Raw genomic sequence first — 68,219 nt, 5'->3', positions numbered from 1 at the left:
CCCAATGGGCGTAGCATAGCTAGTCAGACAAGAGAGTGCATATATGGTGCGTCATTTGTTTGATTTCCGTTAGTGCTACTCCTTTGGATTGTAAATGGTGAGATCACAATACTATAGTTGATAAGTGTCTCATCTGTACCCTCATTCATTTAGAACTTACATGTGGGACTATTAATCTCAAGTGTTTTCTTCAAACATCGGATATTTAATCCGGTGTTAGTAAGAAAAACACATCTTCACTGATTGGTTTTGCAGGCGTGATTGATGATTCTAATGCTAACTGCAACAGCTGGCCGCAAAATCGACTTCATCCTGTAGTCTATTGGATCTAAGCTTTTATTATGACTTGTTAAAGGACTGCAAGTTAGGATATAAGGTCGAATGAAGCCCAATGTGGCTGTCAATGTCTTTTAGTTTGTGTTTGATAGCCTTGGATCTTAGATGATCCGAAGCTGCATTAAAGCATGTGCTTCCCAAGATCCTCCATTTAAACAAATTGAGGATCTCTGTACCACGTATCTTAAATCCAAGTTACATGTTAAAAACCATTGGTTTAAGGTCTTGTGTTGGGAATCCGACCTTAAATCCATAGTCACAAATAACGTCTCGGAGTTTTAAACGGCGAGGTTTTTCTTGGGTATAATACGGCAAGCTTGAAAAAAATGAAAAAATATGGTAAATTTTTAAAAATTTTAAAAAACTAAAAATAGAAAAAATAAAATAAGTGAGAAACTAATAACACAAACATCAAAAGATAAGTAGATTTGCAAACAAATAAAAAATAACTATTTGACATTAAAAAACCGAAAAAATAAAAAATTGAAGAAAACCACGAAAAAATGTGTTAAAACGCGTTTTGTTTTTAACGTTCTTTTCAAAAAAACACATTTTTTTAAAGTTTTAAAAGGCTAGTTAATTTTTTTCGTTTTTTTTCAAAAAAAAATGTGTTTTCTCCACATACATCAATGCAATATAATGGAGCTTCAACACCGAAAGGCGTAACATAGATGGTCAGCTTGAGTATTGCTCTGATGACATGGTCTCAATTCGATTCTCATAGCTATTCTTTGAACTGTAAACAGTAGCATACGAGATACTCGAGCTGAATGGTGATGATGCGCCATAGGATCACCCAAGTCCCCAAGCAACGCGATAAATCCTGAGTGCAAGAGGCACAGGAGGTGGCTTTGCCTCTCACAAACAGCCATTGCGAATAATGATTGGAGCCATGAAATTGTGGAATAGCTGGAGGACTTTATAGATAGATAATTGCTAGATTTTCTTCGTTGAGTTGATTACATAGCTTCATATTAAACTAGAGAAATTAGTTTGAACTCAATCAGGAAATGTTGGAGGTTGCCCAAGATTGTTGGCCATGAGCTACAGTATTTGTTATCATGCTGCTTAGTTACCAGCCTCCCCTAATATTGAAGGCCATTCCCTTCTTTGGAATCCATATTGCTTTCATCTGTCATCTGACGGAAGACCACAGACAGAGCTGCCCTTGAAACCGATTAGATTTGACGTGAGTTTTGCGGATTGCTGTGGACAAAGGAATACATACAAAAATCTGTAAATATGAGAACCATGTGGGCTGGTTTATGAGACGTCAATTAAAAGAATAATTACTTTTTTAAAGTCAAACTATATTATTTACTTTTCTTTGAGAAAGTCACTTTATTCGTGCCACTTTATGATCCGTCAATTAAGTTGTGCATACATACGTTCTCTCTTTTTCTCTCTGCATTGTATTGTATATTTTTTCTTCTTGTTTTTGTTTTTACGGTTTGTTTTTTACGAATTGTTTTTTGTACCTAAGGGACCTCTTGTCTCCAAATTTTGTTATATATTCCTATTTTATCAGCTCTCTCTTTCTCTCTCTCTTGTTCAGGAAGTTGTACTAATGCATGCGGTCCGAATATATATATATATATATAGAGAGAGAGAATTATAATTTGCATAATCAATAAAAACTGCACAAGCGATGATCAAGATAGAACCTTCAAAAACTAGTTGATCTAAAGCAGGCATTGCCACTAGTGATGTCAGGGACTTGAGTATCACCTCGTCTGCCCACACTTAAAAAAGTGGAAAGAGAAAAAGAAAGTCTTGAATAAGTAGTCAACTGGGAACTACAAGTCTAAGTCTAAGTAGATCATAAATGTGCTGAAAAAAGTTTACTGGATAATAAATGTGATGAATATGTCCTATAGAAAATTTTGCATATTGCTAAAAAGTACCTGAGAGTCTCAGTGATAATATGAAAAACCTTCCGTCAACTGAACATAGTTGTTATTAATTTATTTAAAATGGGCAGTAAGAAAAAATGACTCAATTAAATATACACAATGCAAAAAGACTGTGCTTAGTAATTTTCATTAGTCATTTGAACAACGACCAATAAAATTGGTTAATTTAATTTGTGAATTTTTCCTGTGAATGTTTTCTTGATGTACGGTAGAAAGTTGGGAAAGAGAATTTTGGATGTGCTCACAATGTTCGGTAACCTCGAAAAAGTTAGGTACGTCTTTAACAATATCTAAAAAGTTAAGCATCTTCTTTACTGTTTTCAAGTCTTTAAATAGCACTTCCAAAAAGTTCTCAAAAACTATATTCTTTATGAGTATATATTATAATATACAAAGGTAGCTTTCTTCCCAAGGTGTTCTGTTGCATGCTTAACCTTTTCGTGATAACTTTTCCAAAAAATAAATAACTAATATCGTGCTTTATAATTACACATATATTTTAATAATTCATCTTTATCATACCTTGTGCAGTTTTTATTGGATTATGCAAATTATAATTCTCTCTCTCTCTCTTGGCGGCGTCCTCATTCTACGGTTGGGTGATGGTGTCTTTCCATCATTCCACTCTCTTTCCACCCCTTTTATTTCGTTTTTTTTGAGTTGTATTATATATATTTTTTCTTTTGTTTTTTATTTTGTGGTTTGTTAATGTAACAAAGGGACTTCTTATCCTCAATTTTTGTATTTGAGTGACTTCTTGTCCCCAAATTTTGATATACATTCTCATTTTATCGACTCTCTCTTTCTCTCTCTCTTTCTTTATCTCTGGTATATATATATATATGTGTGTGTAGAGAGAGAGAGAGAAATATTATACATTTCATTGTGATTTTGAGTTAGAATTAGGTTCTAATATGCATCCTATATTAAGCATGAATTGAGTAGTGTACTATTTATGAAGTGTAGCCCATTAGTTCACGTGGATTGTTAGTGAATTTTAGCTTCAAATTAATTTTGTTGTCTTGGTCCATGTGCCCACTATTTCCATACCAATTTTTATTAAATTTGACTCGATAATATGCATTGGAAGACATTTGAGGCTCTGGTTTTGCTTTTCTAAGTTGGAACTGAACATGATTGTATTATTATTTTTTTTATTGTAAAGCACTTACGTATGGAGAAATATAGTGAATTTTTGTGTAGGAAGAGGATAAGACTAATTTCATGAAATGTGGACACCGTTTTCTAAAATTTACAAATTTCAACATACTGTCGGTTATTGCTCAATTCTACATGGTAAAAGGCTAGTTTACGGGGTTTACTTCATTTTTTTTGGGGTTTTTACTTCGTTTTATGCACTTTCTTGTTTTTTCTTTTAATTTGTCATTTGGATCAAAATATCAATTTGCTGCCCAGAATATTGAAAATGTGAGCACCATGTAGGTAATTTTGATTTTATACAATTTATGCATCTTTGATAGTGTATTCAAAAGTGGATAAAGTACAGGTAGGGTAGGCATTAAGGTTTCTAAGTGTATAGTACTGTTGGTATGAAGGACTTGAAAGCAGGGCCAGACACAACACGGCAGGGTCATAGCTTTTTTTTCTGATTTTAAAAAGTTTTAAATTTTACTAATGAATTTTAAAAATTTTAATTTATTTTATATAAAACATTTAAAAAAATTTTATTTTGAGTCCTATTAAAATTTTGAAACTGTAGGTCGATCTCTGCGACGAAAAACTAATAACACAAACATCAAAAAATAAGTATATTTATAACAAATAAAAAATAAAAGAAACTATTTAGCATTAAAAAAATGAAAAAAAAAACGAAAAATGCATTTTTTTTGTTTTTAATATTTTTTTCAAAAAAACCTGTTTTTTTAATTTTAAACAGCCATTTATATCATGTTTTTTTTTGAAAAAAAATGCACTTTTTGTGGCCATGATTAAAACTAGGAAGAGCCAATAAAGCCCCTGTATATGAAATATTTGGAGGTAATATCTTGCTTTTAAAGAAAAAGCCCAAAAATTCTTTCAAGAACATAAAATAAAGGCAAAACATGTATGATAAGTTTTTACACAGAAGATAAAATTAATGCTCTAGAAATACAGATTCTTTAAAAAATAATATTTTAAATTATGTTAAAATTTAAAAACTTTAATTTAACCGAAAAATTTATGACTTCCCCCCTTTTGCTGGAATCATAAAAATATAGATTTCAGCTTTTTACCCAAGCTACTCATAAAGTAGATCGATTTCAAATCTACGCTTTAATGTAAAATGTACGGATTTGAAATCCGATGGAAGTTGGGGTCGGGTTTGGAAACCGTGGTTTTCAAATCCACACATTGAAAGGCCGTCACCGGTGGAGTCTATTATGGCCGGCAGCCATGGTTGCCCACCAGCCGTGGCTGCGAGAGATTCTTTTACTTTTTTTTCTTTTCCCCTGAAATGAAGAAGAAAGGTGAGGGAGGGAAGGTGCCGTAGACTGCCCCCCAGACAGAGTCACAGAGGCTCTACCATGGCCCTCTCCGCCGACCGCATCGCCGGTTAATGGGCCATGACGGGGACGCTGTATCCACATCAGCCCACCGCAGGGCAGGATCTCACGTGACTATGGCTCTCGGTTTTTCTCCTGAACAGAGAAAGGCGCGCAACTTTAGGAGGAGAAGACCACCATAAATTAATGGTAGACCATCCTCCTTTCTTGCTGCCACCGGATGACAGCAGCCATGGTCGCCACCATGAGGCCTGCGGCCATGGCTGCTGCTCCTTGTAATTCAGACGATCGACCGGCCACTCTCCTCCACTCACTATGCTGATTTAATCTGTACTGCTTTCAAGGACTACCTTTAATGGTTTTTTTCCAAGTAACAGTTGTCTACAGTTAAGTTTTCAAGAGTTTGGGACTTTCAGGAAGAGATAAACTTATCTATCCTCGTGTATCATGACTACTGTAACGAATCAACCAAAAGAAACTTCAAGAAAGAGGGTTAGCAGAAGAATATGGGGTAACAAAAGAAAAAGTAATTATATGAACTTCGTAACATGAACGTATATAAGTGTACACACACACATATATATATTGACCATATATTGTGATCTGATATCTCTCATATTGAAAACCCTAAAGATATATCCATGTAAAAATATACGATTGTTCAATATGTACACGACCTGAGTTGAACTCAAGTTAGGCAAGCTCAAATTGACTGAGAAAGTTGGAGCTCCAGCTTGATTCTCTTTAACTCATTTAATTCACTTCTGTTAACTTGTGTTGTTTCTTTTAATTTGTTTAACTCGTTAACTTGTTTAATAGTTTATTTTAACTAATTAAACTACGAACCACCATCTGACAAAAGATCCAAAGAAAGATGTACATATACATATCTCCTAAAGAAAAACTTAGTAACAAAATTTTTTTTACTCATCATACATTTATTTAGTAGAGCAAAACCAAGCTTAAACGACTCGAGTTCTTATAACTCAAATTCGTCTCATTTAGCATTTTTGAGCATAAATTTGAACTCGAGCTGGACTCACTTTTACATGCATGTAGAAAGTTCAAGTTGGCTGGACCCTTTTCTGCATGAAACCTATGGTTAAACAATGAAAAATGCTTCAATCATATCAGTTTCAACGAATAAGCAATCGTATAAAAGTTTCAACATAATAATCATTTCATTTGTCAAACTTTAGAAGATTTAAAAGTTTATCACTGATTTGTCACATTGACCCAAGAAAATTTGAACAAGAGCCCATAATGCCCTTCATATTTATACTCTCTCTCTCTCAGCAGGTTATATGTTATAGCCCTCTAACAAGAGAGACCATGTACAAAAAATGACCAAAAAATTAGTGAAAGATACTTTCTTCATAAGGCAAAGTGGAGCCCGAAAAAAATTCTCTTGTAAAATTATGAATATACTTTTCTTGTAAAAAAATTCTCTTGTAAAATTATGAATATACTTTTCTGCTCAAGACAAAAAATATAAAAATATAGGCTTTACTTTCGGCGAGAATTGTCAAACAAGCTGGGTAAAAAATTTACTCGAGTTGGGGTGAACGATAGCAACGCCTTTTTGTATTTTAAAAAAAAAATCAGCTTGGAAACGAAAGCATTAGAAAGTATAAAGTCTCCAAAACAACGTGATGTAATTGAGATGTATATAGGTTTGGCAGCCAACAAATGCAAGGCCCATAATAGAAAATAAAATTTCTGATGCCTCTTTTTGATATTATGAATATGTTTAGGTGCACATATTAATTTGGAATATTACGTCATAGTCATATATATATATATATATATATATATATATATATATATATATATATATAGATATATATATATATAGCATGTTTGCTTATAATCTTATAATAAAAGTGTCACATAATGGGTTGCTTGGTGCATTGACAGGGAACAGCTGCTCAAGTCAAGTACATAATATTGTCATATATATCGTGTGCATGTATTATACGGTAAAAAATTTATTGGACATAATAAGGTAAAGTTGTATATCTCAAGAAAATTTTAACAAATTTTTTAAAAATTTAAAACATTTAATAAATCTTGAAAATAAAATTGATAAAAACGTGGTTTTTTCATAATTTTTATTTTCTGGTGGTTTTTTTACAATACATGTTTTTTCACGTTTTATATGGTTAAATTATTTTTCACGTATTATACGTGTTTTTTTAATAAGAGGCATTTTTTTGTGACAACTATAGAACATGAGAAGGGTTGCAGATACCATCATTGAAAATATTAGAAACCTTGCTTACAAATACATTGTTTTTAGAATTTTATACCCTTTCAAAATATTTTATATTTTTATGTATGTGTACAAAGAGAGATTAGCTTGTGCTGTCCTATCGACCGTATGGTGCTATCCAGAGTTTTATGCATTTTCCAAAAACTTAACCGCATCGACCGATGCAAAATATTTTTAAAAATATATTATATCTAAGAAGATTAAAAAAAAAAAAGTCGACCTTTACACCAACAAAGTCTAGATAATTAATTTTAGATTCTTATCAAATCTAATCTACGCTTCTTATTTTCATGACATGTACTTTCGATCACTGTACATTCATTAATATAATCACACCATATATATATATATATATATATATAGAACTGAGCCAACCTATGACTCAATGACAACTCAAGCAAAAGAAGCCACCTCTCTCCTTCACCAGAATTTGTAAAAACACCAGGGGGGCGAGGCTAAGAATTTTCTCTCCCAGCGCAAGAGACAAATTATATTGTCTGGGGCCAAACTATATTTTTCAAATTTTTGAAAATTTTAACATATACTTTTTCAACAATATCAGGAGAAAAGAGGAGAGATGGAGAATTCAGGCATACGTGGCCCCTGCCAGCACCCTGGCAAGCTTGAACTCAATAGAGAAGTCAGATTTTTTTTTTTGCCAAGAAGCACTAATACATAGTAACTTAAATTTTAAATCTTTTAAAAAATCTAAAGCTTTCAAGTACATATTAAAACCCTAAAGAATAAATAATAAGATATGACTGCCCATACAAACCCAAATGTGGCTCATCGCCGCTTCAGTCTTATTGAATTAAGCAGCAATAAAACCATCTGCATAATATAACAGATAATGTAGATGTAAAATTGTTATTTAAATATTCGTTCATTTTGTTCGCAACACCGGAGATACATTGGGACTGCTTTAGCTCACACTAGCCCCGTCAAAAAATTCTGGCTTCGCCACTGCTTATTCACCAACCAATGGTGGATTTCGACTTTTCAAAAAAAAAAAAAAGTGGAAATGAATCAGATATGACCGTTGCTTTTTTTTTTTTTTTTCCTCTCCCCCTCCACTCTCGTGAGAAGGGAGGCGGTGGACAGGGTCGGCAATAATTGTATAGGAAGCAGGTGGATGGCTTGACTCTTATTTCCCTCCTTCATACGTTAATAGAATAGCCTTTGACAAAATGTGCAGGAAATAATATAAAGTACAATATTTGCACAAGTCCTTTTAAATATATTAATTTGGAGAGAGAAAAAAAAAATTGCATCCTTGTACTGTTAGGCTAGGGAATAAATGTTTCAAAGCAGCTTTTGTGCCTATAGATGCGTGCCTTGGCATCTGCCACGTGTAGTGAGAGAAAAATCGTTTTCAAAAAATATTGCACTTTTTTCGTCTTTCTTTTAATATACAGTTTTATAAAATTTTCGACTTTTGATGTTACCCCATCAATGATAGATCTATATTTTCCCTTCAAAACAACGTTTTGGAGTGCTTCAACGGAACATAGCTAAGCTAAGGTAGGGTCCTCTTGGGCCTTAGCTTATATATAATTTTCTTTTTTAAAAAAAATTATATATAAATTTTAGCAAATTTCATTTGTTTTTATATATAAAAGGCCCTAGTCAAAAATTTTTTTAATGAAAATTTTATGGTTTTACTCGTAAACCTGGTCATTCAAAATGAAAAACATGACGCTTTTATCTCATGAGGGCATTTTTGTAATTGTGATTACACGAGCATGTTTTCTGCGTGAACGCATTACCTCCTTACCGTGCAAGGAGAAAAATGCACATGAAATTCGAACCATGGACCCCTGCATATGCGTCAAACTCATCATGCGTTCAATTCCGAAAACACTGATGCGCCTTTTACAAATGCCAAAAACAGGCTCAAAAAGGAATTTGCATTGCAAAAAAAGTAAGGTTAGTTTGCTCAGGAGGGGGGATTGGTAGAACTTGCATGTAATTGGCAAGTGAGACATGGAAAACGGACATTTGGGTTGCCTTAAATAGCAGAGTTGAAAAAATAAATATATTTCATGTTACCTACAGTAAAAAATCTATAAGTGGCAGAAAGAAATGAATATTAGTATTATACTCGTCGCTTTCCCTATCAAGTTATATGTTATAAGCCCCTAAGCAAAAGACAGGTGAGTTGTCTAGTAAAAATAGTCAAAATGTTCATGTCGGTTGAATGAAATTTCTTTCCCAATAAGGATAAAGTTGGAACTTGAAAATTTTCCTCTACAACATGGGAGACGCCCTCCGCTTCTAAAATATGAATTTTAAGAAATATGGGGACTAGGAAAGTAACTTCCCAAGGAATTGAAAAAAAAAAAACAACAACAAAAACTATGAAGATTTGTTGGTGGACCAAACTAATTAGGTTTCTATCTAATTCTTTTGAAAATTTGTTTCATCCACTAGATAATAATGAGAAAATGACTCAATAGTGTTCATTGTTGTCATTTTCCTCATAAGAATTCCTTGTCGAAAGCTCAACATTGAAATGATATTGGTTTGGAGGACCTTGGTGCAACGCCAGGTATGGAGGCTGGTAGACAGTCAGTTTTAATAAGAGTCAAGTGCTGGAGAAGGAGACCATTGACATGCAAGTTAAAAACACAATGTCTGAAACACTACAATAAGTCATGTACCTTAAGGAAACAAAGAGTTAAGTCGAAGTTTTAGTTTTTTTATGGGCAAAAACACTCTTTTTACTCTGCCAAAAATATGTATATATATATATATCTTAAGGACTAAATTGATTTATAGGTCTGCCCTTGCTCAACTGTTTACTTTTTCAAGAAAAGCTTAAACTGCAAAATGGAAAAGGTTGAAACTGCCATGGTTTAGGACTTCATTCATAACACTTATCATCGCTTTTAACATGCTCCTTCGAATCTTATCTTTTCTTGTTTATAAGAGGAAAAACTAACCGAAATAGTGCAAGAAATTATATAGCTCGGTAGCAAAGATGGACTTTGCTTGGCGAATGACTAAGTTAAACAATTATTTATATGCATCTATAAAAAAAAGTCAATTCTTCTGTTAAAATGCAAGACAAGGACAACTAAAATTTAAAGTTTTGTTGCTAAAGGATCACACTTTGTCACTAAAGATACTGTAAACTATGGTCACACCATAAACGATTGGCATTGTCAATATAATAGATGGTTTTGAAGACAAAATTTTAAATTTTAAAGATTGAATTGTTGAATAATATATATATATATATATATATATATATATATATATATAATATTATAGAGAGTGTGAAAAATTTGACCGTTTTCTTTACTTTTTTTGGTTGGACTAACTTGAACATATAAAGGGGTTCCTCCCGTGCACTTGGTTGGTACATGTCACCTGAAATAAAAAATAAAAACCAACCGTACTGATTTGCGTATTTGAAAACGTCAATACAAACGTCACGCTTTCGGACACATTTTCTTTTTCAAATTTGAGAAAGTGCAAATATCGATTTTTCTGTTCCTTATACAACAGTTATGAAACTAAAAGTGATGTTTTTTTTTTTAATTATGAAACATGGATATCACAACGCATTATAATTAATATATTCAAATAAGAGTTTTTCTAATAATAGATATATATCCTAAATTGATATATAATGATTATTTTTTAAAATTTATCTGCAACTCAATCAAAACTAACACCATCCAAACTCATTGAGAATCACCAATAAAATAAACTGATCATTTTAGGGGGAAAAGGTAGCATAACATAGTTTTTAAGTTTAGTGAACCAAGCAAATATGTTCATGAAGAGATAAAACATTGAATCAATGTAATTTAATGTTAGGCATAAGCTTAGATGAGAACCCTATTGATGATTTCTACGTGTCAATTGAAAAAAAATAGCAAGCTTGTTCGTCTACTTGATGTCAAAAATAAAAGACCACAAAAATTGAAATGGTTTTTACATGACACATTTAAAAAACAACGTTTTTCAAAAACTCTATTTTTTATGAGAGTGTCACCCAATAGCGGAGATACATGGGGGTTAGGGTGGGCCACGGCGGATACCCATTAAAAAATTAAGTGGAAGACTTTTAAATTACAATGTAACAACTCGAAAATTATACGAGACATGCACAACAAACTCGGATTGGTGACTTAAGTGCCGCTCAGCCAAAAAATCCTTGCTCCACCGCTGATATCACCCAAACACACCACTAACTTTTTTGACTTTGTATTTGATTGGTTTTAGTGGCGGAAGAATAACTTTATATGCCATTTGAAAAAGAACTTAAGGGATGTTTAAATTATTTATAAAGCAACTTACCAAAAATAATATGATGCTTATGCCTTCAAAGAAAAGTATTTAATGCTCATGTTTATGAAACCACATGATATAGATAGACTATTTAAAGGAAGCTTGTCTTTTTAAGAAAGTTTCAGTCTTCAACACTTTTATGGGAGTCAGTAACAAAAAAAAAAAATTTGTTTGACTACTTATTACCTATACTTTTTTTTATCATAAAACTAGTTCATATAATGTCGTTGCATTGCATAACTAATCCATCACCTTATTTTTGTTTTAAATCTTAACTTAGTATTTAAAAAGAAAAATGCATTCCATGTGCTACCGCTAACATGGAAAGTCATGTTTATATGTTTCTAAATTTTTACCACACATACGTTTTGAAAAATTTTATAAGATTATGAGTATGCCTCCAATTATTTATTACCTGCTTTGGTAAAAAAAAAAAAATATTTTTACTAATTAGACTTAATCAATTTTGTAGAAATTGATTTTTTAAATCAAATATTCGAAATAATTAAGGAACTATTTCAAGTAGTAGTTAAAACTTAAAACCTTACAAATCACACTTTTGGTGCTCCAAAGAATTGATTCAGCCCGAACCCATTTTTGATGAGATTGGACTTAAAATGTTTTGTCAATCATTTCAACAATGAATCAAAGATCAAATCAAATATTGTTAAACAACGGAAAAGCAAAAGAAAAAAGAAAAATCAAATATTGTCAAACAAGATGAAAAAGTAAAAAAAAAAAAGCGGAAAAAGTAAAGAATAAGACAAGAGGAAGTAATAAGGGCAACACCATAATTTCGTGCGGTAAGAAAAAGTCAAAACAAAAACCGATCTCTCTCTCGCCCTCATATAACCCTAGCAACGATTTTACCCCAGAGGAGAGAGAAAGAGAGAGAAAGAGCCGAGACTGTGTTGGGAGTGGTCTGTTGGGGATGTGATGTCAGACCCAAAATTGAGTCTTCCCGTGCTATCCCCTCCGCCTTCCCTCGGACCGCCACCGCTTCCTCGCCCTTCTCCCCGCCTCCGCCTCCCAGCCAACCCCTTCCCCGTCATGGTCATGGCTACGACCGTCCGGGAGACCCCCCGGAATCCAGAGTCCAACACCTGAATACCACCGCTCCCCACCGTCGGGGCATGGCCCAGAACCAGGCCCCAATTGGTGGAGCTCCGGCAATTCACCACCACCACCACCACCATCACCACGTGTTCAAGCCCTCCGAGAAGCCGACCGCCGTCCATAACATGTTCTCCGGCAATGATTCCGGCGGCTCCGACTCACAGTTCTTCTCCGGCCTCCTCCCCGGCGCCATGGCGTCCACCGCGGACTCCCCCGGTGTCCTCGTCGTCGGTCGCAGCCCCGACTCCAAGTCCCCCGCAGGGCAGGCGCAGTCATTGCTGATCCACTCGCCGGAATCCTCCGCTTTCCTCGCCGGCGACCAGGTGAGGTTCTGTCGCGACTTGCTCCTCCTCTCACTCGCTTGCTCTTTTGCTTTTCCCTCTGACGAGTGGCCTTTTAGCTCGCAGTTGAGCTGAGTGGCGTCTTTTACTCGATTCGGTAAGCCGAGGAGTTAGGGTTTCTGTGGGGGGAATTGTGCTTCGTCGGCTTTTGCTCTCGTTCTTCTGCCTTCTCTGCTGGATTCCGCTAATTCGCTTCGTTTTCTTCAGGGTTGGGGTTTCCTAGAAAATCCTCTTTTTGCGCCCTTTCCTTTCACTTGTTCTTTATTCGTATCAGTTCGAACAAGGTTTTGAATTTGCAGCTTCGTAGTCGCATGGTTGCCGGGACTAAGATTCCGTTTCTTCCAATTCTCCCATTCCAGTGCTCTTTGTCTCTCTTTCTTGGCAATTGAGGAGTGAGGAAATTACAGGGCGTGGTGCTTTTCTGTTTGTGCAGGGTCACTTTGAGATTTCATCTTCACAGGTGCTGGCTGAAGTTGCTCACTCAGCTCCTCAGGTTCAAAGACATGTCCAACTTCAATCCGAGTACTCGCATACGGCAGCGCCGGCAGCTGGGGGCGGCGTGACCGTGCCTACACAGGGAGTGGATTCATTGACACCTTCGTTGGAGGTCGCTTTGGTTGTCCAGTCCGATCAGAAGAATTATCCTGCTCCCATTCCGTCGGATGATGGATATAACTGGCGAAAGTATGGGCAGAAGCAGGTGAAGGGTACAGACTACCCCCGGAGCTATTACAAATGCTCGCATCCTGATTGTTTCATGAAAAAGAAGGTAGGCAGGTCGTCAGACGGCCTGGTGACGGAAATCGTTTACAAAGGCCAGCACAACCACGAACCACCGCAGCAGACGCGGCGTGCCAAGGAAAGCATGTCCTCCAGCGGGAAGATTGATGGTGCTGATGGAAAGGACAATGATAGGAACACTGGTTTACACGGTGCGAGTGCTCCTATTGGAAAGAACGATGTGGTGGCTCCAGCAAAAGAAAATTTGGGTCTGCGGGAAGATCATTTAGGTACTATTTCACATATTGTCAGAAATGAGAGCTTTGACAAGAGGGCAGCCCATTTGAACTCATTGGGCAATTCTGCAAATGTTGCAGAAAGTGCCTCTTCTGTTTGGAGTGGTGGCAAGAACGGGGCTGTCGAGGGAAAAGGAACCAAGGTTGCTCAAGTTCGCACTCTTAATAATGCAGGAAAGGATTTATCTGCTAAGTCCACCGGGAAGAATGACAATTTGTATGGGAAAGCACCTGCCCCATTGCAAACCCAGTCCACGAGTTATGCTGGTGGGAACCTTTATGAAGCCAATTCTTCTTTATCAAGAAGAGATCACGATGGTCGGCCTCCGTCGCCAAGACAATTATCTGGATCCAGTGACTTTGATGACGAGGTTGATGCCGATGTTGTGTTGGATGAGCGGCATGGAATTGAGCCACTCTCAATAGAAAAGTATGCGCATAGCATTGTTTGCTCATTTTTCTGATATTATGTCTAAGTGGTTTGAGATCTTGTTGGCCCCTGCATTGCAGGAATATGGATATTTTGATGCTTGATTCAGCTCCCACGACTCCAAAGACGCCAAGAGAGACTAGAGTCGTAGTACATTCGACTAATGAGAAGGATAGCATGGATGATGGTTACAGGTGGCGTAAATATGGGCAGAAAATTGTAAAAGGGAATCCTAATCCCAGGTGGGTTTTTTTCATGCTTTGTTAGCACCAAACAATGAGAGGTGCTTCTGTTATTGATCTTCTGTGCATCGTCTTGACTGTATCTCTAGTCGAAGTTCCATAATGGTGTGAATACAACATCTAAGCATCACTTATGTTACCTAGATTTGAATTAATGGTATATTTAACTTGCAAGAACCTGATGCATGTGAGTGCCTGAGTTACAAGTAGCTAATTTTGTTTGTTTGTTTGTTTTAAGTGTCATCTCCTTCTAAACATCATTCATGTGGTCCTAGCAAATACGTCAGAGAACAACTTTTCTTTCAGGCTATGTGGTTATTTTCCAGTTACTGCAGATTATTCAGATTATGTATAAAAAGGTTTCCTTTTGCTCTAACTGCAAGTCTCATTTGACAACCCTCTTCACGTAAATAAGTTATTAGTATTGAAATTGCCTCTCACTGCAGCAAGTCTTTAATAATAGCAAAAGGTTTTGGAAGGCAGAATTGCCTTGATGACTTGCTCTGACTGTATGCAGGTTTGCTATCTCTCGATTGCATAAGAAGATACAACAACTGCCACCATTAAGGGTAGATAAGCATGCATATGCTTAGTGTGCCTAGAAACTACTTTGCAAATATTACGTCAGATGCACTTTATCGTATTGTAGCTTCCTTCAGTTTTGTTTTTTTTTTTCTAAGGATGGAACAAGCTTATGAAATAGGAAAATGCAATTAGAAAGGGATGCTTGGATATACAGAGGACAGTGAAGATCTGTGTGAGGATCTTCAAAATCAGGAAACTTAGAATGTGAACGAGTTGCTTTTGCAACTATCCTGTGTAAAGATTTTGGACCATGCGAAGTTATTTCTCTAGCTATTTGATGGCGTTGGTTGGTCTGCACCCTCAATCCCCACCTCCCCTCTTCCCCACCCTTTTTCTTCTGTTCCATGATTCCATGTTCTCCTTTTCCAGACACCCCACCTACTTGTCTTTAGATACAAAGCCTAGTAGTTAATAACAGAACCGGGTATTCACCTGTCATCCAAGTGGATGCTGACTGCTAAATCATGAAAACTTCACAAAAACACAAAAAATAAGAAAAACTCATCAACAATAAGAAAAACTAAAAAAAAAATTATGATGTTAGAGAAAATAATAAGAGCTCTGGAGTGTTGACGATAACATGATACTGATCGGACTTCATGCATTCTAGCTAAATGGTTCTTTAGCAAAAAATTATCCCATCACAATCATTTGAAAAGATCCCAACTTTGTGTTTGAGTGGACAACTGCCTGTCTGATCGCTGGCAGTGATCATTCCATGAACAAAGAAGATCCATGAAAGGCTTGAATTTGTTTAGTGTTGGAAGTGAAATTTGTCTCCCACATGAAATCTGTGAAAAAGCTATCTTCAACAGAAAAACTATCAAGATTGGTGTCTTCTCTCTTAAAAGTGCAAGAGCTTGCCACATACATGTTTGGATTGTCTAGAGCTAAATCCTGAAGGTTCTGCAAAATCCAACAAACAGACAAAATAAGGTTCCATCATGGCAAGACCTTTTTAAGTCCACTGGGGGTGTATTATGTTACACCTGATATGCATAAGATACTAAACTAGATAAGGTACTAAACTAGCTTTGATGCTGTGTTTCTTTAGTGTCAAAACCCGACTAGTCCACCAACTAGTCCAACTAATCGGTTGAGTCAGTTATCGACTAACCTGTGTTTTAAATCAAGAAGTTATTGGTTTGACTAGTCAATTAGTCAGCCTGGTTGTTGGCCAACTGACTAATACCTGATCTATAAATATATATGGCATTCTTGTATAGATATTAGTTTTCTGTATTTTTTTTATTCATATATGTGTTGTATAGTTAATTGACATGGACCAAATTAGATTGACTAGTCTTGATTATTCTTTCTAGGTTCTTGAACAACCTGTGTTTGAATTCTGATTTTGAGAAGTTACAATGTATCATGTTCCTTTCCTGCATACTTAGGATGTCTGTCACATAATGTGTTAAAATCCATGCAGATCGCTTGGTGTAAAGGTGGATTATTATGTTTGATCATAATCTTCTGTTTTAGAAATACCAATCATATGAATTGAGTCCAAAGTTATATTACTTAAAGTAGGAATCCCGTTTACCATGGATCAGGAACCATAATCCTTGAACACGGGCTTGATTCATGTGTCATTTTACTTTATATTAGCCTTGGCTATCATTTCCTACATTGTGTTTAACTATATTAATTTACTTCTGTTTTATATGATCCAACATATGACCTCCATAGCAGTTGTCCGTGTCATTTCCTCAATTATTCAATATTTTATTGTGTCCACTTCCTGATTATAATTTGTCTATTGCTCCTTGTTTTCAGTTTGTGCTTTGGCTAGTTACAAAAATCAGTATTCTCATTGTGAGAGGGGATGTTAATACATGCTGAATATGATAATTTATTTGACAATCACATTTCTTGATGGCAATGTGCATCACAATTAGGTAACTTATGTATCGCTTAAGCACATGCATGTAAGTGTAGATGCATTAATGAATATTCTGGGTCATATACAAGGAATGACATCAAATGGAATGACTCGTCCAAGATTTTTGCAAGGAGGAAGGATAAATTCAACTGCTGGATTATTTTATACCAAGAAATCCCAGTCATAGAGATCTTATCTAGATATTATATATTTCCTGGACAAAAAATAATATCATGAGAAAGAAATAAAGAAGAGTTTGAAGGCCTACTACAAAAGTAAAAAAATAAGTTTTTAGTTATAAAAATCTTGAGGACACGTGAGCTAATACATTGTTGGAACTATTTTTTTTATTTTATGCTGCTCTATCTCTTTGTTACAACGATTAACTAGTTTAGCGGTTATAATAAAAGCAAAGTCGATATTTCATAACAGACTCTGACATATCCTTATGGATGAGCAGTTTATTTAAGCTAGAAAGAGGAGAAATAAAGATGGGATTTTGTTAACTTAAAATAAAAATACTTTCTTATGGTCTGAATTTAGTTAGCAGATCACTGGTTAACCATTGGGTGGCATTCAACAAGGTGAAGTTGGCGAACCTGTCCATTACTTGTATGGTTGTTTGAGTCAGTGGATTGTCTGGCAAGTATATTATTGGAAAATGTCAGATGTTGATCAATGCACTGCCGATATGAGCTGGATTGTCATGCACACAGATGCAAATTTACTATGGATCAACTGTTAATTTTTTACAAATGGATATCTTATCTGCTTAGCTCATCTAGTTTTCATATTGTTGAGCAATTTGGTGGTACTCAAAATTCGTGAGGAGATTTCTTTCCTTTTGTGGTCCTGTGGGTGAAGCAAGGAGTTTTGATAATAATTATCTCTTACAAGTCTTGGGAACAACTTTTGTAGATTCCATATTGTCTGGTAAAGCTCCAACATGAGCGTCCATGTGATTCAGTTCACATATTTCAGAATTCTTCTCTTATAGGCAGCCCTCAAACTTTAAGTTTTGTAGTGGTGTTGAGAGAATTATGAAGGATCTATCAGCCTTGGGCATCTTCTACTGATGAGGGCATCTTCTTTTTCTTTAGTATGGTGAGGTGGTTTCTGTACTCACTATTTTGAGTTTCCACTAGGGATGCCAATTCTAAGATTTTGGGTACGAACTATAACCCACGATCAGTTTCAGCAAAGAAAAGGTTAAGAGAGAGAACAAGAAAAGAGAAATGAGAAAGGGAGGTGAGTCTTTACATTCTCACGCAGCCCATTTATATAATGATCAGTTTACACAATTTACAAGAATCTAGAATGAAACAATCACAATAATCTAGAGTCTAGAGTGAAGCAACACAATAATCTAAGAGTCTAAGAGGGAAGCAACACAATAATCTAGAGTCTAGAATAAAACAATTACAAACATTACAATCATAACCCTGCCTAGATAAATGTGATCAGACATAGTTCGACGTGTTGGATTTGGATCAGATTAGATCCAACATCTTATCACCAATTAGTTAGATTTATTCAAGTACTGTGCTGTATTGTAAAAACTAGGATCTAATAATAGTTAGACGCTATGTCACATGAGTGTGGGTGTGGACATCGGTGCAGAGCATTTTCAAAAACCTTAGGTATGAAGGTGCGGTTGTGTGTGTCTATCAACAATAATATCTTAACTTAAGCGAAAAACACATTATTCATTTTCTATGTTCATAAAATATAACTTACTAAACAAAAAATTTTGTTGTGTCTCACTTCACACCAGTGTCCAACTGTGTTGACACCAGTTTGGTGCTCTTCAACGTGTGTCCATGTGACATAGGATTTGTGAGTTTGGTGTGCAATTTTGCATTCAAATCACAAACTAAGACTGGATTAAACATAAGAAATATGATTGTGTTACATAAAGTCGCTCTGCTACTACTCAGATCCAGGTTTGGTTTTTTAAAAATTGCATATTGACTCAGAAAGTAAGCCCATATAAAAATTAGATACAATTAAGTCTATAATACCTAAATATGACCAGAGTCTACATATATCCCTTGTTCCTCCGATCTCTTTTTCTTTCATATTTAGACCTGGTCCATGGACCACGTTATCCCACATGTTCAATTGTCAATGTCGGACTGAGAGGTGGAACCAGAACCTAAAAAGGAGGAGGGGTGTTCACTTGGCAGCATATGTATTATATGCATATATACTAAGACACACATTCAGAACATTCTGCATCTGGTATAAATGGACCCACAAAAAATTTCCTGTTGGTATTTCTGCTTTATTTTGGTGAAGTCATTAGATTATACTTACCACTTTGTTGAATGTATTTTAGTTTAAAGATGATATGTCAGATGTTTTTCGTACTTGAAATAGGTTCTTTAAATGTTTTTACAATTAAGTTTGTCTTCTGTTAAAAACTTTAGCTTCAGATTATTGTTCAAAAAGTGCCACTATAAGCCACATGAGTCCAGGGCACTGTCCGTTGTATTCACACAGAGGCATTTGCCAATTCTATGCCCCATTATGTACATATATGTTGACAATGTATTAACAAAATAAGAAGATCATGATAAATGTGTTTAATTTAATGTCTGCAATATCTGGGACTTCATTTTTCTCATCTATGCACTTGTCATTATTAGAATTTTAGATTAAGCTAGAAAATTTGTTGTCTTTGCAAATCAACCATCCCATTTGGTGCCAATTGGTGTATTTCATGTTTATTTGCTCTAATTTTCCTCCTTGCTATACTTTTTAGGAGCTATTACAAATGCACACATATGGGGTGTAATGTTCGTAAACATGTGGAGAGGGCTTCAAATGACTCAAATTCTGTCATAACTACATATGAGGGAAAGCACAACCATGATATGCCAGCTGCTAAAAATTCTGGCCTTGATACACCAACCACTTTAGTTGCTAATACAGACAAAAAGTTGAAGACATCTAAATCTAGTACTGTTCAGCAGTCTGCAGCACGGCGAGCATTATCTGCTCAGGGTACAAATGAAATGGCACATTCAAGTCCTACGAAAGTGTCTGGAAGTAATCAAGGTCAGATCATAAGATCCACCTCTTCCAAAACTGGTATGGGATCCAAGAACCAAAATGCTTTGCAACAACCTTCACTGGATGAAAATCTCATATCTGCTTCAGTGAGCATTCTAAACTTTCTTCTTTTTTGTGGGATGATTTATTCATTCATTTATTCTTTACTCTTTCTTATCCTGTATTGTGTTCATGCGGACAATTTCTGATGGCAGCAAATAGTATAAATAAACAGTTGTACTAAAAGTGTTGTGGCTCATATTTTAATTGGTTGGCAGATGCATTATATGTGATTATCACATATTATGTTGTCGAAGGCGTTCATGGGGTTGAACATGGGCTCCTCTAAATATATGTCGTAGTAATAATGTCATTCTCAGGTTTCCAACGGCAAGATTTTTCTTGGGTATTTTTTGGCCAAGTTACTTTTTCTCGAGATAATCTCAGCAATTTTTTAATAAAAATGAAAAAAATTATAAAGTTAGGTAAAAATAAAATAAATGAGAAACTAATAAGAAGACATAAAAATAACTAGATAAAATGATGTTTTATTGATGATAAAAATGGTGATCAATAATTTAATTTAAGTTTGAATTTTAAACAATGAAAACTAGAGTTAACATTTAATAATCACAATACGATGAAGGATATGGGATGTGAAAAACTTTCATAGTGACAAATGAAAATTAGAAAATGGAAACTAGCAAATACACCAGGAAAATTAAAAAGGAATGACGTGTTCAGAATTGCTGCTTTACCTACCTTTTGACCCACTTTGCTCCTTTTTTTTAAAAAAAACTCACCACATGCAAAAATTCATTTTCAAAAAATTCTTTAATGGTGACAAAGGTTATGAAAGAGCATGAAAAGGCGAAATAATGACCTGTCAAATATATTTTGAACCTTTTATTTTCAAAAAAGTTCATCTTTATCACCTTTTTTTTTTGCTTTTCTCTTTTCTAACATGGATATCACTTTTTTTTGGGGGTAAAAAAGTGATATCTATGGCTACACACACACACACACACACACACACACACATATGGTCTTACTATTATCTTTTTCTGGCTTATTAAAATTATTAACAGGAGGCCGTGGCTAGGTTTTTTCCCTTTTTTTTATTAGAATAAAGATGTAGCAGTTGGTATTTAAGCAGTTAAGAAGATTTTGCGTGCTCTATAGCTTTGAAAAGTGAAAAATAATGATGTTAAGTTGTAAACTCGCTTTTTTCTTTTTATACTGCTGTAGAACATTTAAATTTTAATTGTTCAACTTTATTAAAATTTGGTCTTTCAAACATTTAATGGAATATTTAATGTGTTAGTGTTACTGTGCATTTCAACTGTTTTTTCATTACATATATTTCTCACAGAGAAATGCTTCAGTTTTCTTTTTTTTTTTCTTAACATTTAATATTGCATTTTTATTGGTTCCTTTTTTTCATTTGGTCAATTGTTCAATGCACTTAGTTCCTTTTAGGCTTTTTAAACTAACCCCTATGCTAGGCTTCTGACAACATAGAGCACATCAAATAATGGGAAATGGTGGGTTGGATACAACAAACTTTTGATAATGTAAAATACCTTTTAGGTTTTTTGAATGAGTATGGCTCTTGAACTGATAATTCCATACCCCGAGCTATGACTGTCTCGACGTGTCTATACTTCTACAAGATTATATGGTTGACTTTTATAGCTGGTAAATTTCAACTACTTCATCATTGATATTGTCTCAACCTTCAGCTTATTTTTGCATTGTCTGAGTCTTCTTTTTATCAGGTGATATTTTTTTTTCCCTGTTCTTTTTCTGTGTTCTATGGTAGTTATGGCCCATGAGCAGCCCTATTTCATTGTTTTTGCCTGTAGTCACATGCATTTATGTCATATAGCTTTTGCTAATCATTAGTGTCTGAAAAAGTATTGACAGTCTCCCCATGAAGAATTTTGCAGTAAGACCATCATCATATAAGTAGTTTATTATTGCAAGCCTTCCAAGACTGTCCCTGTGAAGTGGTTCATTATTGCAATAATTTGGCTGCTGTGGCTTTTGGTTGATGATATTCTCCAGGGGCAGTCAATCTTAGTTGTAACTGTTTCAATTGAATTTCATTGTTTCTATATCACAATCATTTTCATCAAGTGCCCCTACTGTTTACCTATGTCATATACTGGCATCAGTAAGGGTGCTATGTCATATATGGTTGTTGTTGGTAAGGGTGCTGGACTGCTGGTGCGAACACCGTTACGAAGCATTAGTACAAAAATTATGGTTCGGTCATATGGCTCTGTAAACAGAGATTTGGGTTGTAGTATTATACATACACACATACATATGTATATATGTATGTATTTACCTAAGTCACATGGGTACTTCAGTAAGGTCTTCGTACCCGTACCCAAAATGGGTACTTTGACACTTGGGTACCTATAGATCCAAACTGCTTAATTTTACTTTGATTTAATTTTTTCCACCTTACTTTTTATTCTATTCTTTGGATGTGAAAATTCGATTGATGTTCATATTTGACTAGGGGGCTGCTTGGTTGTTCATATGTTTAAAGTTTTTCATAGGTTTCTTAAATACACTGTTGCAAGAGCCGTTGATATATATTTTCTATGTTATTTATTTGTTTATGTTGATGTATATTCTTTATTTTGATACATATTTTCAAGTATTTCTTATTGTTTATATATATATATGGCCGTACTTCCGCACCCAAGTTTTTTGAAAATGGTTAGTACCGGTATCCGCACCGGCACCCGTACCCGTACCTATGTGACATAGGTATTTACACATGTATTTAGTATTATATATTTTTCCCCCTTTTTTTGTTCGTCTGCTTTTCTATAAGGTCAAAACTGAACTTTCACCTTGACTGAGGTCAGCCCTTCCCTCTTGTATGCATACGGGGGACAACTCCTCTTCTAAATTCTATGCTCCTTGTAAGCATATATTCAGATTATTTTACTTCTTTTTCTAGTGCCTTCATCCACTTTGTGAGATACGCCTTTGGGGTTAGGTATTATTTGAACCCTTGTGGGGTATAAGTCTTATGTTGTGGCTTACATATTGCTGTTTTTGGAGACCAATTAAACTTATGAAGGTTGGCTTGGTTTCTCCTGAAGCATGCTGATGTGAAGTCACTTCTTGTCTATGGAGAAGACTACTTATGGAAGATTCTTTCTCACTACCATCTCATTTATGATGTAGAACGGCTTACTTCTCCCTTGAATTCAAAGCTAAATTGCTCTACTACCTAGTTTAGGCTGGACGTATGGAAGTAAAAATCAAGGGCAAGGGACTTTGGAGGTGTGTTAAAGATATGATTTTGGAGCTAAGTTACCAAAATTAAAGATGGTGGACTGAAGATCCTTGAGGGAGTCGAAAGGGAGAAAACTCTTGAAGATTATAATAAGAAGCATGTGGAATGGGATGTGAAAATTTCGAAGTTCTTTTGTGGTTCTTCTTCACCATCAGAACAAGAACTAGTGCAATAGATTGAAGCTTAACAAAGCATCTCATGCTCAAAAGATTCATCTCATAAATTTTTTCTTCAACGGAAGGCCACAAATTTTCAATAAGGGGAGATGGCTGTGAGAGAGCATGTTGCCAACTATCGCATGAGATGAATTAGATCCTTTTAGCCTAAATAAAACAGCGATGCCATTGAAATGAGTCCAAGGTAATTGAAGGAAGAACATTTCTTTAATTCCTTGAATGTGCTTCAACCTGTATTCAAATTTACAAGGTTTACCCTCCCATCTTCTCTCACTCCCCTTCTTTTCTAATATGCACCTGCTGGGGATTAGGGCCCCATCCTTTTTATTGCATCAAAGAACTCACTTCCCTTCTTACCAAGTAAAGGAGATGAGATCTGAAAATGGAAAGACAAATGATAATCTATTAGAGATGCCTTTATCTGAAGATGTAAACCATGAAGATGAAGGAGCTTCAGTTGTATTTAAACCAGGGACTGATATGAAAATCAATCTTAGCAAAATTAAACTATAAGGAGATGGCCCAAAAAACCACTGAGATGGTGTGGATTAAAACTATACTAACTTGTCTGAGAGCCAATGTTTCGCTCCCAATAAAGATAATGTTCAACAATAAGACAACAACCTATATAGCGAATAATTCAATCTTTCATGAAAGGACCAAACATATTGAAGTTGGTTGTCATTATATCTGCGATATGGTTCAAGCTGGAAATATCTCCACATTTCATGTTTCAGGTGAAGCAAATTACAGACATGTTTACAAAACCATTTTCTATATATGATTTTTTTAAAGTGTGTAACAAGCTGAGTATAATAGTAGCTTGAGGAGGAGCATTGAAACAAATAATAATGTTAGTCGGATGGTTATTAGAATTTTAGAGAAACAGAGTGAGTGCTTTTTAATAATTTTCTTTTATTATGTGCATCTAATTGTAACTTGTTTACCACCCTCCTAATCTTTATTTTAAGAGAGGTTAGGGTTAACTGAATGAATAATTTTTGGTTCTCTCTCCCAAACGGCTGCATCAAAGCATTCTGTGCAGAATTGACAATTCGAAAAGATGATTGGTGAAAACTGAGGGAAGGCGTATGTACTATTTATGCACTATGGAGTTTCTTAAAATTCCAAAGAACTTTCCTTGTAATGTTACTCTGCATAAAGTCATAAATGTTTTGACTGAAAAGACTTGCACATCTTAATGTAATTAAGTTTTCTTATTTACTTTCACTCTTTCAGCCCAACTTCCTTTAAAGAATGATTTATTATGATTGTATTATTGCAAAAATGAGAAGTCTGCCTTTTGATATGAGAACGAGTTTGCTTCAAAATGTTGAATTAGTTCATTCGGATGTGTGTGGTTTTTCATCCATTCTATTTGAACGAGCATGTCTTTAATTTGTTGCATTTGTGGATGATTATACACGATATTGTTCAATATATTACCTAATTTACCTTAAGCTCAAAGATGAAGCTTTTGCATCCTTCAAGTCTATCACATGCTATTTAAAATCAATTTGATAGAAACTTAAGAATATTTAGAACCGAATGAGGAGGGGAATATCTTGCATATGAATTCAAGGGTTATCATGAGACAAGTGGAATTATTCATAATTTTTTTTTCTAAAACCCCAAAAGCAAGATGGATTAGCAGATAAGGAAGGCAGACATGCAATTGAAACTACTGGAACTTATTTCTAAAATATTCTAGAAAGGTTTTGGGCCAAGGCGACTCTTGCATTTGTTTATCTTATAAATCAGTTGTCTTCGAAAACTTCAACCAACATATGTACTTGTTAGAAACCCTAGAAAAGAGGACTTGTTACAAAAGGCCTAGGGTTCTTGGGTGTAAAGTTATTCCCTGTGTTTTTCTTGGATACTCCAGAACTCAAAAAGGTTTTAGATGTTATGATATAAAAGATGATATAAGTTTTACTAGAAAGTGAAAGTGTCTTTGAAGGTTGTAAATCTCTATAGACTACTTTTATTGAATTGTTATCTAAAGATGGTGGTGGTCTTAGTAATGATTCTTCATCTCAAATTGTGGCAGAACTCCTCAAAGGAAAACTTCTAATGAATCTATCACCTATATACATACAGATGGAGTACCTCTATAAGTGCTGTAGAGAGATATATCTAAACTAATGAGCTAAATCATTATGTACAACCAATGGTTGTGATCATAATAGATCTGAAAGAATTAAAAAGGTTCGTGATGGATTTGTCTCATGTGGGTCACCTTAGATGTACAATATATTAGTTGATGGATCACTTGAAAGATAGATAACTTGATTAGTTGCCAAAGGTACTCCAAGAATATGGATTGGCTATATTGAGAGTTTTGTACAGATTGCTAAAATGACTGCTGTAGGCTGTCCTATTGTTGTCATATTTATGAAAAGATGGTACATATTTCCAAGAGGAACTTAAGAATGCTTTACTGAATGAAAATCTAAATGAAAAATTTATGTGCTTACCTACTTACTTATGGATGTGCCTGATGAAAAGTTTATTTCTTAGTCAAAGCTGTTATGGCTGAAAACAAATATCCAAAGCATGGTACTTGGCATGTGTCGAAGTCAAGTAATTCATTATCAGACAGTTGGGATTCTAGATCTTGCCGTACTTGCTTTTTTTATAAAGAAATTAAATGCAAAATTTATTTTATTGTTATATGCTGAAAACTTGCTAATCACAAGAGTGATGTTAACTTGAAGGTATGCAAAACATTAAATCCATTTATAGAAAAATTTGAGATGTTAGACCTGGGTTTGCTATCATACATTTTCCATATAAAGATTGCTTATTCTCACAGAGAATAATTTTTTTGTCCCCAACTAAACTTGTGGGATTACTGATCATAAGATTTATCACGCTCCAGATGTAGTAGTAAAAAATGAAGATTGGTGGAGTTTCACTGAATATCTTACTCTCTATCGTTAGCTTCTTGGATCATTGATGTATCCAAGTATCACCAAGCTATATACGGTACATGTTGCTAATCAATTTCGATATGCTTATATGTTAGCTCACATGAGTGTAGTTGTTCGAATTGTTAGATACATAAAAGAAGCAATTAGAGAGGGTATTTCTATGTTTGTCTCTGATTGAGGGTGACTCAAATATTTGTGTGTTCTTAGGTGAACAATTAATATCCTTGAGATTTTGAAAAACAACGAAAGTGTCACTTTCATCAATCAAAGCTGAGTATAGAGCGATGACTACGACAACAAAGAAAATAGTTTGGCTGAGACAGTTGTTGGGTAATATGTGAATGCATTTGAAGGAGCCTACCAAGTTGTATTGCTATAATAAGCATGTCATTTATGTTGCTCACAGTCACACATTTCATGGGCAAACAAATCATATGGAGATGGACTGTCACCATGTTAGAGAAGTGCACTTGAAGAAAATTATTGATCTTGTGTATCACTAGAATAACGTGGCAGATTTCTTCACCAACGCATTCTATTCACATGGATCCAATTTTCTCCTTGACAAACTTTGAATCATAGCATCAAAAGTTTGAGGAAAAATGTTATATATATATATATATATATATATATATATTTGAAATCTTGTGGGTGCATATATATTCTAAGATTCATGCAACTTGTTTTTTTTTTTTCATTTTTCTGTTTCTACGTATGGTTGACAATTGACATTGAGCCTTGACTGGGCTAGCCATTGTGCTAGCTCCAACAGCTAATAATCTGGCTATTGAGAGCTATCCTACCAATAGCTCAGCTCTTCCCTCTTGTATATATATAGGGCACACCTCCCCCGTATAGATTCTGTATTTCTTCTAAGCATATTCAATTATATCTGGATTTTTTTTGCCTACTACCTTTTGTGCTTAATTATTGTGTGGCTATGAATGCTTGTGAGGTTAAGTATAACCCTGTGGTTTATATGTTGCTGTGTTTGGAAGACATTTTCAGAATACACACGCAAATATGTAGCCCCCTAAGTCACATGGGTGTGGGTTTGGGGTCAGGTACAGGTACGGAGATGAGGTTACACACACAATAATTTTTAAAATGTGGTTGCAAGGGTGTGGCAGGATGTATATGCTTATGTATAAAATACTGCAATAATTTCAAAATGAAAACATCATTTAAATAAACAAGTAATATAAATAAATAGTACATGTTAATGACCAATAACTCTCAAAAACAAACAAAAACTGAGTTAGAAACAAGTTGATTAAAGTAAAAGTAAGTAGTTTGGATCGAATTCTATCCAAAATGTACCCAACTGTGTCCAGATGCCCGCTTTGCTGTGTTGGGTATGCAACATGGGTACGGGGACCTTACTGAAGTACCCATATGAATTCGGTAGCAGGTGGCCACCGTACAGCACCTTTTTCTGAAAAATGTTGCACTCACAACCACACTCATATCTGTGTGAGATAGGGTGAAACTTATTGCAAGCTTAATAGTCAAAAGTGTTTGGTGGGCATAGGTGATGGACTTTGAAAAATACATGGGGCTGGCAAGTATAATAAATAAAAGGAAAAATATGATGAAGAAGCGGGAAAAGGAAAGAAAAACAGAAGAGAAAGGGAAAAAGCAGAAGAGGAAGAGGTACAAGTAGGAGAAAAAAAAAATTAAGATGTCTTTATTTTTGACTTGGGAGCTTAGGTGCCCAGCCTAGTAAAAAAGGTAGGTGTCCAGGCAAGAGCCTAGCTGCGTTTTTTGCTATTAAGATAGCAAGAATAAATATTCTGTGTTGTGAATATTCTCGTTTCTCATCCATCTGTTCATCAATAATTTATTTGTATTGTGCTTTTGTTAAGCCATTTCTAAGCCACTTATTTTGTAATTTTCTGCTCTTACTAGATTTCGTTTCTTGAATAATATCTGATAAATATGGATCATATGTAAGCAAACGTTGCATTTGGAGTTTTGGTAATTGGTACTAGGCCACCCATAACCAGCTCAATAGCTTGGTCAGTCACATGTTGACGTAGGTGATTTGTGATTCAAACACTTAAAAAAAAACATAACTTGTTATTTATGATATATTACATCATAAAAGTGAACCTATGTTTAAATATAACATCAATATACATTGGTATGTGTTACATAATAAATGTAGAAGTGTTATATAATAATTTTAGAAGACTGAGATACAAAGTGTAGCTGAACTTGAGCAGTCTTGGCTGTCGTGTCTGAGTTTGATCACTGACCAGGTTATCCTAGTTTTTTTACTTACAAGAGTCCTGATCTTAGGCTTCTCAGGTGTGTCATGGGCGACTTGCTGAGTTTGCAGATCATGATGCAAAGACCACGTTTTAAAAATGCCTGGAGTCCAAGAATTCAAATAGCATGGTATTAGGCATATCTCTATGTGACCTTATTCTAGCCAAGAAGTTCCCTATCCTTCATAAAATTTCGGAAGCATTCAAACATGGGTTCCTGTTTAAGTTAATGAAGTCATTTAAACAAATATTTTTAAATGATGATGCTTGCGCTTCTATCTGTCATTTTCTTTAAATCGGCTTCTCACATTTTCATGCTTTTCTGGTTCTTCTGCTTCATGCAAATGCTAGTCACCAACCTTATTCTGGTTTGGCGCAGCGCTATTTCTTGTCTTCACCTTTCCTAATTGTTGGCTTTCAACTTTCAAGCTGTTTTAGATAACCTAATGTCTCCTTATGCAGATTGCTAACGAGTCTTCTAATGCCAAAGCATTGACATATCCCTCACAAGTTATGAGGGAACCACTTCCTCCTGCAGTTGTGACAAACCATGCGTTGAGCATTGGACAAGAGTTTGCTGATGCTAAAAGTTGTCGGCGAGCAATAAAGGAGATTGCTATTGCACTAAGGTTTGATTTTAAAACTGTCAAATCTAACCCAACTTGCTTTACAGCAAAGTGTTCAAAGGAAGGTTGCCCATGGCGTGTACATGCTTCAAAGCTTCCATGCGGTCCAAGTTTCACAATTAGGACTCTTAAAGGAATACATACTTGTGGTGGAATTGCTAACCTTAGTCATAAACAAGCGTCAGTTGACTGGGTTGCAAGTGTTGTGCAGCAGCGGTTGAGAGAAAACCCTCGATATAAGCCTAAAGAGATTGTTCAGGATATTCTTCAAGAGCATGGCATCTCTATATCTTATAAGCAAGCTTACCGTGGAAAGGAACGCAGTATGGAGAACATTTATGGATCCTATGAGGGAGGATATCGTCTTTTAAATGTATACTGCAAGCAGATTCGGAACATCAATCCTGGAAGTGTAGCTTTGGTCTTGACTGATGAGGTAGAGCACCGGTTTCAACGGCTTTTTGTTGCTATACATGCTTCAATCTATGGGTTTGTGAATGCTTGCCGACCACTTCTTGGAATTGATGGAGCTCGTTTAAAGGGAAAATATTTTGGGGTTATATTTTCTGCTACAGCAATTGATGCTGAAGGTGGATTGTTTCCATTGGCATTTGGTGTGGTTGATGTTGAAAGCAATGAAAATTGGATGTGGTTCCTCTCTGAACTGCGCAACCTATTGGAGCAAAACATGGAAAGTATCCCAATGCTTACAATCCTGTCAAACAGGCAGAAGGGTGTTGTTGAAGGAGTTGCTGCAAATTTTCCATCAGCATTCCATGGATTTTACTTGCGCCATCTGAGTGAGAATCTCAAAAAGAAGTTTGGAAATAAGGCATTAGTTAGGCTGTTCCTGAATGCAGCCTATTCCCTGACAATAACCGATTTTGAAGGTAATATGTCAAAAATTGAAGAAATCTCGACTGAGGCGTCTCAGTGGGTCCGCCAAATTCCTCCTCATCTATGGGCCACATCATACATCGAGGGAGCTCAATTTGGTCATCTGACATCAAACATGGTGGAACAATTTAATAGTTGGGTTCTTGAAGCTAGAGACCTTCCAATAGTGCAACTGATTGAGCACATTCACCAAGGATTGATAAATAGATTTCAGAAACGGCTAGATCTGGCAATGACATGGGCGTCCATGTTTGTTCCTTCCATTGAGAAGCGCCTGTCTGAGACGCTTAGCTATGCACGTCGGTGCCAGGTATTTCAAGCAAACGAAGTAGAGTTTGAGGTTCTCTCTACACAAGGAACTCATGGTGTCAACATCTGTGATCGTTACTGTTCCTGTCGTGGTTGGCAGATATACGGCATCCCATGCACTCATGCTGCAGCAGCATTGCTTTCTTGTCAGCAAGATGTGCATCAATTTGTTAATAAGTGTTTCACCGCAGAAAATTATAGGAAGGCATATTCAGAACCCATACACCCAATCCCAGATAAAAGCCTCTGGATGAGACCTTCAGATGGGTCGGAAAAGCGTGCTGGTAGTGATAGTGATGATATGATTGTGCACCCACCACTGTCACGAAGATCATTAGGGCAGCCTCCGAAGAAGAAGATTCGGATGAAGGATCATCCTTGAGAAGCATTGTACATTTGAGTTCGCTAAAATTTAGAATGTGTAAAGTGCTGCACTGGTATAAATGTTATATCAATATGTGGTTCTTAGAGGCAAGGAAACAAGGCAGGTTATTTATGAAATCTCTCTCTCTCTCTCTCTCTATGAAATTGCATAATAGCAATGTATGATTTTTCATGTTCATTGCTTGTAGATATGAGACATTTAACGCATACTTTAAGTTGAAATCTGATCTCAGAATGCCCAAATTTGTTTGTCTTAGAAAATCGCTGAAAACCGACGCATACGTTGGACAGTACAACAATTTAAAGTCCACGGTTTTAAATTATTTGTTGGGGGTTTCATTTGTGCTTCACATTTCAAAGGTTTTGGCCAACTTATAAATGGTTAATTTGTGTTTTCATTGGTGGAAGCAGGCTTCAGAAAACTGGCCATATGGCTAAAAGCTATTCTAAATTTGTCTCTTTCTCCCTCACAAACACAGGCGCAGACACACGCACGCACACACATAAAAGAAAGGGGACCAAAATCTAATTCAATTGTTGCATGCCTTTTGTTCTGAACAGATGATACCTGAGAAGATGGAACGTGCACGATATTTGAAGGCAGTTGCCTTTTCGTATTGAACATTTGAACCCCTTGACTCTGCTAAGATTTGGCATTGAGCAGTTTGACTAAGTGGTAATGCCGTTGATGCCACCTGATCGTCTGACTAGGAGAGGGCAGTCTCCCACACACACACACACAGAGAGAGAGAGAGAGAGAGAGAGGTTTCCTTGGCAGCCACTGTAACAAAATATGCCTGAGGAATATCTCAGCTACCCCAAGTCTCCTCAGCGTCCTTCATAAAGCAACGCCTCATCTGGGCTATTGAGCAGTCCTGTATCCCTTAACAGCTAGAAATTTTCTCTCATCTGTGCCCTTCCCCTGGGACTCGTTCCCCTCAGTCATCTTGTGCCTCCTCACCTGTTATGAAATCATATTCTTCAATCATACTTGACCATCCACATCTAACCTAGCCCCAAACCAGTGTCACTTCCTTCAAAGTGCTTAACGATTCTTCACTGTTTGCAAAGGCTGTGAAACTAGCAAATTCAGAACTAAAGAGTTCTCTGTTACAGATAATGAAGCAAGAAATCAACCATCTGTCTCAAGATTTCTAGATCCTCCCATGGTGAAACAATGATCTTTTATTCACAACTAGGCTGATTGTTTTTCTGCTCTCGTCCTTATCAGGTTATATTCTGTACATATGTACGTATTTTGAGACTCAAGAATGCAGTTTAAAATTGTTGTTTAATTGTCTGCATATGTGGGCACGTCATGCCAAGTTTTTGTCCGTTTTAGTTTTCTTTGTGGCATGAGAGCCCAGAGAGGAGAGGTATTTTTGTTCACTCTTGTTCTCCATGCCTAATTTCATAGAATCATCGCTTTTTAATTTCATCTTTGCCTATTTCCCTTTTGTGATACACTGCTTGAACATCGCCTTGTTTCCCTTAAAGCTTACTTTAACTTCTATAGAGAAGGAATTTTTAGACGGACACATATGCCTGCTACTTCTGAAACTACGTATCATGTTGCTACTACTGAAACTACGTGCTGATGCCACGAGTTTGTAAGGTTTTTTCTTAGTCCAGAGCATGCAGTGCGGCAAAGACCGATCATCCACTAAAGGGATGGATCACAGGCAGGCGGAGCCACAAGAAAATTCGATTAACGGGCACTAGTTATATATTTTTAAACTTTTAGGGGGCACCTGTATGTAAATGAGAAAAACTACCGTAAAATTTCAGTACAGAAATGATCACTTTTTGTGGGCATGTGTGGGCAATTGCCCACATCATGTCCACACTTGCCTTCGCCCCTGATCACAGGTGCTCTCCTTTTGGAGGTGTTCTTCGTCTCATTGGAGGCTTAGGCAGTTGCAGGAAAATGTGTAGCTTGTTCGCCGATGCTTAGGACCAAGAATCCCAAGAATGGCAATTCCGCTTCACTCAGGTCTATTTCTCAATTCGTATGTGTCATCCTTGCGCAGGGGCCATGCTAATCTGCTCTTCATTCCAATTTTATCCGATGTCTCCATCGTGAGGTCTCTAAGACACGGAGATGATTCCTTGATTGAGCATATTAGAAAGCTCAAAGCTATGAGCGATGATCGTTTGGTTAATCAATATTCACGTGGATTTACCCCATAAAAAAGAAAGTTGGTTTACTACCCGAAATGAAAGAGTGTTACATAAGACTTTCAGTCGGATGGTGATGGTGATCATACTACTGAAAATATTCGTCAAATGACTTGAATGGTACTGAATGACCAATGTCATGCCCTAAGACTCAACAGCAAAATGCTGCTACTAAACAAGAGCTTGATCAGAACATAACCGAGCTTGGCCTTGCGATGCTTTTTCGATCAAACATGCCCAGACATTATCGTTTCAAGTGCTTTCAACAAATAGTTTTCTTTATTAACTGTCTCCTTTCAACTTCACTAGAAGCAAATTCTCCAATCGGAAACTATGGCAAAGTCAAGAGTTGCTGAAGAGATTTGGGAGGATATCCAAAACTTGATATGTGGTGTTCAATGGGCTATTAAGCATCGGAAAGAACGTTTGAATTTGAATTGGTTGAAGTCCGGAACTAGGCCAGACCCTTGGCCATCATTTGGTAAAGCAAAAAAATGTGGTACAGTCCATTAACCAGGTCTCAAAGGGTATGCAGAAACTGATCATGGTGATAAAAGCCATGATGGTAAGGTGGTGCAATCAGGCATTAGATACTTCCAAGTTAAATACAAATGTGAGGCTGAGGATTTCTTAAAAAACATTGCTGATGAATTTCATTCTGCAAAAGATAGATGTGCTGTTGTTGGAGGACCGTATTGTGTGGAGGAGAAAAACTGAAACGTGCTCTAATGCATCCGTACTGCCATAGATTCATTTCTGATCATAACCTTGCAAATGATGCTATTGAGCTGTTAATTGCGAGGGTGAAAGTTAATTCCGTACAATCCTGGAATTATCTTCTTGCTCCTGAATCTTTTGATTCATAGAGCTTATCTTTGATGATTGTTTGGGCATTCCGCCTTCTACATTCTTGCATATTTCTGTACTCTCTATTGGTTGTCTAATAATAGGGCCAGCAGACCCTCATTTCCTCCAGCCTTTGCATTGGAAATTCTCCCATCTCACGAACTATTTCTGCAACAGTTTGAGTACTCAAGTTTACGCATTTCCGATGGCGTCTCTGCTGTACTTTCATTTGACAATTACAAACAAGTTCAAACTGAAATACTTTATATTACTTTCATGATTCGGAATTCAAGATCGGCAAAAAATCGTTTATGCCACAATTCTTTTTATGCAAAACACGCACACACGTGTGTGTGTGTGTGTGTGCCAAAGCATCTTTAATTTGCATGTCTTTATGGGCCCAAAGTTTGTTTCTCGAGTGTTACTATGTCCACAGATATTTGGGCACTTCAGACTACAAAGTTTTTATCCGAATTCCATCGTATCGTATGGCAGTGTTCCGATTGCTAATCTATCCTATCTTCATCAGGAAGGTTTCTGTCCATACTATGAGCTAAAGATGTACTATCTTTTTCCCTTCAGGAGTTGCTGGTCTCTTCCATCACCAATCACCAAGCAGGTCCCGGAGAGAGTATTTTTCCATACATAGGCTTATCCAAGTGTCGCCAAAATTACACCCATCTGCCTGCCATTGGACTCCATTAGTTATTATCAAGGGTGAGCCAAAAAATTAGTGGCTAAGGAACATTAGTTATAAAATATTAAATTTTTATGGAGCACCAATATGTAAATAAGAAAACTTGCCGTTAAGTATCAACATGAAATTAAACATTTTTTGGGTCACAAACATCAACGTCAAGGTCAACAACAGGTCACCTATGAATGCCGCCCAAGTACTCCAAGCCATGTGTCTCCACTAGGGCAGTATTAATCTCAGATGCGTTCCTGACATCGAAACCCACCTTCATCAGAAGTCTAAGCTTTTCTTAAGCTAATCTTGGTTCTCCAAATACATAAACCAAGTAAAGGCTATTTCGAGAAGATGTAAAACTTCATCAAGGCGACGTGGAACCAACAAACGTGTGAAGTGATAAAAGAACAAGTTTCACAACGGTTAGAAATTGTGGGGTGTTGGAATATGTGTTCCAACCCCTCACACCACACCGGGGCCGTGGCGGAGCCGCAGGGTGGTGCTCACACCAACTTCATAAAGTATGTTTATTTTACATTAATATTATATATTATAATATATTTTATTGTTTATATATATAGTGCCCATAAGGTGATGTGATGTGATGTGGGGATAAAGGAACATTATGCCAGTGTCTTGTAAATCTGTTCCAAAAATTAGACAGATTTACGAAACTGTGAGTTCTTGTGTTAAATGAACATGCCCTAGTCCACGAACACTTACATAATGTTAGTTTGTTTAAACACCCCATAAAAGCATTAAAGTTATTGAATTAATGATTTTCCAGCCAGAGTTTCGGGCTCCATCAGCGGTGAGACCGTGAGAGGGGCATTTTAGTCTTTATGAAAAGGTGCTTCTTTGACCTTTGTCCTTGTGGTGGGTGTTTCAACTTTTTATCGACTTTTTTGTTTAGGATAATTTGTTATTTCAAACATCCGAACACTCCCTTTGTGTTCGGGACTGAGTATTCAATCTGCCGTACACAGCAGTGGCCTACACAGTGAGTGGCAAACACTTAAAATCCTAGGAGTCCAATGATTTTCTTCTGAAATAAAGTTGGAGCACATCTGGGTTATAAGCATTCCAACAAAGATATTTAAATTGGAGGGAGTACTCGATTCCAACCTAAGCTCTTAATTTTTTTTTTTGGTCTCCCCACTTCCAAAGGAATAATTAGCTGACACTTTTTTCTAATTCTTGAAGAATATGTGCAAGTTTGTGAACTGACCTTCCTCCATCTCTCATAAAAAAAAAATGTCAACACAAAAAAATTGTGCAAGCATCACGTGAGTAAAGGAATAATTTCATCCTGGGCACTTTCCACTGCAAGTAACTATATAGACGTATACCTGCCACAATTCTTTTAGTTTGATTTTTGTAAGTGCTATTTCTAGATATTACGAACTTCAAAAATGGATGCATGACACTAATTGACATGTGTACCACTCCACCCAGAACCCAAAGTAACGCTGAACTCGAACAGCAATTGGGCAATCAAATTGCAATCAACCATGCTGTTTATAGCACAGGTAGGAAAAGATCAAAAGGAATTGAATTTCTATGGCTAGGCTATGTTTTCATTAAAAAAAAACTAAGAGGCAAAATTACCTTGTATAGGTATACAAATTGAAAAAGTACAAAATCATTTTCTGCAAAAACGGAGACTTCTTACAGGTCTGGTGGCAGTCCTTTTGAATCTACATCGTGAAAGATATCTTTCAAATATCTCTCTCTGCCCCCACCATCCCTCCTCTCTCTCTCTCTAGAACTTGATAATGGAAATACGAAAAAAAGGATAGCAGGAGAAAATCGACTGCCCGATCGAAAGCCCACTGCCCCTTGAGTTTCTCCCTGCCCTCAAGGTCGAGAGCTGCTTTGATGCTTCAAATATGCACCTGCATTGCATATCAACTAGTGTTTGCTGCATTTGCAGTAGAAAGACCTAATGCCCATAAAAATCAAACTGCGGACGGGGTTCTCACCTGCTGGATAGCTTGACCAGCTACACCAGTACCGAACACTAAAGTTTAGTGCAATGGACTGAAGGGTATGTGACCAGCCACCCAAAATTGGATGTCTTCCCATGAACACAAGTTTATCAAGTCATCTTTATAGTCTAGTTGCAAATCCTTCGTCACTTGTTCACTTACCCTGATGTCATAAAAAAACAATTCCACGAATTCACTACCCTCACAGTAATAATCATTTGCAACCTATCGAACTTGCCTCCCCCAACAAAGAATAGCTATGATGAGAACTAGAACACGCAATATTATTAAACTACATATGTAAATCGCCAGAGGAATAGATCTGAAGGTCGTTTGGCACACACACACACACAGAGAGAGAGAGAGAGAGAAAGAGAGAGAGAGAGAGAGACATGTAGACTCCATGTTCTAAGGTTCAGGAAACCTGAATTTTTTCAAGGTTGATAATCGCGGTTTTTTTCTGGACATGTGGTCTAAGCAAATGGACACTAATTGCAAGAACTAGAATTAAAAAATTAATTCATGATCTAGAGATTTGTGGATCAGCCTAATGAACCGGCAATACTTTGAAATGTTTACCAAATCTAAACTACAAATTGATAATTCTTGTTCTTAAAAGCATGTTTAGTTGAAGCCTTATTCCGTCTCTTCGAGTACCATCTCTTTAGCTCACCAGTCAGTCGAAAAGAAATGGAAAGGAAAAGATGCCCACTGTCGGATTTTTTTTATTTTTTAAAGACTCATTATGTTGTATAAACGGTCAGGAGTATAGATAGTGCCTATATCCATCACTACAAAAATTGGACCAAAGCTTTCTTTTATATATATATGCAGGGTACCACAATGCACCAATTGGTTCAAGTTCTTATACAATCTATATTAAGAAACAGATGGCAGCCCAAAACAAAGAGAAAACCACGGCTTCCAACAGGCTGCAGCCCAGGCAGAAACATTTCACTGACGGGCGCGTCTGCCACTAACCCTAAACAAAGATCCCTTGCGCAGGCCCAGTACTTTCTGCAAAGGAATGATAGCTATCCACCAGGCGTTCAATGGGACTCTATTATAAACGCATAAAACGGTCATGAAATTAAATAAGTTTTTCTTTACTAGAGGCCCCATCCCCATCCCAATCGCAATCCCACACTGTTGATTGTGCTCACTGACCTCACCATCCACACCATCCGATTGCTGCTTCAAGAGTCGCTATTGCAAGTCATGCAGAAAACTGTATATTGTAAAATTATAATAAACTTCCCCATTTTTCATATGCCATGTTCTGCAAACACACAGACAGAGAAAACACATATCTGGCTATCGTTGACATTTACAAAGCGAGCCTTCAATTCTCTTTTCCACATCAAGATTTACAAAGCAGCTACACCAATAAAGCCCGCTCTCTCCTTTGCTTAAGCTGAATGCTCTTAGAGTGATATATGGTCCATTCAAACTGTAAAAGCCTTTGAATTGAAGGCTTACACACCAAGAAAAGACGGGAGACCTGCTTGCGGCATCTTTTGCTACAAAATTCTGAGGCAAACAATTTCTTGACTAACACGCCAGGTTTGCTCAAACTCACTATTAAGGCTGAAGCGAAGATCTTGCGTTGGGTGGTGGTGAATCATCATCTGGGCTTTCAGAGACCTCCAGAGGAGTAGACAGTAGACTAAGGAAGCTTCCTTGAACAGGTTGGTTGGGGCTAGCAGCAGGGTCTGCAGTGAGGGAACAAGCAAAAAGAAACTGATTGTTTTGAAAATAATAAATTGGCGGACCACATTTCAGAGAACGAGAAGGCCTTGAAGTTCATACCAAACAATGACTTGATTGATGGCTTCTTTGGCTTGCTCTTTTTCTTCAGCTCTGCTGCATTGACCAAAAAAAAGTTTATATTAGACATTTAGACAAGTTTATGCATGAAAACACACACTGCGCGCGCGCGCGCGCGAGAGAGAGAGAGAGAGAGAGAGAGAGAGCGAGTGAAAGAGAGAGAACCAATTCCAGGCATCTGTTGATCATTCACAATATCAAAGTTCTTGTATGTGTAGCCTACAAAATTCACGTCCTTAGATGAAAGCATCTGTACAGGGGAAAAAAGAAAAGTCAAATTCAGCTCATGACTAAACCAGCTCAGATACCTGAGGATTGACACTTGGTAGATGAGGTTTCAAAACCTTTCATGAAAAAGAATAACAAAATACCGCAATTACTTTGCAAGACAAAAACTTGATGACTAAAACAAACAGTTTTCAAATTTAAACAAGACGCATACCAGAAATAGAACCATAAGGTGAAAAAGAAATTTAGATTTGTCAACAGAAGAACACTAACAGGAAGTAAAGATAACAAAAGCTAACAGCATCATCAAAAACTTCCAAAACATGGAGATAAAAGAGAAAAAAATTGAGCAAGCTCATTATGTGTTAGCATAAAGAGACAACTTCTCATCTTCTATGAATGTGACTTCTTTCAGCATTTGTATGACCTTGGATGGATGGATGCCTCAAGACAAACCCTGGAATGCACAAACTATTTTAGGCAAAGAAGGCAGAGAGGGTCTTTTTACATATGGAAAGGAACATCAACTCGTTTAGTGGGATTCTCGAAAACTATATAAATCTACCATACATGCTCATGTAAGTTTGAAACTTTGATCAAGTAGATTTCAAAACCGTGAGTTGTGGCTTGCAACTGGATGGTGTGGTTCCACAAAACAGGTCATTACCTATACAAGTAAAAACGCTGGGCAGGACTAGGTGGCAGGCACCAAAAAAAGCCTAAGTGGGTAGGAGGTCTATTTGACAGGAATATGGGGAAAAATGCAAGAACAAAAAGGGGAAAAACGTGCATTTTAAAATTTCTCCGCCTCTAATACTATATTGGAAGATAGAGCAAAACAAAAAGAATTACATTATAAGTGTTAAGATTTTAAATTATACTACATTTTTTTATGAGGTAACTAGGTGCCTCAGCCTAGGCGTTTAGGCTGCCAAACCAAACCCTAGATATTCTTTTGACTATGAATAGGTCATTACTTTTAATTGGATGTCTCTCTGATGCGACATTGTGCTTAATTGCAAGGAGAATTAAAGCTTTCACTGTTTCTACAAGCGCAAAACCACATAATTGAGGATGAGAAACTCAAAGAGAAAACACACACACAGAGTCACACATGTACAAGCACATACATGCAGACCATTGCCTTTCGAATTTCAAAAAGTAAACTGGACAGATATGACCTCTATCTCCAAGAACAAGAACCAGACAACCCGACATAAATCATTGCTTTTACAGTTTGTTAGCTGCTGACTAACAGAGCTGCGATAAAACTCACACACAGCACACTTAACCTAATTCACCTCTAAATGAGGGCCAAAAAACTCTCTCAACCGAGAGAGCATCCATGTCATTAAAGTCATAAAATCCTAATACAGTATCAGTCCTTTATATAAGAGGGAAAATGGGTCGCCTGCTCCTAAGACCCGACCCACACCTTATTCCTGTGCCCTATACTATTACTAATAAGACTGTTCAGGGTCAGAGGCTAACACAGTTGCACATCGTATTTGAATAGGATTTTAGAAACAAACTGTCTGAAATTTTCAGTTCATCTGCATGAGTGTGTGTGAGCACAGGTATGAGTGTGTATGTGTGTGTGTGTGTGTGAGAGAGAGAGAGAGAGAGAGAATAGGGAAATGGCCAAATGGGATCTTAGGCTTCTATTAGAGACATAGTTGATGTCATTCATTCCTCAGTAGTCGGTGGAGAAGGATTACTTTGGATGCGAATCAATGCTTCTCTCTCTCTCTCTCAAAAGATGGTACCAACCAAAAGGAAGCAGATAGGCTTGTCACAAGCTTAACAAGTATTATTTGTATGAATAGACAAGTATCTATTGTTTGGTCAGGATCAATTTTTAAGCTTGTATACGCACCCCACGAATAAATTACCTGAAGGTTGGTTCTCCAATTTTGACCTTCATTGTTGGGAGCATAGACACATATATCATTCTCAGGAAAATATTAGCAAAGTTTTTCTCGGGCATTTTTTGGTGAAGCTATTTTTTTCGAAAAATCTCGGGAAAATCTCAACAATTTTTTAAAAAAATAGAAAAAAACAAAAAATTATGTAAAAGTAAAATGCACAAAAAACTAAGGAGGAGACATAGAACAGAAGTTAAAACTTGAAAAAAAAGAGAACTTGAAGTCCGGATTCTAGAACTAGGCGCTGATTGCAGCTCTATTAAAATAGTTAAAAGACAAACAAACTTTGGGAGTGAAGGGAAATCTGTAAAAAAATTAAAAAAAAAAAGCTAGAAAACATATCTCCCTTCTCCCGTCTCCAACTTCTCTCCAAAGGGCAGCGAGGTTCAAAACATATCGTAGAGGAAAAAGGGGGCTTAAAAGTCCTAAGCCCCTACGCTATAAAAATTTCTTTTACCGCTTTTACATTAGAAAGAACAAAAAGTTCAAAACTGCCCTTTTAAATCTTTTCTTTACATAAACTACCCCTTTTAAAAAGGAAATGGAGCATGTGCAGTTTAAAATTTTAAAACTTTTCAAAAATACCAAGACTGCCCCTGTTTTGGTAGTATCTTCTACTAAAGAAAAACAAAGGACTCATTAGCCTCATCATACTGGATTTTTTGTTTGTTCTCAATGTTCATGTTGTTCCTGATACTAGAATTGGTTGATCAACTTAACTTTAAAAGATGACCCTTACGGGCATAACCAAATGAGTCAGAAATAGATGCCGTGGAGCATTTGCCCACAGTTATGATGATGTGGATATATTTTCATATCAATATCACAACAGAAAATGGGGAGTAGCATTAATAGATCTAGAACCATAATTTAAGGTTAATAATTTCTGTAGTGGCAGTAATATAAATCCTCACCTTTCTCCATGGACCTGATCTGGATGACGTCGGGATAGGTCCCCCCGACTGCAAAACGCAATCCAAATAAAAATTCTTAATAATGTTACTAAGAAAAAAAAACATACATAAAACTTCTCACATAAAAATAAAGGAAAAAAAGAACCACATTATATAAAAATGCTACAGTCAGGGCCATGTGAACATATTACATAAGAAGACCTAACAAGCAAAACAGGTTTGTAGCACAATTCCTCATCCACAAAATCATGTCTCTATGGAGGGTGACAAGGCATTATGACGTCAATTTATGTGGTAAGGACTTACGAGTCATCTCAACAAGGCAGCAATTTGTTTTGTGATAAGCCTCTAAAACCAACAAAAAGGCAACACCATCCAAAATAAGCTTAAACTTTGTTAACTTTCCAATGAAATCAACACTCAAGAACATGATAAACAGGAAATTACCTCCTTCATGCCCATATCCAGTCTGAGAAATAAATATTAAAATTTATGGACATAAATCTATAGCAAATGGGATCCTTGAAATCATCAATTAGATTATTAATTTGTCAATTTTCCTTCTTTCTTGCTAAAACTCAAATAAAGAAAAATACCATCGGCCCTCATTTCAAGTTGGGCAGTTAACAAAGGACCAAAAAGTATAGACTGGTCTACAAATCTTTATTTTTGTCTTGTGAAGAATATGCTTCCATTTCCTATTCTGGTTCCATCTCTACTTGATTGGGACTTCTGAGGAAATTTCTGAAAACAGTGTTTTCTTATTTTGGAATAATTTATCCTTGAATCATTAGGTTTAGAGTCTTTAGACCTATGCCACACAAGTGCATGCAGTGTGTGCAGGTGTGGATTCAGCATTCTTGAAAAAAGATGGGTATGGGTATGGAGAGGATATAATTCTCCAGCCAACCGGATGCTCCAGCTTCTCACACAAACAAACTGATGCATCATCAAGTCGCGTGTGTGAGGGGCTGGAGCATCCGGATGGCTGGAAAAATTAACGTCCTATACATATATATATAGCCCGAGTGTGAGAGGCATGAGCATCCAGATGGCTGGAGAAATCCACATCCAATATATATATGTATGTATGTATATGTATATGTATCAACAACTAATAAGCTATGATTTTATCAATGATTCAATGTAAAAAGAAAGCAATTTATTTGTTACTGCACCCGACATGTCACTTAGCTTTAGACATTATCTACAAAGTTTTTTTCATATGCGTTGCTTGTTTGGGCCCTGAGTACCTTTTTTCTTTATTTCTACTGAGGCTATGTCAAGAAACATGCAACCTCCAATCCATACTGTCATGGTTTTGGAGGAAGGCACTATATCATGTATAACTTATAGTTTTTTAACTTAAAGAAGAAAGGGAGTTTCCTTCAAAGGAAAGATCAACTTGAATCGATGCGATGTGGCTTGTCCTTAGCAGCTAGGTGGTGCAACTTGACATTTAGAAAAAATAAGGTTGTAAGATTTTCTACTTGATTTTTGCTATTGATTTATTACTTTTCATTAATTAACATGGCAAGTTTTAAATGAAGTATTTCAATTTCTTTTTCTTTTCTTTCTTTGTCTAGATGAAAAACATCCAGGGTCACCTAGACACCAAATTAAACATTTTAGGGCCTTGTGCATAGGTACTGACTACCACTCTCAATTAGTAAGCTCCTTTTATCAGGATGGTCGCTAATCAGGCAATGTTACAGTAACATTCCAAGTACAATTTAGTTCATGCATATACTACAAAATATTTTACAGCTCTCAATAATAGGGGTACAAAAAAGGAGTTGGTTTGGACTGCATTATCGAAGTCCATTTGTTTTGTTCTCTTTAATAATCTAAATCCAACTTCAAAACCAATCCAATATGACAATCCATCAAACCGAATATAAAAATGCATAAAATCCAAAAAGTAGGGTATGGATTCAGAAACTCAAATATAAACCAAATCCAAACCATTTATCTTCAAACGTTTATTAGTATGTTTTATATTAATTTCTATAAAATCATGATCAAAATAAACTAAGAAATTAATTTTAAAAAATATACTACTATATGTTTTCTTGATTTTTTTTCTTTTAAAATATACCCAAATATTAACGAGAAAATCAAGGAGAGAAACTTGGCTGCTCTTCAAATTCATATTTCATGTCAGATTCTTAGCTTAAGTTCTCATAGTGCATTTCGTTCTATTTTATATCTAACAAGATGAGGGGTTTGAATGAATTAATTTTGTCAAACAAATTACATCATTCCATATATTGTATTTGATATTTTAGTTCTTTAAACAATACAACCAATATTGTCTCCACAAGAAGGAAAGAGAATTAGCTGCTCTTCAAACTCATATTTTATGTCAGGCTGTTGGTTCAAGTTCTCATGGAGCACATAATTCTTATTTCTTTACATACAGAAGAGTTTGAATATGCACAAGAATTTGGATTTGAAGTTAAATCCATCTTCAAAGAGTATGTTCAATTTTCATTCCAATTTGATTTTTTCCGCCCTTCACATCAGATGGAGAATAGACAAAGTTAGATATGTTAATTCATTACCAGACCAAATTTATGAATGAATCTATTTTTAATCCTTTTCCACCTCTAAATTCACTCAGTTGGATCAGATATATAATCCACTCCATTTGCAACCTTAACCCATCATGACAAAATCTAACAAGCCCTGAGAGCAAGAACTCCAGCTTTCCCAACAGTTATTCACCATCCATCACAAAATGTGCCTTCAAAAAACTTGCTCACATCTTATCAAAAAGTTTTCATCCATTGTGCAATTTTTATAGTTCATAGAATGGTTGCCATGTCTAAAAAAATTTTGCATGTAAATAAACATAAGACTTACGAAATTTTTACCAATCCCCTTAAAGAATAGAAATGACAAAAGTATCTGATTGGAAAAGAAGCAGGGGTGGAGAGAGGCACCGAACCTCCTCGAACTTCTCAAAGTTCTGAGTGTCTAACTCATCATTGACCTGTGGCACAAATGCAGCCTCCATCTGAGACAATTTGTCCCATTTGACTCCTTTAAACCATGGATGTGACTGATTAAAAAGCAAACAAGTTACGCCCCAATAAGCACCATGAAAGGAAAAGAGAAACACTGGAAGTTGGACCCAAAGTTCCAAACCTTTATTTCATCGGCACCCTTTGTACCCAGTCTTTGTTCAACATTGCATAGTAATTTGCTGATTAGGTCTTTAGCTTCAGCAGATAGATCTGCTTCCTCAGGGAATTTTAAGTGCGTCCTCCAATTCACAATCTGCAAGCAAGATAATATATAATTATGAAAGAGATAAACATAAATTATGTAGTGATGACAGGAAACAAAAAGGGGATCTTATTGTGAAACAGGACCCAACAAATTATATTGCCCTTTCAGGAGAAAGTGCAATGTATGTTACCAACGTTCACACACAATTGTTCAGTTTCTTTCTCTTAACAATAACCATGCTTTTCCATCAAAGAAATCCCTAAATAACTCCTAGTTGAATAATGCTCCATGCCAAGTTCCGGCAAGGTGGTGAGTGGTCTCTATAGCCTAAGGCGAGACAGAGACAGGACTAGGTGGGACTATGTTGTCTCACCCTCCAGAAAAAACCAATAAAATGAAAAAAAAAAACATTCATTGACATGCATTCTTCAATATGGAAACATACAATTATCAATATATCATTACTCTTGCATAAATGGTCTATCATATGATGATACATTACCTTAATGTAACCATGAAGAACAATGAAAGGATAACCTCCGAAACCAGTTCAGGGGTGTAACTGCAACTTAACAGGTTCCATATTTCAGGAGTTTAATAATGGTATATCGGGTCAGTGGCACTCCACACTCCCATATCTTAGAATACAATATGAAACAACGTGTATTCAATGTTACGCCTTCAAAACATTAAAAAACACAGATTAACAACTTTTTGTTTTTAACATAAAGTTACATAAACTTCGTAAATTTGAATCTTAACCTTGTCATAAAATTTGAAGAACAAAATTAGAGCTCATTTTGCCAAGAAAATTAGGTCAACGTCTCAACGTTTAGCTTCTAGTGAAATTCTGCATGTTGTAGATAGCATATACTTGTTCGCTTGTTAATGTTAATGAAATTCATATTTGTATAAGAGGGAATTTATTTTACTATTTTTCTTATTTTTTAAAACTTTTTCTGAAATTCTATTTTTTGTGGTTCTTGATATTAAAAATTAATTTCTTGTTATTGCTACCTCATCTATCTACCTCCAGACCCAACTGATATGGATTACACTACACATTCTGTAAAAATGCTTATAACAATGAAAGCACCAAAAGTTTAAAACCCATCATACACATTAAACACATTATAAATGAAAATAAAAATAATTAGAAGATTAAAACATCAAACTTAATGAAGTTGAACAATTAAAATTAGAAGGTTAAAGTTCATATGAATAATGGTTAATATTAAATGCACACATATATATGGGTTCATGAAATATGTGGATTGAGCAGATATGATCAATATGTGAACCGGTGATGCGCCGTCCAATGAACTTCATTTATATTTCACAAGGTACCTGTAAAATCACTTTCATAAGAAAAAGTGACTGACAATTTGCACTTTGATTTGAAAAACTAATTTTACACGACACCTGTTAACCATCAACTTGATGAAAGGAGCCATAAAGCAGTTTAGATAAATTTCAATTGTACTAATATATATGTATATATATATATATATAAAAGAGTTTGATACTGTCATGTGCCGGATGTTGTCGGATGCCTAATATTTAAAAATTTATCACTAAACAACAGTCACCAAATTAGTATTAGCCACAATTTATATTGCAGCGACGGTTCTTGGTGGCATTAGTGATGATTGATGGTGATTTTAGCAACAAATTTTTAAATTTTAGTAATCCTGCAAATATCTAGCACACGACAACAATGACTTTTATATCTATATTGTTAGTTTATATGTCAGTACACTCATATATTCATATGTATATATGCTTCAACCTACATCACTATATTTAAGTGGTTGTATGAATACATATATACATATGCATATATTATAAACAGAGGACTTCCAACAGCTAGTTTCTAGTGTTGGGAGTTCTAACAGCTAGTTTTCCAACTGCTGGAACTCAGCCAACAGCTCGTTTTCGAGCTGTAGGAACTCAGCCCAACAGCTAGCTTCTCTCTCTATTGTCTCTTTCTCTCTATAAGTATTGTATCATTCTAAGATAATGCTATGGCTTTTGAAACTAGTCTTTTATGACTGCTTTGTATGAATAATATTCAGCTTTCCATTCAGATTGTCCTCAATGTACTTGAGTGTGAAAAGATTATCATTTGTGATTGTGGTAGTGTTTACATGGTACCAGAGCTTGGGGCTCTATTCGATCTGATTCTCTTTTGTTTCGCCAAGCTGAGGATGTCTTGGGGAGGTGTTTTCAAGCTGACTTGAAGTTCTGGCTCACCAATTGGTTGGTGACTTTGCTATTTGAAGATCAGCTGCCGTTTTCTTTTTCTGCTGAAAGTTTCCTCTTGATTGTTGGTGGCTGCTGTTATGGTAAACAGCAATATAATTAAGTTTTATTGAAGAATCGATCCTCTTATGCTTATGCCCACAAACTACAAAGTATTTGTCGATTAGATTATAAGGAGAAGTTATGGGATTTATATTGGCCATCGGACTGCAGCTATCTTGATTAATCTTTGCAGCTGAATTTGCTCTAAAAACTGTAAGTTCATTTTTTTCTATCCTCTGATTTTTTGTCAGCATTATGGATGAAAAAGTCTCCACAATTCCCATTCCAAAACTTACTTCTACGAATCATGCTCAATGGGCTGGAACCATTGAGCATTTTATTATATGTAAGGGACTTTAAGAATTAGTCGATGGGAACAAAACAGAACCCCAACTAATATTGACTAAAGTGGTTGACGGCAAGACCCAAGAATTAGAAGGTAGTGAAAAAGATAAAGTTGTGGCTGATTATGAAAAGAAATAGGATGAATGGAAGATTGACCATCACAAAATTATTACTTGGATCTTTACTTGTGTAGATAATGCAACCGGATAACAAATTTCCAAACTCAGCCATGCTCATGAAGCATGAGTTTATTTTGAAAAGACTCGCACACAAGGATGTGGCCTATATGTGCAATATCCAAGTTAAGATTACTAATCTCCAACAAAGAAATAGAACTATTAAGGAGCATGTTGCCAAGATGGATCAGTTGTGGAATGAGATGGCTATGTTTCAACCAAATTGGGTGGATCCACATGATGCGGTCCTAAGAGAAACAAATTTAAGGGAAAAGTTTTATAAATTTGTTATTAGATTAAGATCAGAGTGTGATGGTGTAAAGACTTCCTTACTTCATCGATCTAAAATTCCTTCTATGAATGAAGCAATTAGCCAAATTGCAAATGGAGGAAAACCGTTTGAACTTTTTTGAAAAAAAGAATGATAATGCTCTTGCAACTTCATATCCTGAATCCCATATTAGACCACATCGACCACCAAACTTCAACAAGACAAATGATGAAAGAACTAAGAAAGTCATTTGTTTCTATTGTCGAGAGGAAGGACACATAAAACGTAAGTGTCCAAAATTAAAAAAGAGCGGGGGAACTGTTGGAGCCATGAAGAAAGAAAGCAATAATGGATCATCATTGCACTTCAACCTCTCTTGAAAGGAATAAAAGAACCAATATTGGGAGCCACGATTGCATCTACATCCTCAAGTAAGTATTCATGGATTCTTGACTCAGGAGCATCCTTTTATATGACCCCTCATGTCCCTTTCTTACAGAATGCACCAATAATAATTCTTGTTCTTTTGTAAAAACCGACGATGGAACACCTCTTTCTACTAACCTTATTGGCAACATTGATCAAAAAATTTATTCAAAAATTTTTAAAGTACTAAAAGCAGTGTTGTACGTATCGTACGATACGACCCCGTATCGTACAATACGTATCGTATCGTTTTAAAAAAACGGTACGATACACCCCCCGTATCGTAAATAGGGGGTGTATCGTTCTTGTATCGCACGTATCGTGCGATATAGGGCCCAAATCGTACGATACGGGGCGATACACCCCGTATCGTACGATACGGTCTGATTTCACGGAAACCCGCTCGAGACCTACTTATTCGGCTTCTTTTTGAAAAAAAAGCCTCCGTTCTTCATTTCTCAAGCTCGGATACTACCGTCAGGGAGGGTGATCGTCCATTTTCACCATCAAAAAGTTGATTTTCACCGTGAAATCAAAGATTAAGGGGTCGATTTGTGCCTGGGTGGTTGATTTTCGTTGGGAGGAAAGGGGTTTTCTTCATTTCTTCTTCCTAAGGTATAAAATCTCATGTTTTTACCATTTATTCATAATTTTTTACCGTATAATCGTAGATTGAAAGATTTTGAGTGTTTTTCATTAAGTTTACCATAGGATTTCGTTTTTTTTTTGAAGATATGGATCCCACATGGCAATGGTGTGAAAGGGTGAAGGAGAATAACCGCTTGAAACTCAAATGTAGCTTCTGTGGGAATACATTTTCAGGAGGGATTAGTAGAATGAAACACCATTTGGCAGGGACCTCCAAAGATGCGTCTCCTTGTGTTGGAGGACCAAACAAACCTTTGCCTCCATATGTGCGTCAGCAATGTTTAGATATGCTTCATGCTTTACATCAAAAGAGAATACAAAAAGAAATTGAAGAGGCAGATGTAGGCTATAGTGAGCCTTTGGAAGATGAAGAAGAAGAGGAAGAAGCTTATGAATGTGATGATGAAGATGATAGCAGTCTAAGAATAGATTTGGAGACCTCAAGAGGTAGAGATCGTAGAGGAAAATGGATCATGTATGAAGGAGGTTGATCTGGCATAACGGGAAGGAAGAAAAGAGGCACAGCAGATAGGGCCAGGTGTGGTATGTGACCACCTAGTGGTAGAGTTCCTATTGGTAGGTCTAGTGTTGGCTCTATTAAGAGCTTTTTCCCTTCATATACTAGCCCAGGTGGTCAGCCGCAAATTCGTGCTGCTATGACATCTAAAGATATGCTATATCAAGCACAAAAGATGGTAGGGAAATGGTTTTATGATGCATGTATTCCATTTAATGCAGCTAATTCTTTTCAATTCCAAGCCATGGCAGATGCAATTGCTTCTATAGGCCCCGAATTCAAAATGTCATCATATCATCAGTTGAGGGGTAAAATTCTTCAAGATACAGTGAAAGAAGTGTCTGAACATTGCGATCAATTGAAATTATCTTGGAAGGAAACAGGTTGCTCCATTATGTCAGATGGATGGACTGATACAAGGTCAAGAACACTTGTAAATTTTCTTGTTTATTGCCCGAAAGGTACAATGTTCTTGAAATCTCTTGACTTGTCTGATGTTCCTAAAACTGCTGAGATTTTGTTCAATGTTTTTGATAATTTCGTACAAGAAGTTGGACCTACAAACATTGTACAGTTTATTACAGATAATGTTGCAAATTATAGAGTTGCAGGAGATTTGTTATTTCAAAAGTATGGAACATTCTTTTGAAGTCCATGTGCCACTCATTGTGTTAATCTTATGCTTCAAGATCTTAATGAGATGCATGATATGAAATCAGCCATTGACCAATGTCAAGAGGTAACAAAATTTATCTATAATCATGCATATATATTGAGTTTGATGAGAAAGTTTACAAAAGAAGTTGAATTGATACGACTTGCACAAACTAGATTTGCCACAAATGTATTGACTGTGCAGAGTGTGGTGAAACAAAGAACTCCTTTGAGGCAGATGTTCGCTAGTGAAGAATGGACTGTATATCCACATGCTCATAAAAGAAATGCTTCTTTAGTTGTGGATATCATATTTAATAACGAATTTTGGGAATCATTTGTTAAGTTATTGAAAGTTTGTGTTTCATTAGTGAAAGTCCTCAGGTTAGCTGACAGTGAGGATAGGCCTTCCATAGGATACTTATACGAGGCCATGGATAAAGCAAAAGAGGCAATTCGAGACAACTTAAAAGGAAAGAAAAAGTTATATATGCCCATATGGAAGATGATAGATAAAAGGTGGACTGGACATGTTCATCAACCTCTTCATGCAGCAGCTTACTATCTAAATCCTGCAATTAGATTTTCTCCTACATTTAAGGACAGAGAAGTCTTAAGTGGTTTGTTGGACTGTATTAAAGTGTTAGTGGCAGATTCTAGAGAACAAGATGCCATCAGCAATGAGTTAGATCTATATGATACTTGTTATCGGGGCATGGGACAACCTGTCGCCGTTCGAGCCAGGACAACCATGCGTCCAGGTAAATACATAGAAATGTTTAATTTACTTTGCATTTGTTACATTTGATTCTTTTAGAACTTTCACATTGATTTGATATCACTTATAATGTTATAGTTTTGTTTAGATTTGTGGTGGAATAGGTATGGGTTTGATTGTCCAAACCTAGCACGTTTTGCAATCAAAGTCCTCAGTCAGACATGCAGTGCTAGTGGATGCGAAAGGAACTGGAGTGTGTTCTAACATATCCATAGCAAAAAAAGGAATAAACTCGAACATAAAAGGTTGAATGACCTTGTCTTTGTTCGATATAATATGAGGTTGAAACAAAGGTAATATAGCTTAATGTTTACATTTTTTGTACAATATATTTATATGAAATTATATATTAACAAGCTTTCTCTTATGTAACGTAGAGAATTACAAAAAACATCAGCAAGGAAGCACACATCTCAGTTTGATCCTATCAGCTTGGAAAACTTTGACGATCTGGAGCCATGGATTGAGGAAGAACCGACTACAATATTTGATGATGAAGATCTTGAATGCTTCAACCTTGAAGCTGAAGCAACAGAAGGCTTTGTTGATGAAGGAGAGTCTGCTAGTGCTACTACTAGTGCTGGATATGTTGGTGAGGATATTCCAATTCTTGACGATGAAGAAGAAGAAGAAGATGAAGATGATGAAGATTATGAATGATGAATCATTATATGTATCGAACCACTTAAGAGTTATGAATCTATGGTTGTTGAACACTTGAATGTTTTATCACTTTATGACTTATGCTTTGTTGATTGAAATTGAATGATATTGTTATGAATTTTGATGTCTATGAAGTATGAATGATGAACCGTGAACGCGTAAGTTTATAACATTTAGCAGTAATAAGTCTATCATTATCTAAAACATGTTTTCTATGAAGAATTTATTATTTTTAATTTTTTCTGATTTTTTTTATGAATTTTTCGATCTTTTTTAATTTTTTTCTGATTTATTATTATTATTTTAAAAAAATTTACGATACGGTTACGATACGGCGTATCTTAAAGCCCAACCGATACGCCTTACGATACGCATTTTACAACATTGACTAAAAGTAAGATATATTCTCAAATTAAATTTTAATCTCTTGTTTCCTTCTCAAATAGCTGACCATGGTTGTGACATTACTTTCTCACAAACTAAATGGTTTATAGAGGACCAAGTTCCCAAGAAGATGATTGGGAAGGTATTAAAAGAGACTATCCATATTATGTGGACTATTAGACCTATACAAACCTTTTTGTAATCTAGTTAAGAAAACCAATGTAAATCTTTGGCATCAAAGGTTGGGAAATTTAAGCTTTGGAAAACTATCATGTATCCCCCCTTTTTGAAAGACATATGTATCAAAAATGTCACATGTGATGATTGTATCAAAGAAAAAATGAGCTCTTTATCCTTCAATGAAAGAACCATTGTTTCACAAACTCCTTTGGAATTGGTGCATTCGGATGTATGTGGGTCCGCTCCTATTATGTCAAAGGAGAGGTTGTCTTATTATGTGACATTCATAGATGACTTCTCTAGATTCACTTGGATCTACTTTCTTAAATATAAATATGAAGCTTTCCTTCACTTTAAGAATTTTTATAATATGATCAAGACTCAATTTGATGCTTTGAAGAGTGCCTGTGAAGGAGAGTATTTTTTAAATGATTTCATTTGTTTTTTTGAAGGAAAATGGTATTGTTCACCAAAAATCATGCTCTAAAACCCCTCAAGAAAATGGGACTGCTGAAAGAAAACATCAACATATAATTGAAACTACATGAGCACTTCTAATTTCAAAAAGTGTTCCTAAAAATTGTTGGGCTGAAGCAGCTCTCTCTTTCGTATATTTGATAAATAGAATGCCCTTTAGAACTTTGAATGACATTTCTCCTTTTCAAAAGCTTCATAATTTAGAACTAACTATAAATAGTTAAAAGTTTTTGGATGTAATTGTTTTATTTTGAACGATAAAAGTGTTAAGCTCTCATCCAAAGCAATCAAATGTGATTTTATTGGGTATTCTGAAACTCAAAAAGGGTATAAGTGTTATGACTTTGAACGAGATAAAGTATATGTATAAAGAAATGTTATTTTTATTGAAGATGAAAAGGGCTTTAAGAAAAATGAATCCAAGTGTGATGATTGTACTTTTCTTTTGAGCTGATGGATGATGAAGAATGTTCTGAAGGTAGTCATGATGATGATAAATGTTTTAACAGTGAACATAGCATTGCATGTGAACAAGAAGATGCTCCATCTGAAAATAAGCCAGCTAGGAAAATTCTTACATATAGAAGAAGAAATCAACATATTGAGGCAAAGGATGCAATTTTAAACACACTCTTGGAAGATCTAATAGAACTACAAGACATACACACAAATTTTTTTCCTATGATTTTTTTTCTCCTAGGCATAGGGCTTGCTTTAGCTATTCATTCCTATGAAAAACCTACTTCATTAACAAAAGCTCAAAGCCAACCTCATTGGATCAATGCCATGAAATCATAACTTGATGCCCTTAAAAAATGTAGAAGTTAGGAATAACAGGTTTACCTACAGGAAAAAAGACTATAGGTTGCAAATGAGTCTATAAAGTCAAAACAAAAGTGATGGATCACTTGAAAGATATAAAACTAGATTAGTGAACAAAGGATATACCCAAGAGTATGGTATAGACTATGAAGAAACATTTGCAGCTGTTGCTAAAATGACTGTTGTTAGAACCATTATCACAAATATCATTCTCGAGTTTTTATCGGCAAGGTTTATCTCAGGTATTTTTTGGCAAAGCCATTTTTTTTTTGGGAAAAACATTGGGAAATTCTCGGTGATTTATAAAAAAATAAAAAAAAACATCAAAATTAAGTAAAAATAAAATAAATGAGAAACTAATATAAAAAACATCAGAAAACTAACTAGATAAGCAAGAAATGAAAATTAGAAAATGGAACTGGCACTCTAATAAATACTGAAAACACAGGTTATCTAATGGCTGAAGCATCTGATGGGATGCTCTTCTGGGTTTCCAGCAACCCTCACCTTCGACATAGGTTATCACTCGTCACTCAAACCCTCACACACCAAACATAGCTTCTTCACTTCTCAAAGCCTCAGTGAAAAGGAGATACTCAGTAAAAGGTTAGGCACAGTTGGAAGATGCAACTTCCACTCTCACGAAAGGTAAAGTTAATAAAGCCTATTCACAAAAAGTTAAGAGTTAAGTACCCTTTTTGCCATTAAAAAGAAATTTCAGTTCAAAAAAAACCCTTTGTTTCTTTACTTTTAACACGTTATACCCTTCCTTAGCAAAATAATTCATCACATGAAGTTTTTATGAATCAAAACCGTGTGCAAGAACGCTTAACAGCACAAAAACACAAAAATTAAATGGCAAAAAAAACACGATTTTATTGCAATAATATCACGATAAATTTTTTTTTGCCAATATTTTCAAAATATCATGATTTTTTGGCATTTTTTCATCTTCATCCTTTTTAACCTTTATATCGCGATATTTTTTAAAATATTGCGATATTTGTGTGGTTAGAAGTTAGAACATTAATTACAGTTGCATCCAATTAAAATTAGCCTATTTTCAGATGGATGTCAAGAATGCATTTCTTAACGGAAATCTCAGTGAGGAAGTCTACATGAATGCTCCATCTGTTATGAAATACCTAAAGGTAAGCTCTTACATCTTAAGAAAGCCTTGATCAGGCTCCAAAGGCATGGTATCATAGATCCAGTAAGGTAATGTTTCATAAAGGGTTTAGATCTTGTTATTTTGATACAACTATGTTTGTTAAAAATACTATTGCTGGTGCAATTATATTACTATTGTATGTTGATGATATGATTATTACTAGAAGTGATGATCAAGGCATTAAGCATGTCAAACATTTTTTGAAAAATGAATTTGAAATAACTGAATTGGAGTTTCTTACTTATTTTTTTGGGTATTGAAGGTGCATACAGCGAAAGAGATTATCTACTTTCATAGATCAAATTTGCAAATGATTTGATAGACAGGAAAGATGATAAAGTTGTTGAGACACCCAAAGCTCTAGGGGTTTAGATGAAATCATGTGATGGTGAACCATTGGAGAACCATACACCATATCAACAGTAGATTGGAGCATTGACCTATTTGACTATTACTAGGCCTGATATAGCTCATGTTATTCGTGTTGCGAGCCAATTTCAACATGCACCTTCATCTATACATATGAGAGTAATTATAAGGATCATTAGATACATCAAAAATACCACAAACAAAGGGTAGTTCTTATCCCCCTCTTCCTCAATATGATTGCAATGCATGTATAGATGTTGCTTGGGGTGCAGACCTAAATAATAGATAATCCACCACTGGTTTTTGTATTTTTAGGTAAATCAATGATTTCATGGCGATGCAAGAAACAAAATAAAGTCTCACTATCCTCTACTAAAGCATAATATCGAGTTATGACTACTGCAGCTATGGAGATTGTGTGGCTGAAGAGTACTTGCCAAAAGATATGTGGATTCACATTGAAGAAGAAATTAAAATATTAGATTATGTTGTGACAACAAGAGTGCAATCTACATTGCTACTAATCATACATTTCATGAAAGGGCAAAGCACATCGAGATAGGCTGTCACTTTGTTCGAGAAGAATATCCATGAAAGAATATAGAGTTGTCCTTTGTGTATGAAGAATATCAAATTCCAGACTTTTTCACCAAAGCATTGACATCAAATAGATTTCAATTTCTTCTTGGCAAACTTTCGGTGATATCACCACAAGTTTGAGGGAAGATGTTAGTTTATACTTTATATGTAAGTACACTTACGTCAGTGTCACAGATATCGCGATATTTTCAAAAATATCATGATATAAATGTTAAAAAGGGGAAAACAAACAAAAATGCCAAAAAATCATGATATTTTGAAAATATCGGCAAAAAATATTTATCATGATATTATCGCGATAAAATCACATTTTTTTCACCACTTAATTTCTGTGTTGTTTATATGTTCTTCCGCACAGCTTTAATTCATAAAACTACACATGATGGATTATTTTGCTAAAGAAGGGTATAACGTGTTAAAAGCAAAGAAACAAAGGATATTTTTTGAACTGAAATTTCTTTTTAATGGAAAAAAGGGTACTTAACTCTAACTTTTAGTTAATAGCATTTATTAACTTTACCTTTCGTGTGAGACGTGAGAGTGGAAGCTACGTCTTCCAGCTGCGCCTAACCTTTTTCCCAGTGTCCGCCTCTTCGGTGAGGGTTTGACAAGTGAGGAAGCCGCATTTGGCATGTGAGGGTTTGAGGAGTGATGAGTGATAACCTGCATTGAAGGTGAGGGTTGTTGGAAACCCAGAAGGGCATCTCATCCGATGCTTCAGCCATCTGTGTTTTTGGTAGAGTGCTACGACACAAGGATATGTGGGTTTAGCCCACGTACCCGTGTCGATACGCTGACACGAGAATACAGATACGGGATAGGGGTGGATACGTTTTGGATTGGATCTGGGCCAGACCAAATCCGAACCAAAAAATGAAGTCGATTTGTATGATTTTTCCTGTTGTATTAGTTCTCCTCTTATAGAAAACAGTAGAAGAAGACATGTTTTTATCAGAATTATTAATTTAATGTTTTTTTTTTCATTTTATTATTTTTGAGAATATAAAATTTGCCGTATTCGCATATCCAAAAAATTTGAAAATTGCCGTGTCCGTACCCGCACCCATGTGACATAGGTAGAGTGCCAGTTTCCATTTTCTAATTTTCATTTCCTGCTTATCTAGTTAGTTTTTATGTTTCATATTAGTTTCTCATTTATTTTATTTTTACCTAAGTTTGACAAATTTTTTTTTTAAATCGCCAAAATTTTCCCGATATTTTTTCAAAAAAAAACATCTTTGCTGAAAAATTCCCGAGAAAAACCTCACCCATAAAAACCCAAGAACAATATTTGTGACAATGACTTATATATTTGAATGTATAAATGTTTCGACATACATCACTATATTTAAGTAGTTGGATGAATACATATATACGTATGCATATATTATGAACATAGGACTGCAATATATTTTGTTTTTGTAATATTTCTGTTTTTCTGTTTTTATCTTTTTTTGTTTCTAACTGTTGGGAGTTCCAACGGCTAGTTTTCTAGCAGTTGGAACTAAGCCCAACAGCTAGCTTCTCTCTCTATTGTCTCTTTCACTCTATAAATATTGTATCATTCTAAAATAATGTTGTAGCTTTTGAAGCCAGTCTTGTATGACTGTTTCGTATGAATAATATTCAGTTTTTCATTCAGATTTATTTCATCAATATGCTTGAGTGTGAGAATATTATCTTTATGATTGTGGTAGAGTTTACATATATATGTATAATGTAAAAACAATATAAATGTGCAATAACTGTCACAAATATTATTTTCAAGTTTTTATCGGTGAGCTTTCCCTTGGGTATTAAACAATGTAGTTTTCCTTGGCAATCTAAAGAATTTAAAAAATTATAATTATAAAGAAAACAATATAAAACTTACGAAAATTGAGTTTTCTACTAATTTTCTTAAAACACTGATTAAAACCAAAGATATTTTAAAAATATTATAAGAAACATAGATATATTACAAGACAATTTTTCTAATAAAAGGAAAAAAATGCAGACATTTTCATCTTGTCAATTTTTTCAAAATGTTGCCAATTTTTGCTTTTTTATTTTTCTTTTGTCATATTTTGTTAGAAAAATGGTGATATTTGCAACAATGTGTAATCCAGATTCCAGTCAAGATCAAAGTTTGAAACGTAAACTATTGTATAAATTTCAAATTTAATATTTAAATAGCTAAAATATAAAAAAAAGCAAGAAAAACAGAAAATCAGGAAAAATGCACCCTCCAAGACCATGAATCACATAAACATAAAAAACAAAAAGTATATGCTACCATAACATGCAAGTTTTGACCAGAAATCAATTAAATAAACCACTTAAATTACTTGAGATATTTGAATAGGTCTCAAGTAAATAAATTTTACTTCAACTATGCAAACATACCTTTTCAAAATGAACTTAATATTTCACTTATCATTTTTTATGGGATATGCAATGTAAAAGACAACCCATATTGTGCTTTAACGTCAGAGATGCATATTATTAGTTACAAAGTACAGTTACATTCCTTAAACTAGTTTGAGGAGTGTAACTTATTAGTTTCCCCATAGTTATGGTCTGTATCACAATCTATGTCACATGCTATCTTCATTACTATGGTGCAATACTGACAAGAATGATGCAAAATCACAGGCAGCATTTAGAAGAATGAGAAAAAGAAAGCCTGCATAAGAGAATAAGAGAAGGAAGAAGAAGAAGAAAAAGAAGAAGAAGAAGAAAGTGTCTCAGACAGTAGAAGAGGAAGGAAGAAAATTCTTTGTCAGACAGCAGAAGAAGAACAAGAAGGAAAAGAAGAGGAAGAAAAAGAAGGAATAAATAAAAAAAAAAGATAGCTGAGTTTGTTTTTCTATGTTGAACACTTCACTGCTTAGCGCATAGGTGACCTAGGCAACCACCTAGACATGTCCATATAGCAGGTTGCCTTGGAACAGCCAGCCTAGACAACCAACCATGTCTGGCATGCCTATGGAGGCCAGGCACAAGCCTGGTGCACCATTGACAACGTAGACAATGATGAAAACGTAGTTTATATTGCACATTGTGATTACCCATACAAACCAAACAATTGCTTGGGTAGCAAAATTTTACCTGGATGAGTAAAGAAAAAGGCAATCAATAGCCCTTAGCAAGACACACAACCATGCACAAATGAGATTGCATCTCCTAAGCACATGGACTCAGACATATTAAACGTTCACAGACAATGACAAACATGCTCACACAAAATGAACATGTGTACAAGACAACGATTAAAGAACAGAAAATGAAAGAAGAAGCAAAGAGAGCTATTGCCAGGGTTAGACAATAAATGTTATACATACACACATACACACATATACCAAATATACAAGATTCACTTTGAAAAACATGTTCTATAATATAATTTCATAGTTAGACAATAAAAGTCTGAAATATGTCAGAAAAGTTATGACTAAAAAATATATCAATATGCAAATAAGTGGTTTTGTCGGCAGGTTGATACTTATTGAAGAAGTACATATACCTTTCTACAAGTTGCCATTGGCTCATCAGAATAAAATGGTGGATAACCCACAAGCATCTCATACATGATAGCACCAAGAGACCACCTACAAGAAGGAACCACATGCTTACAGAACAACCACATGACATGTTAATACAGTAAAAAGTTACCTCCATACAACATCACTCACCAGTCACACTCCATTCCATAACCCTTCTTCAAAAGAACTTCAGGAGCAATGTAATCAGGTGTGCCAACTGTAGAATAAGCCTGATTCATGTGGAAGCAAGTTAAGGTCAGAGAGATAAAACAGGACAGTATGAGAGAGAGAGATATCAAAACCTCTTTAGTTTGCTGGTAAGTGGTAAGCAATTATAGATAGCTTCCGAATGTAATTGAAATCTAAAGTTTCTTTCTTAATATAGTGCAACTCTTGACCTAGGTATCAAATCTCATCCTGCTAGGACAGGGTCAGCAGCAAAATATACAGAAACCAGACACAAAAGTACACCTTTATACAGAAAAAGCTTGTGTATCGAGAATTTGTACATCAGGTTTGCTGCATATAGACTAAGCAGAAAAAGGAATCAGACAAGTACTCCCTCAGGTAGAGGTCCAATGCAGAAACAAATTAGAAGCAAGAAATGCAATATACCAGTAGGTTCTGATGTCAAGGTTCCAATAAGTTTCACTCAAACTGCAGGAGGAGCAGATACTTTCTGTTTGAATTTTAGAACCTGAAATGCTTCCTTGTATATATAGTGAATATACATCCTTTTGCACAAGTGCTAGCAAGTAAAACTGTTTCTTTCAGTAACAAAGATTAGTTAATACTACCATAGGCTTTGACCATCAATTCTTCGTTTATGCACTCAAGCATTATGGGTTAAATGCTGACTTTTAGAGCTTATGCCATTTTACAATATCTCCAACAGTCACACCATAACTTGTGCTGAAAAGATTCATGTATATCTTATTTGGTAAGTGGCAATAAGTTGCTGCTTCTGCAGCATTCTAGAAGGTATGGCCTTACATGAAACTCTTCTAATTTTTTAAGACATTTGATGCAAGAATAGCACCATCAAACAATGTCATTATTTATACCATATGATAACATCACCCAAAAAAAATCCTAATCTGATTGCCAGGCAAAAACTCAGTTTTGGTGGTGCAATAACTCTTGGTGCAAATGAATCTTCACATTTGGAAGAAAGTTATGAAAAAAAATTAACTGAAAAAAGTGACAAGGCAGCAAGATCATGAACTTGCCAGCATGCGCCTGTTCCTTTGCCAATGTAACAGTTGCTCCTGCTGTGTGCGTTTAGGTGCTGGAGAACTGTTTGAAATACCATCACCAGCTGAGGACTTCAGATTTCTTCCAACAGAATCACTCTCACTAAGAGTAGGGAAACTACTACAGTCCAATGGCTTACATAATCCAAAATCTGAAAGCTTTAGATGTCCAAATCTATCAAGCAATAGATTGTCTGGCTTGATATCTCTGCCAAGAAGAACATACTGCGAATGTAAACCTTAAAGCAAATAAAGATTAAGAAAGTACAAAAGAAATAGGTAAAATTAAATAAAAACCTGTGTATGTAATTATGCTTGTGGATTGACTCAATAGCCAAGACTGTCTCACCTACATAAAATCTAGCCTCGTCTTCTGTCAGTACATCTTTGCGCATAAGTAATGTCATCATATCACCACCAGGAAGATACTCCATTATTAGGTACAGAAATTCTTCATCTTGAAATGAACAATACAGCTTCACAATGCAAGGACTATCAACCTCAGCAAGAAGGTTTCTTTCTGCTTTGACATGCTCCACCTAATACACAAATGTCAGAAAAAGAAAGCCTTCTGAAAAACAACAGGGACATCAAAGCAACCAAAGAAATCATTAAAGGCACCTGTCCTCGGCGTAGCATCTCTGACTTTTTCAGCTTCTTCATAGCATAAACATTGCCACTAGCCTTTTCTCTACAAACCCTTACCTGGAAATAAAGCGACTCAAATTCAAATGCTTTATACAAAAAATGTTACCAGCATTTAGATAGCACACAATCTAATAATTTATGTGATATCGGTACCCTGGGTGCAGGGCTGAGTGCCAGTGTGGGTGTGGGGACAGAATCTTTTTTTTTTTTTTTTTTTTTTTTTTTTTTTAAAACATGGGTGTGGGTGCGGATGGTATAGATATATAGTACAAAATTGTCCCTCTACAAGACAATATTATCAATTAACAAATAACAAATTTACTGTCTAAAATCACATCCTAGATTACAAAAGCTGTAGCCTTTTAATTTTTTCCATGTAATATTCATACTTTGGAGTTTGTTTTCAGATTTTATAACCTTATCGATGACATAAGTAGGCCAAGCAATTAGCTGGCATATATCTAATACTATAAGTTTATAACTGTATAAACATACAGCATATATTCTGAATTTATGCATAATATATATAAGACTGATTACAAAACTGGCCACACATATGTAGAACTTATAGACACACACACACACACCTATGTGACATGGGTACGCCAGTTTTGCCCAGTTACCCGTGTCGGTACGTGGGTATGGCGACACGGGTACGGGTACGGCTGCATTTTAAAACTTTTAAAAGGAAACGAGTTTCTGCCAAATCTTGCCCTTAAGTTAAGAGAGTGAACAGGAAAGATGGTTTCTCTTCTTTTGGTTTTTCTACAAGATACCAAAAATGTATTGATAATGAAACAGGGTTGAAGGTCATACGAAAGCAGAAAGCTTCAAAAGCATGAAGCATTGAAGAATATTGATGACAATGAAACAGGGTACGTGAAGGGCGTACAAAAGTAGAATGCTTCAAAAGAACGAAGCTTTCGACAAAAGAAGAATCTAGACAGTTTAATGGTAGGTTCAAAACTGCATGAATCGTTAGAAAGTTGACCTAGTCCAGGCTTATCTTTAATAAGTTGCAGCAGTAAGTAGCACTGAATTCTAATGTCCACCATAGAAGGTTCTGATCCCCCTAAAGGGGTATAAAATGTAAATATACACAAAAAGCACCACCAACACCAAATGCAAAACTACCTCTTTTCTTTGATGTATCCCAGCGGACCTTCAGGAACATAAGACAAAAGCAACTCATATAAAAAAGAACCCAGATATTCACTGCTATGTAGGTTGATGCAATAATAAAAATCTCAGAAGTATTGTTAAGAAAAGGAACTTTAATAGCTCTTTGGAAGACCACTGAGGAGTCTGAGGTCATCTTAGACAGATACTTGCCAGGTCCCAAAGGTCTAACAGATCAGGTTCCTGCCTAGGACTACCTGAGGCCCCCAAATGCCTTCACAAAAAACTATTCATTTTGCTTTTCTTCTAGTAACGATATCGATATTGATATGACTATTCCAAGAAAATTCAAGATTTATATATATATATATATAAACGAAAATAATCTAATCTTGGATTTTCTTTGAAATAACCATATGCATATCTATATTACTTAAACAACACCATGCAAATAAGACATATAACTACTTTCACTTTAGCATGTGGATTCTTTGTTTTGTTATTGAGTACAAACTACAAAGAAAAGAGAATAATACCTCTCCGAATGCACCCCTCCCTATTATAGTAAGGAGATCAAAATCATCGACACCCATCCTGTGCCTCTGGAGGCGCATATACTCAGTTTCCTTTTGTTCCAGATATTTCAGAAGGTTGTATTGCTCTTCTTCAGATACTTCTGCATCAGCCAGCTTCTTCTCCAAGTTCCACCGCCTAAAAGGTGCATATACAATCAGAAGCACAATGCTAACAATAAAATACTTTTTATACAATTACCCTCTCTTCATGCTATATGACACAGACATACTACTCTCTCTCTCTCTCTCTCTCTCTCTCTCTCTCTCTCTCTCTCTCTAGGATCCACCAGAGAGTCACACGAGCATTATTGATGGGCTATGGTATATCGATAGTTTATGGTGCTTTTAGCAATGGTCTATAGTGCTTTTAGCAATGGGGTTTAATTGTTTATCCATCTACAGCGGGTTGATTTCAATTCATGTATAGGAGAATTGAAATAAGCTGGCTGCCAAATGGCTAAATAAAATTAAAACCTGTCACTAAAAATCTCCTAGCCACAGGGACATTAGCAATGGTTCTTGATATAGCAAATGGTTTATGCCTATGGTACATGGCCTATGGTGCTCCTGAACAACAGATTTTAAATTATTTAATTATCTGGCAACATCCTGTGTCCAGCTAATTTCAATTTTCATATATATATATATATATATATATATATGACCATTTTTCTCAAAAAAATGTGAAAAAAAAGAAACAAAGGAAACTGAAAAAGAGAACAAACATGAAATTTTTGTCTTTTTCCCCATTTTTTTGCAAAAAGTTTCAAATTATTTAGTATTTTTAATTATTTTAACATATTATTAAATAATATTTTGAATTTGATCAATATTCTGGTATTAAAATTAGTAAAAAAATCAACAACTTATGTATTAAGTTTTATATTTGTAAAACTTTTTGAATGCCCAAGATTTTCCAAGAGAAACCTTGTTGATAAAAAATGCAAGAGCAATAATGACACACACACACACATATCAAATTTCCACTATATTACACATAAAAGCGGAATATCCATATGCCAATAACGTAAGTGTAGTATATCTTACATAAACATATACATCATCATATATATATAGATATACATATAATAAAATAAAGATACTATCAAAACCAGGCCGAGTCACCGAGTTGGCCCAGCAAATCACAAGCAAATTCAATCTGAATAACTGGACTTTTAGAATCTTGCTCTCAGCCTCCCCGCTTACTTTAACCTACCCTGCCTCCCTCCCTTTGCTGAAAGTTATTCTCCCATTCTTGCCTTAAGCCCTTGAAGCTCAACCTATTTTCCATGTGACACATTACTTCCCGCAAAAATTGGTTGACTTTCTCTATTTTTCAAAGGTTTTTTGCTGGATACCCCAGTCATCCTGAGCTCCATCCAATCATGGCCTCCTGATGCAATGCATTGGGCGGGCATGCCTAAACACAGTCTCCAGTGCAATGCATTGGTCAGTATGCTGTGAAAGACTGGAAGATTTCTCCTTGTAAACCCGGATGGGAAAAATCAACAAGTCACGAGTTGGCATGTGATTGATCCGAGTCCAACTTCCGAAAATTCCAACCATGTACAAAAGCCAGAGTAATCAATAATCATATAAAAAATCATTGCACAAATTGCAAAACTTGCTTTCAAAAATACAACACATACTAAACCGACATTGATCAAAGAAGAAGAACTAGAAAGTCACGTTAAATTGTTAATTATCCCACAAAAAAGTATTTGGACGAAATCATACCTCTCCTTCCGATCTTGCAAGCTCTTCATTTGAGCTTTATAGTGGTTCTCAATATACTGCTTCGCAGCGGCAACTTTCTGATTCGTGATGGTCGAGGGAGCCTCGTCATCCACCTGTTTTTGACCATATCTCTCGATCTCCGTTTCCTTCTTTTTTCCTGAAGCTTTCAGCTTGTCCCTTGGCTGGAATTTCTGAAACCAACTTCTTGTGTCCATCTTCGCAGCACTAGCAAGAAAGTACCATTCCGTGAACGTAAAATTCGCCCCGTAAATTAGCAGAACAGAGAAACCCTGATGGTCGAATTCCTCACTTTCAAGGTTCGCCCCATTTCCACCAAGTTCTCTCTGTAAATCAAAGAAACAAAAGAGATCATGCGTGTCAATGTCGCCATTGATGCACACTGAATTAATCAATTCACGGAATCAATCTCTTTTGAAAATGGGAGACATAAGCTAAATTCATCACATGGAAAAGACAAGCTCCACGAAAAAGGATCAAAGAATCAACATAACCAATTCCAACCACTAGCTACCTCTGTCCAGCGAAAGGCGATAAACAATTACCGTCCAAACTCTAAGACGAACCCCAGAACCAAATGCGATCAATTCCTACTCCAAAAAATCCTCGAATCGACAAACCAAGAGCCTGAATTCCCACGTGCCAAACGGAAGCAACGAATCCATCACCCTATTTCGCACACCTGGAAACCAATCTGAAGCAACCTTCAGAATTCTCAAAAGCAACAGCAATCGTGACAAAGCAACAGCGAGCAGGAACAGGACGCATTCCCGCCAAAAACAGCAAGACCGTTCGATCAGATTGCGAGGTGTTAAGATCGAAACCACCTATCGAGATCGCAAAGGAAAGCAAACTCTTACCAGAGATCTAGAGCAACGAGAGAGGGAGAATGAAGGAGAACGAGAGGGAGAAACCGCGTCCACGAGAAGACCGTTTTTAGAGAAGGAGAAAGAAATCCGGGAAAGACGCTTGGTTCTCTATTTACTCTGGGTGAAGATTGTCCGAAAACTCCAATAATTTGTGCATAATCTGAAAAAGGCTTTTCATTTTCACGTTTTCCATAAACGTTCATCTTCATTCTTCAATAGTTTTCCACGACGGCTACGTGTTCCGGCGCGCGTTTTCCGCGACATAACACGGAAAGCCATGTTCTGACCATATGAATAACGAGCAAGTCGAGCTGCAGCTCGAACTCGACTCGACTTACATATACGTATGGTCTGTTCTTTAATATATAATGTTTGTTTAAAATTTTCATGTTTTTCTTTAAGTTATTTTAAGTTTTTGAATACAAAAATAAGTATTAGCATCAAACGAGCCTAATCGAGCTTAATTGAGTTGCTTCATTTACAAACTCGAGTTAGTTAAGCTTGAACTCGACTTGCTTTACTTAAGAGTTAAGTTAGAACCGGAGTTGACTCATTGTTGAACATTCCTACATTTTAATAGCAAAAACATTTTGGTCATTTCCACTCTTAACACACGCTCTTGTATTAGGTATAAATTGCTCGGCCAAGATTAGGTGTAAATTACTCGGCTGACTCAAGAGCACGATATTTGGTTTGGAAAATTTTCCCATTTTTTGTTTTAAGTCCTTTAAAAGGTCCTTCTCAAAACAAGTTATTTATTAGGGTATTTTATGTTTGACGATAAAATAACTTAACCGCTTAATATCTAAGCATCATAAATTGATCTTTGCAAAAGTAGGAGAAAACATTCACACGCATTCCACAGTCACAAACACAATGACTTAGCCAACACGGGCTGCCCTCTAATGCTTTTTGGGTTCCGTGATTGTTTTCGAGTTATTTGGTCATTTCTAGCACCTAACATGCAGCCCCGTGTTAATATTAGGCCCAGCGTATAATTGGTCAAAACATTCGGCGATGATTCCGACTAAGCCAAAAAAAAAAAAAAAATTGAATGTCCAGAACTTAGACTTTGTCTAAGGCTCTCAATGAATGGAACCGGATCACAGCGCTTCGACGGACCCGCGTCACTCTCTTTTGCTGTTTCTTTCTCCATTTTTTATTTTTTATTTTTTGCATTTTTTTATTTTTTAGTTTTTATTATGCTCTCAATTTTATAAAATTCAAACCAGAATGCAAGAACCTGTTTCACAAACAAAGATTTTGCACCCCCACTTACAGAAAGATCTTAGTTAGTGGAGGCACATTACTTAATGGTTTGGAATTGGATGTATCCCTTCAATGAGTCTTCTGTCCTAAGCTGCAATGGTGGTTGGGCTGGAAGTTCTGCTGTAATAAATTTCAAAAGATTATGTTTTGGTATTGTGATTTGGAAGATATGGGCAGCTCATGATATGGCTGTGCACCAAGATGCTTTGAAACTTATCAAGGTAGTAAAACAAGAGGTGTGGCAAGCATGTTGTGAAAGTTTATGATCCTTGGTCACGCACCACGAGGGCAGGGTCAAGCCAGAAATTTTTCATGAGAGGTTCAAATTATGGTTGCAAAATTTTGACAGGAATCAAAATATTATTTTCAAAATAGGGGCTGATAGTCGATTAGTTTATATTTCAAGAGGGACAGAATAGGGAGGTTTTAACTCTTTTGTTGGGCAGAAGGATGAAATACTTTTTTTTTGCTTAGTTAAAAGAACAACAATGTCTTATTAGGTGGTTAATGACTTTGTGACGTGTGAGTAAGCCTGGGCATCGGGCTGAGCTGCCGAGTACCCGGTATCTGGCCCGACTTGGGCTTGGGCCAGGAAAAATGGGTCAGCCCGATAAGTCCGGGTGAGCCCGATAATGAGTTTTTTTAGAAATTTTTTATTAATTTGTATATATTTTTATAATATTTTATTATGATTAATTATATTTATATATATTTTTTATATCGGGCCGAGCTTGGGTTTTCCAAGTTGGGACGGGCTCGGGCCCGGGCTTTGGATGTCGGGCCTGGCCAGCTCGATGCCTAGACTTACCTGTGAGTCATGGCTGGTATCAGGAATATCGATAGAAAATATCCGTCAAGATAATTTCTCTGATGCCGTGGTTAGATCCAACAACTCTTGTTGGACAATATGAATGAGCTTTAGAATCACTCGATCTCTGCATGAGCAAGCTGAGAGCCAACGTACTGAATAGAACACTATTTTTGGAATAGTGTTCTATCACGTACACATGCTTCGGCATCTTGAAAATAGGCCCGTACATATGGTGGTAGAGGTTGAGATGTTTCAGTTGTTATGGTTGTTGTGTTTTTTTCAGTTGTTCATTCTTTGTTTCTTTTTGAATAAAATGGAGGATCACTCCTCCTTTAGTCTCAATCATTGGGATTTCTGATGGATATATATATATATATATATATATATATGGATATATATATATATATATATATATATATATATATATATATATATATATAGATCATTTATGTTACTAAATGTGTAATTTTTAATGAGTTTGGTTTATTAAACTTGAATAGGGCAAATACTAAACAGATTGTTTGGCCCATCCATGCCTATAGTCTCGAGTTCATTTGTTATTCAACGAAGGGCTGGCTTTGTTCAGGCCCTTCTGGTCTATTGGCTACCTTGATGATTTGGAATATTGATTCAAGAATGAAAATGCCATAATCATAATTCCTCTTCAAACTGGAATGAAATCAAAATTTCATGTTTTAGTTTCCTAATTTCAAAAAGAAAATACATCGTTTGTTTAATACTTCTAATTTCTTAAAAAATGAGCATTTTGATTCTTAAATGGAGTGGTTTTTAGCAACATTGGTATGGAAATGTGTGTATACTAACCCACAACCTTTTTTTTTCTTGAATAATGGCTGGTCAGCAGAATTC

General features: G+C 35.8%; 2 protein-coding genes and 1 pseudogene across 5 annotated transcripts; 1 reads left to right on the top strand and 2 right to left on the bottom strand.

Moving 5' to 3' along the window:
* Positions 1-12,188: 12,188 nt before the first annotated feature.
* Positions 12,189-31,027, top strand: LOC116252399 (uncharacterized). The gene is made up of 5 exons (XM_031626629.2): positions 12,189-12,763; positions 13,215-14,227; positions 14,308-14,469; positions 19,704-20,100; positions 29,157-31,027. The coding sequence occupies exons 1-5, from the start codon at positions 12,458-12,460 to the stop codon at positions 30,906-30,908; spliced, it is 3,630 nt and encodes a 1,209-aa protein (XP_031482489.1). The 5' UTR covers positions 12,189-12,457; the 3' UTR covers positions 30,909-31,027.
* Positions 31,028-32,894: 1,867 nt separating this feature from the next.
* On the bottom strand, positions 32,895-33,005 carry LOC116253770 (U6 spliceosomal RNA; annotated as a pseudogene).
* Positions 33,006-37,832: 4,827 nt separating this feature from the next.
* On the bottom strand, positions 37,833-65,368 carry LOC116252396 (uncharacterized). Of its 4 annotated transcripts, none has more exons than XM_031626627.2 (15): positions 65,261-65,368; positions 64,946-65,104; positions 64,383-64,726; positions 62,607-62,781; positions 60,925-61,008; positions 60,601-60,842; positions 60,280-60,511; positions 59,201-59,280; positions 59,032-59,116; positions 44,658-44,789; positions 44,458-44,571; positions 41,508-41,555; positions 38,606-38,690; positions 38,423-38,476; positions 37,833-38,325 (listed from the first exon to the last, which is right to left on the bottom strand). In XM_031626627.2, exons 3-15 carry the CDS (start codon positions 64,595-64,597, stop codon positions 38,195-38,197), a joined length of 1,677 nt encoding a protein of 558 aa, XP_031482487.1. In that variant the 5' UTR covers positions 64,598-64,726; positions 64,946-65,104; positions 65,261-65,368; the 3' UTR covers positions 37,833-38,194. The 4 variants fall into 4 exon arrangements, with proteins under 4 accessions (XP_031482487.1, XP_031482485.1, XP_049933268.1 ...); XM_031626625.2 differs by having other exon boundaries at positions 64,946-65,094; positions 65,261-65,366; XM_050077311.1 differs by having other exon boundaries at positions 64,915-65,082; positions 65,261-65,348.
* Positions 65,369-68,219: the final 2,851 nt, after the last annotated feature.

The sequence above is a fragment of the Nymphaea colorata genome, chromosome 4 (assembly GCF_008831285.2).
Source record: "Nymphaea colorata isolate Beijing-Zhang1983 chromosome 4, ASM883128v2, whole genome shotgun sequence".
Taxonomy (NCBI): Eukaryota; Viridiplantae; Streptophyta; class Magnoliopsida; order Nymphaeales; family Nymphaeaceae; genus Nymphaea; species Nymphaea colorata.
Note: the sequence above shows the minus strand (reverse complement) of the source record. Positions and strands in the feature narration are given on the sequence as shown.

What these genes read in the sequence shown, in the direction of transcription:
- LOC116252396 (XM_031626627.2), bottom strand. Translation starts at nt 64,597, where the DNA reads ATGGACACAAGAAGTTGGTTTCAGAAATTCCAGCCAAGGGACAAGCTG. An exon ending in AAAGGAACAGGCGCATGCTG is followed by an intron (nt 59,281 to 60,279) that starts GCAAGTTCATGA and finishes CACATGAATCAG; the next exon opens with GCTTATTCTACAGTTGGCAC. An exon ending in ACTTTGAGAAGTTCGAGGAG is followed by an intron (nt 41,556 to 44,457) that starts GTTCGGTGCCTC and finishes TGCGTTTTGCAG; the next exon opens with TCGGGGGGACCTATCCCGAC.
- LOC116252399 (XM_031626629.2), top strand. Translation starts at nt 12,458, where the DNA reads ATGGCCCAGAACCAGGCCCCAATTGGTGGAGCTCCGGCAATTCACCAC. An exon ending in CTTTCCTCGCCGGCGACCAG is followed by an intron (nt 12,764 to 13,214) that starts GTGAGGTTCTGT and finishes CTGTTTGTGCAG; the next exon opens with GGTCACTTTGAGATTTCATC. An exon ending in GAGCCACTCTCAATAGAAAA is followed by an intron (nt 14,228 to 14,307) that starts GTATGCGCATAG and finishes CCTGCATTGCAG; the next exon opens with GAATATGGATATTTTGATGC.